This window comes from Pezoporus occidentalis, unplaced genomic scaffold, assembly GCF_034315485.1.
Source record: "Pezoporus occidentalis ecotype Australia unplaced genomic scaffold, CSIRO_AGI_Poc_V1 ctg514, whole genome shotgun sequence".
In the NCBI taxonomy this organism is placed as follows: domain Eukaryota; kingdom Metazoa; phylum Chordata; class Aves; order Psittaciformes; family Psittacidae; genus Pezoporus; species Pezoporus occidentalis.
This window is the reverse complement of record NW_026915852.1, coordinates 464-71,934: the sequence shown is the minus strand read 5'-3', so window position 1 is coordinate 71,934 and position 71,471 is coordinate 464. Positions and strand designations below refer to the sequence as shown.

General features: G+C 46.6%; 1 long non-coding RNA gene across 1 annotated transcript; it reads left to right on the top strand.

Moving 5' to 3' along the window:
• Window positions 1-28,711: 28,711 nt before the first annotated feature.
• Window positions 28,712-50,779, top strand: LOC134173378 (uncharacterized). Its single transcript, XR_009968225.1, has 3 exons — window positions 28,712-28,795; window positions 29,532-29,686; window positions 50,535-50,779. It is a non-coding gene; the product is annotated as an uncharacterized LOC134173378 (long non-coding RNA).
• Window positions 50,780-71,471: the final 20,692 nt, after the last annotated feature.

The window sequence follows — 71,471 nt, the reverse complement described above, 5'->3', positions numbered from 1 at the left end:
TGCTCTACTCAGTGTGCTGCTGGGCAGCAGACAGCAAGCTCCTGAGAGGTAGCATTCAAATGCAAACTCACGTAGGAAAGTGAGCCCTGAGAGTAAGGATGGACATAGTGTTGTAAAGCTGACTCTGTTCTGAAGATCACTAGCACCACCTTTCCCTCCTGCCTCTTCGGCTGTGAGAACAGAAGCCAAACCTTCTGCATCTACGCACTGCGTTACTGGGCAGCATAGTGCAGGCTTCGAAGAGGTTTCATTCAAACTCTCTTTCAGGTATGAAAGTGAGCAGTGAAAGCAATGATGGAGGCACCGTTGCAAAGCTGACTGTGTGCTGAAGAATGCCAGCACCAGCTTTCCCTCCCGGCTCTTCTGCTGTGGGAGCAGAGGCCAAAAGTTCATGCTCTACTCACTGTGCTGCTGCGCAGCCGAGAGCAGGCTCTGGAGCGAATGCATTCTGAGGTTTTTCCTGTTGAAAGTGGGCAGTGACACCAGGAATGGAGGCACCTTTGCAAAGCTGACTGTGTGCTGAAGATTAGTAGCACAAGCTTTCACTCCTGGCTCTTCGGCTGTGTGAGCAGAGGCCAAACGTTTGTGCTCTACTCACTGTGCTGCTGGGCAGCTTAGACACCATCCGGAGAGGTACGACTCCAATGAACTTTTAGCTATGAAACCGAGGAGCCACAGCACTGCTGATGACAAAGTTGCAAAGCTGACTATGTGCTGAAGATTGCCAGAAGCAGCTTTCTCTCCTGGCTCTTCTGCTGTGGGAGCAGAGGCCAGACGTTCATGATCTCCTCAGAGTGCTGCTGGGCAGCAGAGGACAGGCTTCCGAGAGGATTCATTCAAACTCTCTTTCAGGTATGAAAGTGAGCAGAGACAGCAATGATGGAGGCACCTGTCGTGGTTTAAACCCAGTCAGGTAATTCGTTCGCTCACTTCCCCCCCTTTTCTTGCCCTCCCCCTGCTCTCGGAGGGACGGAGAGGAGAATCGAAAAGAATGCAACTCCCACAGGTTGAGATAAGAACAGTTTAGTAACTAAGGTATAACACACATCACTACTGCTACCACCAATGATAATAATGATACAGGAAATAACAAGGGAAGAGAATACATCATCTCACCACCAGACGACCGATAACTCGCCCCCCCAAGCCCGACCAAGCTCTGACCGATACCTCCTCCCACCCTGCCGTCTCCCAGCCCTTCCGGCTAACTCCCAGTTACATCCTGGGCATGACGTGCTGTGGTATGGAATACCTCTTTGGTCAGTTTGGGTCAGGTGTCCTGTCTCTGCTTCCTCCTGGCTTCCCCTCCTCCCTGGCAGAGCATGAGGCTCACAAAGTCCTTGGCCAAACCAAAACATCGCTTCTTATCAGCTCTGTTCCCGAGCTGAAAGTCACAACACTGCACTGCACCAGCTACCAAGAAGGAGAAAAAATGACTGCTACTGCTGAACCCAGGACATTATCCACCCCTTATTCCATACCATTCACGTCATGCTCAGATCCCACATTTTCAATATACCATCACTCTTATCTCGGTGCACTCTTAACTTAGTGCATGGACCAGTCCCTATAAAGCTGCTGCATCCATCTGGTCCATGTCAGGCTCCATCTCTTCTAACAGTCTTCCAGAGCAGGAGAGACTGTGTGCAGTGTTCACACTCGTGAATAACCTGGGCAATAGTGTCCATTGCTAAGTCCACCCCTCGATCATGAGTCCATCTCTGTGTTGCATCTCTGCTCTGATGGCCTGAAGTGCATTGGGCCCACCAGGCTCAAAATAATTCACTGTCCCCTTCAGCAGTTTCTGCAGCTTGTTGCTGGGGACTCCATACAGCTGCCTTCCATCTCCGATGCTTCCAAAGCACTGGAGGGGCCCAGTGGACTAGATACTTGCCCATACTGTCCCACACACCCTGCCACTCATCACTGTCCAGCCTTGGAGAAAACCTCTTGGTCACGCTATATTGTTGTCTAACCCCAGACAAGACCCAAACCTGACTCTGCTTAACTTTGGAGATCAGACAAAATGGTTGTGGGTAGAACACAGTCTGTGTGTGTGCCAACATGCTGATCCCCATCACAATCAGCAGGCAGGTCCCAAGAACACCCAAAGGCCATTCAAAACCTTCAGAACTCTCAGTTGATGCTGCTGTACTTGTCACTGGGGCTGGTGTAGCTGCTGTGCTTGCCGGCTCTGCCACCGCCAGCTTCTCTTTTCCTGAGTCCAGCTCTTCCTCCTCTGCCTTGCTGGGAAATGCTGCGTGGTCTCCTGCATCCTCCTGGGGCTCGGCGGGCGGCTTCCGGGAAACGCTCTCGGCCGTCGCGGGGCTCGGCTCGGCCGCGGGGCTCGGCTCTTCCGCGGGGCTTGGCTCCTCCGCCGCCTTATCCCGCTGCTCGGCAGCCCCTTCCTTCTGCTCCTCGACCGCCCCGACCTTCTCCACCCGCAGCCGTCCCCTCGCGGCCTCCGGCCCCGCTCCCGCCGCCGCTTGGTGCCCGGGGCCGCATTCCCGGGCCGCTTCGGCTGCCGCCGGCTCCCGGGGCCGCTCCCCCTCGGCTCCCCGCAGCCTCACGAAGATGGAGAGCAGGGTGAGGGCCAGGACGGTGAAGAGCAGCCGGACGGCCAGGTACAAGTCCACGGCCACGTCCGTCCCGCCCTGCTGCTGGAGCCCGCCCGTATTACAAGCCATTGCCATAAAGCACAGTGAGACAAGAACCTTAGCCCAAGCCCCATACTTGATAAACACTATCACAGCAAATACCGGCTCTACGTAAGTTACAACATTCTGAAGCTGCGAGATCAAGCAAAACAACTCTGAGAGCCAATAAATCAGCATTGTGACGAGTGACTATTAATCCGGTCAGATCTGTCGTTATCTCAACCCTTCGCCCCACGTTGGGCGCCAAAAAGAACTGTCGTGGTTTAAACCCAGTCAGGTAATTCGTTCGCTCACTTCCCCCCCTTTTCTTGCCCTCCCCCTGCTCTCGGAGGGACGGAGAGGAGAATCGAAAAGAATGCAACTCCCACAGGTTGAGATAAGAACAGTTTAGTAACTAAGGTATAACACACATCACTACTGCTACCACCAATGATAATAATGATACAGGAAATAACAAGGGAAGAGAATACATCATCTCACCACCAGACGACCGATAACTCGCCCCCCCAAGCCCGACCAAGCTCTGACCGATACCTCCTCCCACCCTGCCGTCTCCCAGCCCTTCCGGCTAACTCCCAGTTACATCCTGGGCATGACGTGCTGTGGTATGGAATACCTCTTTGGTCAGTTTGGGTCAGGTGTCCTGTCTCTGCTTCCTCCTGGCTTCCCCTCCTCCCTGGCAGAGCATGAGGCTCACAAAGTCCTTGGCCAAACCAAAACATCGCTTCTTATCAGCTCTGTTCCCGAGCTGAAAGTCACAACACTGCACTGCACCAGCTACCAAGAAGGAGAAAAAATGACTGCTACTGCTGAACCCAGGACAGCACCGTTGTAGAGCTGACTGTGTGCTGAAGAATCCCAGCACCAGCTTTCCCTTTTTTCTCTTCTAATGTGGGAGCAGAGGCCAAACGTTCGTGCTCTACTCACTGTGCTGCTGGGCAGCTGAGAGTGACCTCCAGGTTTTATTCAAATTGTCTTTTAGGCATTAAACCGAGGAGAAACTGCATTGTTGGAGGCACCGTTGCAAAGCTGGGTGCTGAAGAGGCCCAGCACCAGCTTTTTTCATTCGTCTTCGGCTGTGGGAACAGAGGGCAAACGTTCGTGCCCTCCTCGCTGTGCTCCTGGGTCCCCTAGAGCAAGCTCCGGAGAGGTACAATTCAAATAGACTTTTACGTATGAAAGTGAGCAGTGAACAGGCATGATGCTGACACCCTTGTAAAGCTGACTGTGTGCTGAAGAGGCCCAGCACGATCTTTCCCTCCTGGCTCTTCTACTGTGGGAGCAGAACCCAAACGTTGGTGCTTCACTCACTATGCTGCTGGGCAGCCGAGAGCAGGCTCTGGAGATCTTGCATTCAAATGCACTTTTAGGTTTGAAAGCTCAGAGAGCACAGATGGTGACTCCGTTGCAAAGCTGACTGTGTGCTGAAGATTCCCAGCCCCAGCTTTCCCTCCTGGCTCTTCGGCTGTGAGAACAGAGGCCAAAAGTTCGTGCTCTACTCAGTGTGCTGCTGGGCAGCAGACAGCAAGCTCCTGAGAGGTAGCATTCAAATGCAAACTCACGTAGGAAAGTGAGCCCTGAGAGTAAGGATGGACATAGTGTTGCAAAGCTGACTCTGTTCTGAAGATCACTAGCACCACCTTTCCCTCCTGCCTCTTCGGCTGTGAGAACAGAAGCCAAACCTTCTGCATCTACGCACTGCGTTGCTGGGCAGCAGAGTGCAGGCTTCGGAGAGGTTTCATTCAAACTCTCTTTCAGGTATGAAAGTGAGCAGTTCAAACTCTCTTTCAGGTATGAAAGTGAGCAGTGAAAGCAATGATGGAGGCACCGTTGCAAAGCTGACTGTGTGCTGAAGAATCCCAGCACCAGCTTTCCCTTTTTTCTCTTCTAATGTGGGAGCAGAGGCCAAACGTTCGTGCTCTACTCACTGTGCTGCTGGGCAGCTGAGAGTGACCTCCAGGTTTTATTCAAATTGTCTTTTAGGCATTAAACCGAGGAGAAACTGCAATGATGGAGGCACCGTTGCAAAGCTGGGTGCTGAAGAGGCCCAGCACCAGCTTTTTTCATTCGTCTTCGGCTGTGGGAACAGAGGGCAAACGTTCGTGCCCTCCTCGCTGTGCTCCTGGGTCCCCCAGAGCAAGCTCCGGAGAGGTACAATTCAAATACACTTTTACTTATGAAAGTGATCAGTGAACAGGCATGATGCTGACACCCTTGTAAAGCTGACTGTGTGCTGAAGAGGCCCAGCACGATCTTTCCCTCCTGGCTCTTCTACTGTGGGAGCAGAACCCAAACGTTGGTGCTCCACTCACTATGCTGCTGGGCAGCCGAGAGCAGGCTCTGGAGATCTTGCATTCAAATGCACTTTTAGGTTTGAAAGCTCAGAGAGCACAGATGGTGACTCCGTTGCAAAGCTGACTGTGTGCTGATGATTCCCAGCCCCAGCTTTCCCTCCTGGCTCTTCGGCTGTGAGAACAGAGGCCAAAAGTTCGTGCTCTACTCAGTGTGCTGCTGGGCAGCAGACAGCAAGCTCCTGAGAGGTAGCATTCAAATGCAAACTCACGTAGGAAAGTGAGCCCTGAGAGTAAGGATGGACATAGTGTTGCAAAGCTGACTCTGTTCTGAAGATCACTAGCACCACCTTTCCCTCCTGCCTCTTCGGCTGTGAGAACAGAAGCCAAACCTTCTGCATCTACGCACTGCGTTGCTGGGCAGCAGAGTGCAGGCTTCGGAGAGGTTTCATTCAAACTCTCTTTCAGGTATGAAAGTGAGCAGTGAAAGCAATGATGGAGGCACCGTTGCAAAGCTGACTGTGTGCTGAAGAATGCCAGCACCAGCTTTCCCTCCCGGCTCTTCTGCTGTGGGAGCAGAGGCCAAAAGTTCATGCTCTACTCACTGTGCTGCTGCGCAGCCGAGAGCAGGCTCTGGAGCGAATGCATTCTGAGGTTTTTCCTGTTGAAAGTGGGCAGTGACACCAGGAATGGAGGCACCTTTGCAAAGCTGACTGTGTGCTGAAGATTAGTAGCACAAGCTTTCACTCCTGGCTCTTCGGCTGTGTGAGCAGAGGCCAAACGTTTGTGCTCTACTCACTGTGCTGCTGGGCAGCTTAGACACCATCCGGAGAGGTACGACTCAAATGAACTTTTAGCTATGAAACCGAGGAGCCACAGCACTGCTGATGACAAAGTTGCAAAGCTGACTATGTGCTGAAGATTACCAGAAGCAGCTTTCTCTCCTGGCTCTTCTGCTGTGGGAGCAGAGGCCAGACGTTCATGATCTCCTCAGAGTGCTGCTGGGCAGCAGAGGGCAGGCTTCCGAGAGGATTCATTCAAACTCTCTTTCAGGTATGAAAGTGAGCAGAGACAGCAATGATGGCGGCACCGTTGTAAAGCTGACTGTGTGCTGAAGAATCCCAGCACCAGCTTTCCCTTTTTTCTCTTCTAATGTGGGAGCAGAGGCCAAACGTTCGTGCTCTACTCACTGTGCTGCTGGGCAGCTGAGAGTGACCTCCAGGTTTTATTCAAATTGTCTTTTAGGAATTAAACCGAGGAGAAACTGCATTGATGGAGTAACCTTTGAAAATCTGTGTGCTTAAGAGGCACAGCACCAGCTTTTTTCATTCGTCTTCGGCTGTGGGAACAGAGGTCAAACGTTCGTGCCCTCCTCGCTGTGCTCCTGGGTCCCCTAGAGCAAGCCCCGGAGAGGTACAATTCAAATAGACTTTTACTTATGAAAATGATCAGTGAACAAGCGTGATGCTGACACCCTTGTAAAGCTGACTGTGTGCTGAAGAGGCCCAGCACGATCTTTCCCTCCTGGCTCTTCTACTGTGGGAGCAGAACCCAAACGCTGGTGCTCTACTCACTATGCTGCTGGGCAGCCGAGAGCAGGCTCTGGAGATCTTGCATTCAAATGCACTTTTAGGTTTGAAAGCTCAGAGAGCACAGATGGTGACTCCGTTGCAAAGCTGACTGTGTGCTGAAGATTCCCAGCCCCAGCTTTCCCTCCTGGCTCTTCGGCTGTGAGAACAGAGGCCAAAAGTTCGTGCTCTACTCAGTGTGCTGCTGGGCAGCAGACAGCAAGCTCCTGAGAGGTAGCATTCAAATGCAAACTCACGTATGAAAGTGAGCCCTGAGAGTAAGGATGGACATAGTGTTGCAAAGCTGACTCTGTTCTGAAGATCACTAGCACCACCTTTCCCTCCTGCCTCTTCGGCTGTGAGAACAGAAGCCAAACCTTCTGCATCTACGCACTGCGTTGCTGGGCAGCAGCAGAGTGCAGGCTTCGGAGAGGTTTCATTCAAACTCTCTTTCAGGTATGAAAGTGAGCAGTGAAAGCAATGATGGAGGCACCGTTGCAAAGCTGACTGTGTGCTGAAGAATGCCAGCACCAGCTTTCCCTCCCGGCTCTTCTGCTGTGGGAGCAGAGGCCAAAAGTTCATGCTCTACTCACTGTGCTGCTGGGCAGCAGAGGGCAGGCTCTGGAGCGAATGCATTCAGAGGTTTTTCCTGTTGAAAGTGGGCAGTGACACCAGGAATGGAGGCACCTTTGCAAAGCTGACTGTGTGCTGAAGATTAGTAGCACAAGCTTTCCCTCCTGGCTCTTCGGCTGTGTGAGCAGAGGCCAAACTTTTGTGCTCTACTCACTGTGCTGCTGGGCAGCTGAGAGTGACCTCCAGGTTTTATTCAAATTGTCTTTTAGGCATTAAACCGAGGAGAAACTGCATTGTTGGAGGCACCGTTGCAAAGCTGGGTGCTGAAGAGGCCCAGCACCAGCTTTTTTCATTCGTCTTCGGCTGTGGGAGCAGAGGCCAAACGTTCGTGCCCTCCTCGCTGTGCTCCTGGGTCCCCTAGAGCAAGCTCCGGAGAGGTACAATTCAAATAGACTTTTACGTATGAAAGTGAGCAGTGAACAGGCATGATGCTGACACCCTTGTAAAGCTGACTGTGTGCTGAAGAGGCCCAGCACGATCTTTCCCTCCTGGCTCTTCTACTGTGGGAGCAGAACCCAAACGTTGGTGCTTCACTCACTATGCTGCTGGGCAGCCGAGAGCAGGCTCTGGAGATCTTGCATTCAAATGCACTTTTAGGTTTGAAAGCTCAGAGAGCACAGATGGTGACTCCGTTGCAAAGCTGACTGTGTGCTGATGATTCCCAGCCCCAGCTTTCCCTCCTGGCTCTTCGGCTGTGAGAACAGAGGCCAAAAGTTTGTGCTCTACTCAGTGTGCTGCTGGGCAGCAGACAGCAAGCTCCTGAGAGGTAGCATTCAAATGCAAACTCACGTAGGAAAGTGAGCCCTGAGAGTAAGGATGGACATAGTGTTGTAAAGCTGACTCTGTTCTGAAGATCACTAGCACCACCTTTCCCTCCTGCCTCTTCGGCTGTGAGAACAGAAGCCAAACCTTCTGCATCTACGCACTGCGTTACTGGGCAGCATAGTGCAGGCTTCGAAGAGGTTTCATTCAAACTCTCTTTCAGGTATGAAAGTGAGCAGTGAAAGCAATGATGGAGGCACCGTTGCAGAGCTGACTGTGTGCTGAAGAATGCCAGCACCAGCTTTCCCTCCTGGCTCTTCTGCTGCGGGAGCAGACGTCAAAAGTTCATGCTCTACTCACTGTGCTGCTGCGCAGGCGAGAGCAGGCTCTGGAGCGAATGCATTCTGAGGTTTTTCCTGTTGAAAGTGGGCAGTGACACCAGGAATGGAGGCACCTTTGCAAAGCTGACTGTGTGCTGAAGATTAGTAGCACAAGCTTTCACTCCTGGCTCTTCGGCTGTGTGAGCAGAGGCCAAACGTTTGTGCTCTACTCACTGTGCTGCTGGGCAGCTTAGACACCATCCGGAGAGGTACGACTCAAATGAACTATTAGCTATGAAACCGAGGAGCCACAGCACTGCTGATGACAAAGTTGCAAAGCTGACTATGTGCTGAAGATTACCAGAAGCAGCTTTCTCTCCTGGCTCTTCTGCTGTGGGAGCAGAGGCCAGACGTTCATGATCTCCTCAGAGTGCTGCTGGGCAGCAGAGGGCAGGCTTCCGAGAGGATTCATTCAAACTCTCTTTCAGGTATGAAAGTGAGCAGAGACAGCAATGATGGCGGCACCGTTGTAAAGCTGACTGTGTGCTGAAGAATCCCAGCACCAGCTTTCCCTTTTTTCTCTTCTAATGTGGGAGCAGAGGCCAAACGTTCGTGCTCTACTCACTGTGCTGCTGGGCAGCTGAGAGTGACCTCCAGGTTTTATTCAAATTGTCTTTTAGGAATTAAACCGAGGAGAAACAAATTGTCTTTTAGGAATTAAACCGAGGAGAAACTGCAATGATGGAGGCACCGTTGCAAAGCTGGGTGCTGAAGAGGCCCAGCACCAGCTTTTTTCATTCGTCTTCGGCTGTGGGAACAGAGGTCAAACGTTCGTGCCCTCCTCGCTGTGCTCCTGGGTCCCCTAGAGCAAGCCCCGGAGAGGTACAATTCAAATAGACTTTTACTTATGAAAATGATCAGTGAACAAGCGTGATGCTGACACCCTTGTAAAGCTGACTGTGTGCTGAAGAGGCCCAGCACGATCTTTCCCTCCTGGCTCTTCTACTGTGGGAGCAGAACCCAAACGCTGGTGCTCTACTCACTATGCTGCTGGGCAGCCGAGAGCAGGCTCTGGAGATCTTGCATTCAAATGCACTTTTAGGTTTGAAAGCTCAGAGAGCACAGATGGTGACTCCGTTGCAAAGCTGACTGTGTGCTGAAGATTCCCAGCCCCAGCTTTCCCTCCTGGCTCTTCGGCTGTGAGAACAGAGGCCAAAAGTTCGTGCTCTACTCAGTGTGCTGCTGGGCAGCAGACAGCAAGCTCCTGAGAGGTAGCATTCAAATGCAAACTCACGTATGAAAGTGAGCCCTGAGAGTAAGGATGGACATAGTGTTGCAAAGCTGACTCTGTTCTGAAGATCACTAGCACCACCTTTCCCTCCTGCCTCTTCGGCTGTGAGAACAGAAGCCAAACCTTCTGCATCTACGCACTGCGTTGCTGGGCAGCAGAGTGCAGGCTTCGGAGAGGTTTCATTCAAACTCTCTTTCAGGTATGAAAGTGAGCAGTGAAAGCAATGATGGAGGCACCGTTGCAAAGCTGACTGTGTGCTGAAGAATGCCAGCACCAGCTTTCCCTCCCGGCTCTTCTGCTGTGGGAGCAGAGGCCAAAAGTTCATGCTCTACTCACTGTGCTGCTGGGCAGCAGAGGGCAGGCTCTGGAGCGAATGCATTCAGAGGTTTTTCCTGTTGAAAGTGGGCAGTGACACCAGGAATGGAGGCACCTTTGCAAAGCTGACTGTGTGCTGAAGATTAGTAGCACAAGCTTTCCCTCCTGGCTCTTCGGCTGTGTGAGCAGAGGCCAAACTTTTGTGCTCTACTCACTGTGCTGCTGGGCAGCTGAGAGTGACCTCCAGGTTTTATTCAAATTGTCTTTTAGGCATTAAACCGAGGAGAAACTGCATTGTTGGAGGCACCGTTGCAAAGCTGGGTGCTGAAGAGGCCCAGCACCAGCTTTTTTCATTCGTCTTCGGCTGTGGGAGCAGAGGCCAAACGTTCGTGCCCTCCTCGCTGTGCTCCTGGGTCCCCTAGAGCAAGCTCCGGAGAGGTACAATTCAAATAGACTTTTACGTATGAAAGTGAGCAGTGAACAGGCATGATGCTGACACCCTTGTAAAGCTGACTGTGTGCTGAAGAGGCCCAGCACGATCTTTCCCTCCTGGCTCTTCTACTGTGGGAGCAGAACCCAAACGTTGGTGCTTCACTCACTATGCTGCTGGGCAGCCGAGAGCAGGCAGCAGGCGAGATCTTGCATTCAAATGCACTGTTAGGTTTGAAAGCTCAGAGAGCACAGATGGTGACTCCGTTGCAAAGCTGACTGTGTGCTGATGATTCCCAGCCCCAGCTTTCCCTCCTGGCTCTTCGGCTGTGAGAACAGAGGCCAAAAGTTTGTGCTCTACTCAGTGTGCTGCTGGGCAGCAGACAGCAAGCTCCTGAGAGGTAGCATTCAAATGCAAACTCACGTAGGAAAGTGAGCCCTGAGAGTAAGGATGGACATAGTGTTGTAAAGCTGACTCTGTTCTGAAGATCACTAGCACCACCTTTCCCTCCTGCCTCTTCGGCTGTGAGAACAGAAGCCAAACCTTCTGCATCTACGCACTGCGTTACTGGGCAGCATAGTGCAGGCTTCGAAGAGGTTTCATTCAAACTCTCTTTCAGGTATGAAAGTGAGCAGTGAAAGCAATGATGGAGGCACCGTTGCAGAGCTGACTGTGTGCTGAAGAATGCCAGCACCAGCTTTCCCTCCTGGCTCTTCTGCTGTGGGAGCAGACGTCAAAAGTTCATGCTCTACTCACTGTGCTGCTGCGCAGGCGAGAGCAGGCTCTGGAGCGAATGCATTCTGAGGTTTTTCCTGTTGAAAGTGGGCAGTGACACCAGGAATGGAGGCACCTTTGCAAAGCTGACTGTGTGCTGAAGATTAGTAGCACAAGCTTTCACTCCTGGCTCTTCGGCTGTGTGAGCAGAGGCCAAACGTTTGTGCTCTACTCACTGTGCTGCTGGGCAGCTTAGACACCATCCGGAGAGGTACGACTCAAATGAACTATTAGCTATGAAACCGAGGAGCCACAGCACTGCTGATGACAAAGTTGCAAAGCTGACTATGTGCTGAAGATTGCCAGAAGCAGCTTTCTCTCCTGGCTCTTCTGCTGTGGGAGCAGAGGCCAGACGTTCATGATCTCCTCAGAGTGCTGCTGGGCAGCAGAGGGCAGGCTTCCGAGAGGATTCATTCAAACTCTCTTTCAGGTATGAAAGTGAGCAGAGACAGCAATGATGGAGGCACCGTTGTAAAGCTGACTGTGTGCTGAAGAATCCCAGCACCAGCTTTCCCTTTTTTCTCTTCTAATGTGGGAGCAGAGGCCAAACGTTCGTGCTCTACTCACTGTGCTGCTGGGCAGCTGAGAGTGACCTCCAGGTTTTATTCAAATTGTCCTTTAGGCATTAAACCGAGGAGAAACTGCATTGTTGGAGGCACCGTTGCAAAGCTGGGTGCTGAAGAGGCCCAGCACCAGCTTTTTTCATTCGTCTTCGGCTGTGGGAACAGAGGGCAAACGTTCGTGCCCTCCTCGCTGTGCTCCTGGGTCCCCTAGAGCAAGCTCCGGAGAGGTACAATTCAAATAGACTTTTACGTATGAAAGTGAGCAGTGAACAGGCATGATGCTGACACCCTTGTAAAGCTGACTGTGTGCTGAAGAGGCCCAGCACGATCTTTCCCTCCTGGCTCTTCTACTGTGGGAGCAGAACCCAAACGTTGGTGCTCCACTCACTATGCTGCTGGGCAGCCGAGAGCAGGCTCTGGAGATCTTGCATTCAAATGCACTTTTAGGTTTGAAAGCTCAGAGAGCACAGATGGTGACTCCGTTGCAAAGCTGACTGTGTGCTGAAGATTCCCAGCCCCAGCTTTCCCTCCTGGCTCTTCGGCTGTGAGAACAGAGGCCAAAAGTTCGTGCTCTACTCAGTGTGCTGCTGGGCAGCAGACAGCAAGCTCCTGAGAGGTAGCATTCAAATGCAAACTCACGTAGGAAAGTGAGCCCTGAGAGTAAGGATGGACATAGTGTTGCAAAGCTGACTCTGTTCTGAAGATCACTAGCACCACCTTTCCCTCCTGCCTCTTCGGCTGTGAGAACAGAAGCCAAACCTTCTGCATCTACGCACTGCGTTGCTGGGCAGCAGAGTGCAGGCTTCGGAGAGGTTTCATTCAAACTCTCTTTCAGGTATGAAAGTGAGCAGTGAAAGCAATGATGGAGGCACCGTTGCAAAGCTGACTGTGTGCTGAAGAATGCCAGCACCAGCTTTCCCTCCCGGCTCTTCTGCTGTGGGAGCAGAGGCCAAAAGTTCATGCTCTACTCACTGTGCTGCTGCGCAGGCGAGAGCAAGCTCTGGAGCGAATGCATTCTGAGGTTTTTCCTGTTGAAAGTGGGCAGTGACACCAGGAATGGAGGCACCTTTGCAAAGCTGACTGTGTGCTGAAGATTAGTAGCACAAGCTTTCACTCCTGGCTCTTCGGCTGTGTGAGCAGAGGCCAAACGTTTGTGCTCTACTCACTGTGCTGCTGGGCAGCTTAGACACCATCCGGAGAGGTACGACTCAAATGAACTTTTAGCTATGAAACCGAGGAGCCACAGCACTGCTGATGACAAAGTTGCAAAGCTGACTATGTGCTGAAGATTGCCAGAAGCAGCTTTCTCTCCTGGCTCTTCTGCTGTGGGAGCAGAGGCCAGACGTTCATGATCTCCTCAGAGTGTGCTGGGCAGCAGAGGGCAGGCTTCCGAGAGGATTCATTCAAACTCTCTTTCAGGTATGAAAGTGAGCAGAGACAGCAATGATGGAGGCACCGTTGTAAAGCTGACTGTGTGCTGAAGAATCCCAGCACCAGCTTTCCCTTTTTTCTCTTCTAATGTGGGAGCAGAGGCCAAACGTTCGTGCTCTACTCACTGTGCTGCTGGGCAGCTGAGAGTGACCTCCAGGTTTTATTCAAATTGTCTTTTAGGCATTAAACCGAGGAGAAACTGCATTGATGGAGGCACCGTTGCAAAGCTGGGTGCTGAAGAGGCCCAGCACCAGCTTTTTTCATTCGTCTTCGGCTGTGGGAACAGAGGGCAAACGTTCGTGCCCTCCTCGCTGTGCTCCTGGGTCCCCTAGAGCAAGCTCCGGAGAGGTACAATTCAAATAGACTTTTACGTATGAAAGTGAGCAGTGAACAGGCATGATGCTGACACCCTTGTAAAGCTGACTGTGTGCTGAAGAGGCCCAGCACGATCTTTCCCTCCTGGCTCTTCTACTGTGGGAGCAGAACCCAAACGTTGGTGCTCCACTCACTATGCTGCTGGGCAGCCGAGAGCAGGCTCTGGAGATCTTGCATTCAAATGCACTTTTAGGTTTGAAAGCTCAGAGAGCACAGATGGTGACTCCGTTTCAAAGCTGACTGTGTGCTGAAGATTCCCAGCCCCAGCTTTCCCTCCTGGCTCTTCGGCTGTGAGAACAGAGGCCAAAAGTTCGTGCTCTACTCAGTGTGCTGCTGGGCAGCAGACAGCAAGCTCCTGAGAGGTAGCATTCAAATGCAAACTCACGTAGGAAAGTGAGCCCTGAGAGTAAGGATGGACATAGTGTTGCAAAGCTGACTCTGTTCTGAAGATCACTAGCACCACCTTTCCCTCCTGCCTCTTCGGCTGTGAGAACAGAAGCCAAACCTTCTGCATCTACGCCCTGCGTTGCTGGGCAGCAGAGTGCAGGCTTCGGAGAGGTTTCATTCAAACTCTCTTTCAGGTATGAAAGTGAGCAGTGAAAGCAATGATGGAGGCACCGTTGCAAAGCTGACTGTGTGCTGAAGAATGCCAGCACCAGCTTTCCCTCCCGGCTCTTCTGCTGTGGGAGCAGAGGCCAAAAGTTCATGCTCTACTCACTGTGCTGCTGCGCAGGCGAGAGCAGGCTCTGGAGCGAATGCATTCTGAGGTTTTTCCTGTTGAAAGTGGGCAGTGACACCAGGAATGGAGGCACCTTTGCAAAGCTGACTGTGTGCTGAAGATTAGTAGCACAAGCTTTCACTCCTGGCTCTTCGGCTGTGTGAGCAGAGGCCAAACGTTTGTGCTCTACTCACTGTGCTGCTGGGCAGCTTAGACACCATCCGGAGAGGTACGACTCAAATGAACTTTTAGCTATGAAACCGAGGAGCCACAGCACTGCTGATGACAAAGTTGCAAAGCTGACTATGTGCTGAAGATTGCCAGAAGCAGCTTTCTCTCCTGGCTCTTCTGCTGTGGGAGCAGAGGCCAGACGTTCATGATCTCCTCAGAGTGCTGCTGGGCAGCAGAGGGCAGGCTTCCGAGAGGATTCATTCAAACTCTCTTTCAGGTATGAAAGTGAGCAGAGACAGCAATGATGGAGGCACCGTTGTAAAGCTGACTGTGTGCTGAAGAATCCCAGCACCAGCTTTCCCTTTTTTCTCTTCTAATGTGGGAGCAGAGGCCAAACGTTCGTGCTCTACTCACTGTGCTGCTGGGCAGCTGAGAGTGACCTCCAGGTTTTATTCAAATTGTCTTTTAGGCATTAAACCGAGGAGAAACTGCATTGATGGAGGCACCGTTGCAAAGCTGGGTGCTGAAGAGGCCCAGCACCAGCTTTTTTCATTCGTCTTCGGCTGTGGGAACAGAGGGCAAACGTTCGTGCCCTCCTCGCTGTGCTCCTGGGTCCCCTAGAGCAAGCTCCGGAGAGGTACAATTCAAATAGACTTTTACGTATGAAAGTGAGCAGTGAACAGGCATGATGCTGACACCCTTGTAAAGCTGACTGTGTGCTGAAGAGGCCCAGCACGATCTTTCCCTCCTGGCTCTTCTACTGTGGGAGCAGAACCCAAACGTTGGTGCTCCACTCACTATGCTGCTGGGCAGCCGAGAGCAGGCTCTGGAGATCTTGCATTCAAATGCACTTTTAGGTTTGAAAGCTCAGAGAGCACAGATGGTGACTCCGTTGCAAAGCTGACTGTGTGCTGAAGATTCCCAGCCCCAGCTTTCCCTCCTGGCTCTTCGGCTGTGAGAACAGAGGCCAAAAGTTCGTGCTCTACTCAGTGTGCTGCTGGGCAGCAGACAGCAAGCTCCTGAGAGGTAGCATTCAAATGCAAACTCACGTAGGAAAGTGAGCCCTGAGAGTAAGGATGGACATAGTGTTGCAAAGCTGACTCTGTTCTGAAGATCACTAGCACCACCTTTCCCTCCTGCCTCTTCGGCTGTGAGAACAGAAGCCAAACCTTCTGCATCTACGCCCTGCGTTGCTGGGCAGCAGAGTGCAGGCTTCGGAGAGGTTTCATTCAAACTCTCTTTCAGGTATGAAAGTGAGCAGTGAAAGCAATGATGGAGGCACCGTTGCAAAGCTGACTGTGTGCTGAAGAATGCCAGCACCAGCTTTCCCTCCCGGCTCTTCTGCTGTGGGAGCAGAGGCCAAAAGTTCATGCTCTACTCACTGTGCTGCTGCGCAGGCGAGAGCAGGCTCTGGAGCGAATGCATTCTGAGGTTTTTCCTGTTGAAAGTGGGCAGTGACACCAGGAATGGAGGCACCTTTGCAAAGCTGACTGTGTGCTGAAGATTAGTAGCACAAGCTTTCACTCCTGGCTCTTCGGCTGTGTGAGCAGAGGCCAAACGTTTGTGCTCTACTCACTGTGCTGCTGGGCAGCTTAGACACCATCCGGAGAGGTACGACTCAAATGAACTTTTAGCTATGAAACCGAGGAGCCACAGCACTGCTGATGACAAAGTTGCAAAGCTGACTATGTGCTGAAGATTGCCAGAAGCAGCTTTCTCTCCTGGCTCTTCTGCTGTGGGAGCAGAGGCCAGACGTTCATGATCTCCTCAGAGTGCTGCTGGGCAGCAGAGGGCAGGCTTCCGAGAGGATTCATTCAAACTCTCTTTCAGGTATGAAAGTGAGCAGAGACAGCAATGATGGAGGCACCGTTGTAAAGCTGACTGTGTGCTGAAGAATCCCAGCACCAGCTTTCCCTTTTTTCTCTTCTAATGTGGGAGCAGAGGCCAAACGTTCGTGCTCTACTCACTGTGCTGCTGGGCAGCTGAGAGTGACCTCCAGGTTTTATTCAAATTGTCTTTTAGGCATTAAACCGAGGAGAAACTGCATTGATGGAGGCACCGTTGCAAAGCTGGGTGCTGAAGAGGCCCAGCACCAGCTTTTTTCATTCGTCTTCGGCTGTGGGAACAGAGGGCAAACGTTCGTGCCCTCCTCGCTGTGCTCCTGGGTCCCCTAGAGCAAGCTCCGGAGAGGTACAATTCAAATAGACTTTTACGTATGAAAGTGAGCAGTGAACAGGCATGATGCTGACACCCTTGTAAAGCTGACTGTGTGCTGAAGAGGCCCAGCACGATCTTTCCCTCCTGGCTCTTCTACTGTGGGAGCAGAACCCAAACGTTGGTGCTCCACTCACTATGCTGCTGGGCAGCCGAGAGCAGGCTCTGGAGATCTTGCATTCAAATGCACTTTTAGGTTTGAAAGCTCAGAGAGCACAGATGGTGACTCCGTTTCAAAGCTGACTGTGTGCTGAAGATTCCCAGCCCCAGCTTTCCCTCCTGGCTCTTCGGCTGTGAGAACAGAGGCCAAAAGTTCGTGCTCTACTCAGTGTGCTGCTGGGCAGCAGACAGCAAGCTCCTGAGAGGTAGCATTCAAATGCAAACTCACGTAGGAAAGTGAGCCCTGAGAGTAAGGATGGACATAGTGTTGCAAAGCTGACTCTGTTCTGAAGATCACTAGCACCACCTTTCCCTCCTGCCTCTTCGGCTGTGAGAACAGAAGCCAAACCTTCTGCATCTACGCCCTGCGTTGCTGGGCAGCAGAGTGCAGGCTTCGGAGAGGTTTCATTCAAACTCTCTTTCAGGTATGAAAGTGAGCAGTGAAAGCAATGATGGAGGCACCGTTGCAAAGCTGACTGTGTGCTGAAGAATGCCAGCACCAGCTTTCCCTCCCGGCTCTTCTGCTGTGGGAGCAGAGGCCAAAAGTTCATGCTCTACTCACTGTGCTGCTGCGCAGGCGAGAGCAGGCTCTGGAGCGAATGCATTCTGAGGTTTTTCCTGTTGAAAGTGGGCAGTGACACCAGGAATGGAGGCACCTTTGCAAAGCTGACTGTGTGCTGAAGATTAGTAGCACAAGCTTTCACTCCTGGCTCTTCGGCTGTGTGAGCAGAGGCCAAACGTTTGTGCTCTACTCACTGTGCTGCTGGGCAGCTTAGACACCATCCGGAGAGGTACGACTCAAATGAACTTTTAGCTATGAAACCGAGGAGCCACAGCACTGCTGATGACAAAGTTGCAAAGCTGACTATGTGCTGAAGATTGCCAGAAGCAGCTTTCTCTCCTGGCTCTTCTGCTGTGGGAGCAGAGGCCAGACGTTCATGATCTCCTCAGAGTGCTGCTGGGCAGCAGAGGGCAGGCTTCCGAGAGGATTCATTCAAACTCTCTTTCAGGTATGAAAGTGAGCAGAGACAGCAATGATGGAGGCACCGTTGTAAAGCTGACTGTGTGCTGAAGAATCCCAGCACCAGCTTTCCCTTTTTTCTCTTCTAATGTGGGAGCAGAGGCCAAACGTTCGTGCTCTACTCACTGTGCTGCTGGGCAGCTGAGAGTGACCTCCAGGTTTTATTCAAATTGTCCTTTAGGCATTAAACCGAGGAGAAACTGCATTGTTGGAGGCACCGTTGCAAAGCTGGGTGCTGAAGAGGCCCAGCACCAGCTTTTTTCATTCGTCTTCGGCTGTGGGAACAGAGGGCAAACGTTCGTGCCCTCCTCGCTGTGCTCCTGGGTCCCCTAGAGCAAGCTCCGGAGAGGTACAATTCAAATAGACTTTTACGTATGAAAGTGAGCAGTGAACAGGCATGATGCTGACACCCTTGTAAAGCTGACTGTGTGCTGAAGAGGCCCAGCACGATCTTTCCCTCCTGGCTCTTCTACTGTGGGAGCAGAACCCAAACGTTGGTGCTCCACTCACTATGCTGCTGGGCAGCCGAGAGCAGGCTCTGGAGATCTTGCATTCAAATGCACTTTTAGGTTTGAAAGCTCAGAGAGCACAGATGGTGACTCCGTTTCAAAGCTGACTGTGTGCTGAAGATTCCCAGCCCCAGCTTTCCCTCCTGGCTCTTCGGCTGTGAGAACAGAGGCCAAAAGTTCGTGCTCTACTCAGTGTGCTGCTGGGCAGCAGACAGCAAGCTCCTGAGAGGTAGCATTCAAATGCAAACTCACGTAGGAAAGTGAGCCCTGAGAGTAAGGATGGACATAGTGTTGCAAAGCTGACTCTGTTCTGAAGATCACTAGCACCACCTTTCCCTCCTGCCTCTTCGGCTGTGAGAACAGAAGCCAAACCTTCTGCATCTACGCCCTGCGTTGCTGGGCAGCAGAGTGCAGGCTTCGGAGAGGTTTCATTCAAACTCTCTTTCAGGTATGAAAGTGAGCAGTGAAAGCAATGATGGAGGCACCGTTGCAAAGCTGACTGTGTGCTGAAGAATGCCAGCACCAGCTTTCCCTCCCGGCTCTTCTGCTGTGGGAGCAGAGGCCAAAAGTTCATGCTCTACTCACTGTGCTGCTGCGCAGGCGAGAGCAGGCTCTGGAGCGAATGCATTCTGAGGTTTTTCCTGTTGAAAGTGGGCAGTGACACCAGGAATGGAGGCACCTTTGCAAAGCTGACTGTGTGCTGAAGATTAGTAGCACAAGCTTTCACTCCTGGCTCTTCGGCTGTGTGAGCAGAGGCCAAACGTTTGTGCTCTACTCACTGTGCTGCTGGGCAGCTTAGACACCATCCGGAGAGGTACGACTCAAATGAACTTTTAGCTATGAAACCGAGGAGCCACAGCACTGCTGATGACAAAGTTGCAAAGCTGACTATGTGCTGAAGATTGCCAGAAGCAGCTTTCTCTCCTGGCTCTTCTGCTGTGGGAGCAGAGGCCAGACGTTCATGATCTCCTCAGAGTGCTGCTGGGCAGCAGAGGGCAGGCTTCCGAGAGGATTCATTCAAACTCTCTTTCAGGTATGAAAGTGAGCAGAGACAGCAATGATGGAGGCACCGTTGTAAAGCTGACTGTGTGCTGAAGAATCCCAGCACCAGCTTTCCCTTTTTTCTCTTCTAATGTGGGAGCAGAGGCCAAACGTTCGTGCTCTACTCACTGTGCTGCTGGGCAGCTGAGAGTGACCTCCAGGTTTTATTCAAATTGTCCTTTAGGCATTAAACCGAGGAGAAACTGCATTGTTGGAGGCACCGTTGCAAAGCTGGGTGCTGAAGAGGCCCAGCACCAGCTTTTTTCATTCGTCTTCGGCTGTGGGAACAGAGGGCAAACGTTCGTGCCCTCCTCGCTGTGCTCCTGGGTCCCCTAGAGCAAGCTCCGGAGAGGTACAATTCAAATAGACTTTTACGTATGAAAGTGAGCAGTGAACAGGCATGATGCTGACACCCTTGTAAAGCTGACTGTGTGCTGAAGAGGCCCAGCACGATCTTTCCCTCCTGGCTCTTCTACTGTGGGAGCAGAACCCAAACGTTGGTGCTCCACTCACTATGCTGCTGGGCAGCCGAGAGCAGGCTCTGGAGATCTTGCATTCAAATGCACTTTTAGGTTTGAAAGCTCAGAGAGCACAGATGGTGACTCCGTTTCAAAGCTGACTGTGTGCTGAAGATTCCCAGCCCCAGCTTTCCCTCCTGGCTCTTCGGCTGTGAGAACAGAGGCCAAAAGTTCGTGCTCTACTCAGTGTGCTGCTGGGCAGCAGACAGCAAGCTCCTGAGAGGTAGCATTCAAATGCAAACTCACGTAGGAAAGTGAGCCCTGAGAGTAAGGATGGACATAGTGTTGCAAAGCTGACTCTGTTCTGAAGATCACTAGCACCACCTTTCCCTCCTGCCTCTTCGGCTGTGAGAACAGAAGCCAAACCTTCTGCATCTACGCCCTGCGTTGCTGGGCAGCAGAGTGCAGGCTTCGGAGAGGTTTCATTCAAACTCTCTTTCAGGTATGAAAGTGAGCAGTGAAAGCAATGATGGAGGCACCGTTGCAAAGCTGACTGTGTGCTGAAGAATGCCAGCACCAGCTTTCCCTCCCGGCTCTTCTGCTGTGGGAGCAGAGGCCAAAAGTTCATGCTCTACTCACTGTGCTGCTGCGCAGGCGAGAGCAGGCTCTGGAGCGAATGCATTCTGAGGTTTTTCCTGTTGAAAGTGGGCAGTGACACCAGGAATGGAGGCACCTTTGCAAAGCTGACTGTGTGCTGAAGATTAGTAGCACAAGCTTTCACTCCTGGCTCTTCGGCTGTGTGAGCAGAGGCCAAACGTTTGTGCTCTACTCACTGTGCTGCTGGGCAGCTTAGACACCATCCGGAGAGGTACGACTCAAATGAACTTTTAGCTATGAAACCGAGGAGCCACAGCACTGCTGATGACAAAGTTGCAAAGCTGACTATGTGCTGAAGATTGCCAGAAGCAGCTTTCTCTCCTGGCTCTTCTGCTGTGGGAGCAGAGGCCAGACGTTCATGATCTCCTCAGAGTGCTGCTGGGCAGCAGAGGGCAGGCTTCCGAGAGGATTCATTCAAACTCTCTTTCAGGTATGAAAGTGAGCAGAGACAGCAATGATGGAGGCACCGTTGTAAAGCTGACTGTGTGCTGAAGAATCCCAGCACCAGCTTTCCCTTTTTTCTCTTCTAATGTGGGAGCAGAGGCCAAACGTTCGTGCTCTACTCACTGTGCTGCTGGGCAGCTGAGAGTGACCTCCAGGTTTTATTCAAATTGTCTTTTAGGCATTAAACCGAGGAGAAACTGCATTGTTGGAGGCACCGTTGCAAAGCTGGGTGCTGAAGAGGCCCAGCACCAGCTTTTTTCATTCGTCTTCGGCTGTGGGAACAGAGGGCAAACGTTCGTGCCCTCCTCGCTGTGCTCCTGGGTCCCCTAGAGCAAGCTCCGGAGAGGTACAATTCAAATAGACTTTTACGTATGAAAGTGAGCAGTGAACAGGCATGATGCTGACACCCTTGTAAAGCTGACTGTGTGCTGAAGAGGCCCAGCACGATCTTTCCCTCCTGGCTCTTCTACTGTGGGAGCAGAACCCAAACGTTGGTGCTCCACTCACTATGCTGCTGGGCAGCCGAGAGCAGGCTCTGGAGATCTTGCATTCAAATGCACTTTTAGGTTTGAAAGCTCAGAGAGCACAGATGGTGACTCCGTTGCAAAGCTGACTGTGTGCTGAAGATTCCCAGCCCCAGCTTTCCCTCCTGGCTCTTCGGCTGTGAGAACAGAGGCCAAAAGTTCGTGCTCTACTCAGTGTGCTGCTGGGCAGCAGACAGCAAGCTCCTGAGAGGTAGCATTCAAATGCAAACTCACGTAGGAAAGTGAGCCCTGAGAGTAAGGATGGACATAGTGTTGCAAAGATGACTCTGTTCTGAAGATCACTAGCACCACCTTTCCCTCCTGCCTCTTCGGCTGTGAGAACAGAAGCCAAACCTTCTGCATCTACGCCCTGCGTTGCTGGGCAGCAGAGTGCAGGCTTCGGAGAGGTTTCATTCAAACTCTCTTTCAGGTATGAAAGTGAGCAGTGAAAGCAGTGATGGAGGCACCGTTGCAAAGCTGGGTGCTGAAGAGGCCCAGCACCAGCTTTTTTCATTCGTCTTCGGCTGTGGGAGCAGAGGGCAAACGTTCGTGCCCTCCTCGCTGTGCTCCTGGGTCCCCTAGAGCAAGCTCCGGAGAGGTACAATTCAAATAGACTTTTACGTATGAAAGTGAGCAGTGAACAGGCATGATGCTGACACCCTTGTAAAGCTGACTGTGTGCTGAAGAGGCCCAGCACGATCTTTCCCTCCTGGCTCTTCTACTGTGGGAGCAGAACCCAAACGTTGGTGCTCCACTCACTATGCTGCTGGGCAGCCGAGAGCAGGCTCTGGAGATCTTGCATTCAAATGCACTTTTAGGTTTGAAAGCTCAGAGAGCACAGATGGTGACCCCGTTGCAAAGCTGACTGTGTGCTGAAGATTCCCAGCCCCAGCTTTCCCTCCTGGCTCTTCGGCTGTGAGAACAGAGGCCAAAAGTTCGTGCTCTACTCAGTGTGCTGCTGGGCAGCAGACAGCAAGCTCCTGAGAGGTAGCATTCAAATGCAAACTCACGTAGGAAAGTGAGCCCTGAGAGTAAGGATGGACATAGTGTTGCAAAGATGACTCTGTTCTGAAGATCACTAGCACCACCTTTCCCTCCTGCCTCTTCGGCTGTGAGAACAGAAGCCAAACCTTCTGCATCTACGCCCTGCGTTGCTGGGCAGCAGAGTGCAGGCTTCGGAGAGGTTTCATTCAAACTCTCTTTCAGGTATGAAAGTGAGCAGTGAAAGCAATGATGGAGGCACCGTTGCAAAGCTGACTGTGTGCTGAAGAATGCCAGCACCAGCTTTCCCTCCCGGCTCTTCTGCTGTGGGAGCAGAGGCCAAAAGTTCATGCTCTACTCACTGTGCTGCTGCGCAGGCGAGAGCAAGCTCTGGAGCGAATGCATTCTGAGGTTTTTCCTGTTGAAAGTGGGCAGTGACACCAGGAATGGAGGCACCTTTGCAAAGCTGACTGTGTGCTGAAGATTAGTAGCACAAGCTTTCACTCCTGGCTCTTCGGCTGTGTGAGCAGAGGCCAAACGTTTGTGCTCTACTCACTGTGCTGCTGGGCAGCTTAGACACCATCCGGAGAGGTACGACTCAAATGAACTTTTAGCTATGAAACCGAGGAGCCACAGCACTGCTGATGACAAAGTTGCAAAGCTGACTATGTGCTGAAGATTGCCAGAAGCAGCTTTCCCTCCTGGCTCTTCGGCTGTGAGAACAGAGGCCAAAAGTTCATGCTCTACTCAGTGTGCTGCTGGGCAGCAGACAGCAAGCTCCTGAGAGGTAGCATTCAAATGCAAACTCACGTAGGAAAGTGAGCCCTGAGAGTAAGGATGGACATAGTGTTGCAAAGCTGACTCTGTTCTGAAGATCACTAGCACCACCTTTCCCTCCTGCCTCTTCGGCTGTGAGAACAGAAGCCAAACCTTCTGCATCTACGCCCTGCGTTGCTGGGCAGCAGAGTGCAGGCTTCGGAGAGGTTTCATTCAAACTCTCTTTCAGGTATGAAAGTGAGCAGTGAAAGCAATGATGGAGGCACCGTTGCAAAGCTGACTGTGTGCTGAAGAATGCCAGCACCAGCTTTTCATCCCGGCTCTTCTGCTGTGGGAGCAGAGGCCAAAAGTTCATGCTCTACTCACTGTGCTGCTGCGCAGGCGAGAGCAGGCTCTGGAGCGAATGCATTCTGAGGTTTTTCCTGTTGAAAGTGGGCAGTGACACCAGGAATGGAGGCACCTTTGCAAAGCTGACTGTGTGCTGAAGATTAGTAGCACAAGCTTTCACTCCTGGCTCTTCGGCTGTGTGAGCAGAGGCTAAACGTTTGTGCTCTACTCACTGTGCTGCTGGGCAACTTAGACACCATCCGGAGAGGTACGACTCAAATGAACTTTTAGCTATGAAACCGAGGAGCCACAGCACTGCTGGTGACAAAGTTGCAAAGCTGACTATGTGCTGAAGATTGCCAGAAGCAGCTTTCTCTCCTGGCTCTTCTGCTGTGGGAGCAGAGGCCAGACGTTCATGATCTCCTCAGAGTGCTGCTGGGCAGCAGAGGGCAGGCTTCCGAGAGGATTCATTCAAACTCTCTTTCAGGTATGAAAGTGAGCAGAGACAGCAATGATGGAGGCACCGTTGTAAAGCTGACTGTGTGCTGAAGAATCCCAGCACCAGCTTTCCCTTTTTTCTCTTCTAATGTGGGAGCAGAGGCCAAACGTTCGTGCTCTACTCACTGTGCTGCTGGGCAGCTGAGAGTGACCTCCAGGTTTTATTCAAATTGTCCTTTAGGCATTAAACCGAGGAGAAACTGCATTGTTGGAGGCACCGTTGCAAAGCTGGGTGCTGAAGAGGCCCAGCACCAGCTTTTTTCATTCGTCTTCGGCTGTGGGAACAGAGGGCAAACGTTCGTGCCCTCCTCGCTGTGCTCCTGGGTCCCCTAGAGCAAGCTCCGGAGAGGTACAATTCAAATAGACTTTTACGTATGAAAGTGAGCAGTGAACAGGCATGATGCTGACACCCTTGTAAAGCTGACTGTGTGCTGAAGAGGCCCAGCACGATCTTTCCCTCCTGGCTCTTCTACTGTGGGAGCAGAACCCAAACGTTGGTGCTCCACTCACTATGCTGCTGGGCAGCCGAGAGCAGGCTCTGGAGATCTTGCATTCAAATGCACTTTTAGGTTTGAAAGCTCAGAGAGCACAGATGGTGACTCCGTTTCAAAGCTGACTGTGTGCTGAAGATTCCCAGCCCCAGCTTTCCCTCCTGGCTCTTCGGCTGTGAGAACAGAGGCCAAAAGTTCGTGCTCTACTCAGTGTGCTGCTGGGCAGCAGACAGCAAGCTCCTGAGAGGTAGCATTCAAATGCAAACTCACGTAGGAAAGTGAGCCCTGAGAGTAAGGATGGACATAGTGTTGCAAAGATGACTCTGTTCTGAAGATCACTAGCACCACCTTTCCCTCCTGCCTCTTCGGCTGTGAGAACAGAAGCCAAACCTTCTGCATCTACGCCCTGCGTTGCTGGGCAGCAGAGTGCAGGCTTCGGAGAGGTTTCATTCAAACTCTCTTTCAGGTATGAAAGTGAGCAGTGAAAGCAATGATGGAGGCACCGTTGCAAAGCTGACTGTGTGCTGAAGAATGCCAGCACCAGCTTTTCATCCCGGCTCTTCTGCTGTGGGAGCAGAGGCCAAAAGTTCATGCTCTACTCACTGTGCTGCTGCGCAGGCGAGAGCAGGCTCTGGAGCGAATGCATTCTGAGGTTTTTCCTGTTGAAAGTGGGCAGTGACACCAGGAATGGAGGCACCTTTGCAAAGCTGACTGTGTGCTGAAGATTAGTAGCACAAGCTTTCACTCCTGGCTCTTCGGCTGTGTGAGCAGAGGCTAAACGTTTGTGCTCTACTCACTGTGCTGCTGGGCAACTTAGACACCATCCGGAGAGGTACGACTCAAATGAACTTTTAGCTATGAAACCGAGGAGCCACAGCACTGCTGGTGACAAAGTTGCAAAGCTGACTATGTGCTGAAGATTGCCAGAAGCAGCTTTCTCTCCTGGCTCTTCTGCTGTGGGAGCAGAGGCCAGACGTTCATGATCTCCTCAGAGTGCTGCTGGGCAGCAGAGGGCAGGCTTCCGAGAGGATTCATTCAAACTCTCTTTCAGGTATGAAAGTGAGCAGAGACAGCAATGATGGAGGCACCGTTGTAAAGCTGACTGTGTGCTGAAGAATCCCAGCACCAGCTTTCCCTTTTTTCTCTTCTAATGTGGGAGCAGAGGCCAAACGTTCGTGCTCTACTCACTGTGCTGCTGGGCAGCTGAGAGTGACCTCCAGGTTTTATTCAAATTGTCTTTTAGGCATTAAACCGAGGAGAAACTGCATTGTTGGAGGCACCGTTGCAAAGCTGGGTGCTGAAGAGGCCCAGCACCAGCTTTTTTCATTCGTCTTCGGCTGTGGGAACAGAGGGCAAACGTTCGTGCCCTCCTCGCTGTGCTCCTGGGTCCCCTAGAGCAAGCTCCGGAGAGGTACAATTCAAATAGACTTTTACGTATGAAAGTGAGCAGTGAACAGGCATGATGCTGACACCCTTGTAAAGCTGACTGTGTGCTGAAGAGGCCCAGCACGATCTTTCCCTCCTGGCTCTTCTACTGTGGGAGCAGAACCCAAACGTTGGTGCTCCACTAACTATGCTGCTGGGCAGCCGAGAGCAGGCTCTGGAGATCTTGCATTCAAATGCACTTTTAGGTTTGAAAGCTCAGAGAGCACAGATGGTGACTCCGTTGCAAAGCTGACTGTGTGCTGAAGATTCCCAGCCCCAGCTTTCCCTCCTGGCTCTTCGGCTGTGAGAACAGAGGCCAAAAGTTCGTGCTCTACTCAGTGTGCTGCTGGGCAGCAGACAGCAAGCTCCTGAGAGGCAGCATTCAAATGCAAACTCACGTATGAAAGTGAGCCCTGAGAGTAAGGATGGACATAGTGTTGCAAAGATGACTCTGTTCTGAAGATCACTAGCACCACCTTTCCCTCCTGCCTCTTCGGCTGTGAGAACAGAAGCCAAACCTTCTGCATCTACGCCCTGCGTTGCTGGGCAGCAGAGTGCAGGCTTCGGAGAGGTTTCATTCAAACTCTCTTTCAGGTATGAAAGTGAGCAGTGAAAGCAATGATGGAGGCACCGTTGCAAAGCTGACTGTGTGCTGAAGAATGCCAGCACCAGCTTTCCCTCCCGGCTCTTCTGCTGTGGGAGCAGAGGCCAAAAGTTCATGCTCTACTCACTGTGCTGCTGCGCAGGCGAGAGCAAGCTCTGGAGCGAATGCATTCTGAGGTTTTTCCTGTTGAAAGTGGGCAGTGACACCAGGAATGGAGGCACCTTTGCAAAGCTGACTGTGTGCTGAAGATTAGTAGCACAAGCTTTCACTCCTGGCTCTTCGGCTGTGTGAGCAGAGGCCAAACGTTTGTGCTCTACTCACTGTGCTGCTGGGCAGCTTAGACACCATCCGGAGAGGTACGACTCCAATGAACTTTTAGCTATGAAACCGAGGAGCCACAGCACTGCTGATGACAAAGTTGCAAAGCTGACTATGTGCTGAAGATTGCCAGAAGCAGCTTTCTCTCCTGGCTCTTCTGCTGTGGGAGCAGAGGCCAGACGTTCATGATCTCCTCAGAGTGCTGCTGGGCAGCAGAGGGCAGGCTTCCGAGAGGATTCATTCAAACTCTCTCTCAGGTATGAAAGTGAGCATGTTTTCAAAGCTGACTGTGTGCTGAAGATCACTCGCAGCAGCTTTCCCTCCTGCCTCTTCGGCTGTGGAAGCTGAGGGCAAACGTTCCTGCCCTCCTCGCTGTGCTACTGGGCCCCCTAGAGCAAGCTCCGGAGAGGTACAATTCAAAAGGACTTTCACGTATGAAAGTGAGCAGTGACAAGCATGATGGTGACACCGTTGTAAAGCTGACTGTGCTGAAGAGGCCGAGCACCTGCTTTCCCTCCTAGGCCTTCTACTGAGGGACCAGTACACAAACGTTCTTCCTCTGCTCACTGTGCTGCTGGGCAGCAGAGAGCAGGCTCTGGAGAGGTTGCATTCAAATGCACTTTCATGCATGAAAGTGAGAAGTGACAGGAATGATGGTGACACCGTTGTAAAACTCAGTGTCGGCTGAAGAGGGCCAGCAACAGCTTTCTCTCCTACCTCTTCTGCTGTGGGAGCAGAGGCCATACGTTCATGCTCTGCTCCCTGGGCTTCGCAGGGGTTGCATTCAAATGCACTCTCACGTGTGAAAGTGAGCAGTGACAGGAATGATGGTGACACCGTTGTAAAGCTGACTGTGTACTGAAGAGGCCCAGCACTGCTTTCCCTCCTGCCTGTTCTCCTGTGGGAGCAGAACCCAAAGGTTCATGCTCTACTCACTGCGTGCTGCTGTGCGGCATAAAGGAAGCTCCGCAGAGGTTGCATTCAAATGCACTGTCATTTGTGAAAGTGAGCATTGACAGGAATGATGGTGACACCGCTGTAAAACTGACTGTGTGATGAAGATTCCGAGCACCACCTTTCCCTCCTACCTCTTCTACTGTGGGAGCAGAACCCAAACGTTCATGCTCTGCTCACTGGGCTGCTGTGCAGCTGGGAGCAGGCTCTGGAGAGGTTGCATTCAAATGCACTTTCAACTATGAAAGTGAGCAGTGAGAGCAATGATGGAGGCACGTTTTCAAAGCTGACTGTGTGCTGAAGATCACTCGCAGCAGCTTTCCCTCCTGCCTCTTCGGCTGTGGAAGCTGAGGGCAAACGTTCCTGCCCTCCTCGCTGTGCTACTGGGCCCCCTAGAGCAAGCTCCGGAGAGGTACAATTCAAAAGGACTTTCACGTATGAAAGCGAGCAGTGACAAGCATGATGGTGACACCGTTGTAAAACTCACTGTCGGCTGAAGAGGGCCAGCAACAGCTTTCTCTCCTACCTCTTCTTCTGTGGGAGCAGAGGCCATACGTTCATGCTCTGCTCCCTGGGCTGCTGGGCAGCTGGCAGCAGGCTCTGGAGAGGTTACTTTCAAATGCACTTTCAACTATGAAAGTGAGCAGTGAGAGCAATGATGGAGGCACATTTGAAAACCTGACTGTGTGCTGAAGAAGGCCATCACCAGCTTTCCCTGCTGCCTCTTCTGCTGTGGGAGCAGAACCCATACGTTCATGCTCTGCTCACTGGGCTGCTGGGGAGGCAAGAGGAAGCTTCGGAGATGTTGCATTCAAATGCGCTCTCAGATATGAAAGCGAGCAGTGACAGCAATGATGGAGGCACCGTTGAAAAGCTGAATGTGTGCTGAAGATCACTCGCAGCATCTTTCCCTCCTGGCTGTGGAAGCTGAGGGCAAATGTAATAATATCATAACATCATAATAACATCAGAGGTATAACATCAGTGAAGAACTTGGGATGCTAATGATAAGCTGCTGTACCCTCCGGGTGTTTCAGCATGGAGATGGCTGCTGCTGCTGCCCCCTTCAGGACCCAGAGGGATAGTGAGAGTGAGTATAATGCTAGACCGGAAAAAAAGAAGTACTCGGAAGCTCGTATATGTAGATTTTTAACGGTATTATTAAACCATAAGTGTAAATGGACTAATAACAATATGTGTTTTACTTAGACTGCCAAGGTTTTTATTAGATTAACTGTTTCCCAGGAACAAAGCCTCCTGGCTTTGGATTTTTGACACTGATTTTATTTATTTTTTTTCCCCCTCACCCATCCTTAAGGTGAACGGATAAAGTCATTTGAAACAACTGTGCAATGGACCCAGCTACTAATTCAAGAAGACTTCATATTAGGTCTTTTCTTCTTCATGAAGAGGTAACGCATCTGAAATAAGTGAGTCCTGTGGACTGACACAAGCTTATATTTGACCTGAAACACTAAGCAAAATACAGGCCAGCACAAAAAAAAAAAAAGTAGATGAAGACACATTTGACTGTTCAAAGCACTTTGGCATGCTACTTCAGTCTTTGTTTCTTTGTATTCTGCTGCACTAAGGAAGAGTAATTTCCTTTCAACTTCTTCAGCTATGAAATCTAGTAACCTGGCAACTTCAAAAATAGCAACTATCACAGCTTCATCTTCACTGGCTATATGCCACTGAAGTTCTAGATTTGAGGACTAGCTGTAGTTATAGGTCCATAACAAGACTGTAAATTGGAAGTTGCCGTTTTCCTCTGTAGGGGTATGTGAGTGATATGAAAAATAACTTAAAGATTGTTTCCACTCCAAGGAGGGTAATAGTCAACTCTACCTCTCAGTTCAGTGGTTTCAGGACTACTCTGTAGATGCAGGACAGATGAAGAGAGCTGGAGAAGACTATTCCCAAAGGTGCTCAAAATCCAAGTGCTCACAGCTGATGAGGCAAACCTGGGCAGTGGAGAGAACAATGTGAGTAGTAAAAACAATTGTTGTTTCTTCTGCAGGATAATATTTGAGAGAACATTTTGCTGGGCCAAGTCTGTTTCAGCCAGTCCTATGTGCATGTGGCATACATGCACCCAAGAATAAGATATCTATTATAAGCCCCTAATAATAACTGTCAGTAAGCAATAAGATTACTTGTGGTAATAAAATAACCATTTGACAGTTTTCTGTTTCCATGTCTTTTCTTTTGATGCAAGCATTGGGCCATCTGAGCTTGAGAAAAGTAAAATGGGGGTCTCTGAATCTAGGGGACCTGTTCTATTAAATAGCCACCCACAAAACTCTGGTGTAAAAGAATAACTGCTTTACAAAGGGGTGAGTTTGACCTCTTATAATTTGTATTGTTATTGAGATTGCACAAACAAGTTGGTGGGGATTGGCCAGATCTCCTATAGGAGCTGCTGTGGAGAAATGAAGCTGTTTGATACCCCTCATATTGCTTTCCTTTTCTCTGTAGTGAAAAAGTAGAACTTACGTAGCTGAAATCAGTACAAAGATGGTATCTAAATATGACTATACTCAGTCAGCAATAATATCTTTGGTTGGAGGACAGAGTGTAGTACGAACATGAAGCTCTGTGACTTTCTTATTCCTCCTGGACAGAAGTAGACAGATGGTTTGGCTTGATGAGGTAACATAGTGGCAGAACAATCTCTGATTTCATTCTCTACCTGCTGATCTTCCCCCTGAAAACATGACACCACTGTGAATGTGCTGCCACCAATGCTCTGTGTGAACCTCACTGACTAGACAGTCACCCAGTTACTAAAAATTCACGCTGCTGGCATTTGTATTCAAGGCAGAAGATACGCCCTCTTTGCACAGCCTGCGTGAGAAATATCCCACATTGTTTGTAACCATCCTGCTTTCACCGTGTGTGGGAGTTCGTCTTTTACTAGAAACAGTAATTGTAAAAATGACCTTCATACCTACTGAAAGCAGCAGACTGCTCCATTCTGACTCATGGAATGAGCCCAGGTATTGGGTAATGGCTTGCTGCTTGATAACAGGTTTCTCTATTGTCTTATGCAATAGTTACACTGAAGTCTAGTTCTGTGTCAGATACAATATTACATGTAAGCAATGAGTGTGACAGGTCTGTTTCTGCTGGAATCTAGAATGAAGGCAAAACTACAGAATCGCCGCTGACTGATGAAAGCAACCTTGTGCTGGCTCAGCTGGGTTTCAGAGTGAAGGGTCATAGTATTTCTTACAGTTTCGGTTTTAGAATAACAAATCCAGCTTGGATCATGCACCTCCAGCTGAAATAAAAACCTTGACTACTTTTTTTCTATATTTGTGTTGCAGTGGATCTTTGAGCTCCCTCTTTGCTGTCCTCTCACCTGATATTTTGTTTTCTCTTATATTCATATGTGTTTTAATTGAGTAGGAAATTCCCCTTATAAATGCCTTATAAATGTGTCACTCCTGTGGTTTGCTTCAAACGGAAGGGGATTCCAACAATAAAATTGTATTATTACTAAAATATAATCCTGTTCCATTGTGCAGGTTGTATTTTCAAACAGAGAAAGGCTTCTTGAGGGAGTTGTAGGGTAAGCAAGAGATGTTTTGTTTATTAAGTTGGGGATTAATGCCAATTCTAGTAAGAAGTAAGCAGCTTAGAAGTTCAGAAGATCAAGACCAATCTCAAACTGAAAATATTATTCAGCAGTTACATATCTCAAGTTCTGTTAAAAAACAAAACAAACCCCAAAACCCAACCCAAAAAAACAACTCCAAACCGTAATAGTTTGTGTGTTTCTTGTAATGAGTATTAGGATCTGTTCATTTTGGTTTGGCCTTTTATTTGTGTGTATGTTCATTATGGATTCAAAACAGAATTGCTTTAAAAATGTTTGTTTCAGGCATTGAAGATGGCTTTGCATTTCCTTTCCTATAAATTTGACTAGCCTAAAATGCTACTGTTGGTTGAACCTCTGTTGCTTTAAACTTCAGTCTTCTGAAACCATCGTCTATCAATTTCTTTTATCTGGAGTAACTGCTACAACAATCTGTCATGCTGGATTTCTGATCACATTTCAAATCTCCGTGTGTGCACTCAGGAGATGGAAATTCAATTTGCTTTTGGTCCTGCCTTCTCATGTCCTCAGAGATACACAGACAATCTAAGTGCATTCTCTGAACACTTACTTTGCTCCCCATTTCATCTCTGGATTTCCTTGCTTATTTTCAGAGTTTTCCTGAGAGCTTCACAGGCAATAATCCAGATTCCCCCATTCTGCTCGTAACAGCCACCTCTTTATTCAGCACTAGTTCTGAGCTGCTTTTGGACGTGGAAAGCCCTCCTGGCAATAATTTTTTTTTCTTATCATTTTCTGGTTCTAACAGTCATTTAAACAGAACTCAGCAGTACCAATTTTATTCTAGGCTGTCCAGGAATGCAATAAAAAAAACAAACCCCAAACAACCACAAAAGGCACAATTTAAAAGCAAATTCTATCAATGTTTTGAATGTTAAGGTATGAAAGATGGTGGTTATATATTGAGGTATGGTGGTTATTGAGCCTTGAAAAGGACTGTGAGTTTGCTGAAGGACTCACAATAACACTTGAGTTTTAAAAAGTCTCAATACTGGTTTTACAGCATATTGCTGTAGAGGAAATAATAAAAGCCACAAAGATGTGCAATTTCTTATGGCCTTTAACTAATACTGTAAGACAAAACATTTGAAAAAATACTCTTGACTGAAGGTGAGGGGATTTCCTTTGGAAGAATGCTTTTAAGGGGCCTTGCTCTGAACTGGTGACTTGGGAGGTAGTTGTTTCCTGGCAGCATGAAAAGTATGTTGATAAGTGGGAGGATATACACACCTCTATCCCTCAACCTGCAAAATGCTTTTGGGTTTACCTCTCCTCAAACGCCTTTAAGTGCTAACGACTCAGAATCTTATACCAATGCCCTATATAGTCTAATTTGATTAGGGGCCATCCTCCTAGGGTAGCAGGACCTGGGAGCTGGGCTGCCCCACAGATTCTGCCAGCCAGGGTGGTGTGGTGTGGAGGTGCTCAGGTGGGTCCCTGTGGCGACACTCTGGGTCTGGAATCTGATGGCGGCTTGGCTCACGTTATGCTGAGAAGAAACTGTTGACTCTCATCAAAGTGCAACACCCACATGGATCTGGGGGGGGTCAAAGCCAGATTTGGGTGGAGTGATTTGTTTGATGTCTTCAGGGACCAGAGGCCTGTCTGTGGATCTGAGATGTTTGTGTGAACTGGCAGTGTGGTGGCTCAAGCTGGGTTTTTCATCTGACTTCTGTTAGGAATGTGTAGCTGTGGTCTGGCTTGAACTCAAGCTTGGGTAAAATGTGGCTGCTGGGAGCTGACTGGTTGAGTGTGCTCTTGACAATTTCATATAGTGTTTAGGTGCATAGCACAGAGTATGGTGTTTTTGGAAATTTGGACCTGGATGCTTTTGTCACTTCTGAAAAGTGAAAAGATTCCATGCATAGCATAGAAGCTTATGCACCCTATTTACATAGTGGGATCTATACATAGGCTATTAAGGGCACTGTGACATTTGGATTAGGCTGTAAACTGCTAATTGTCAAATATTTTCATTTCTATGATCATTCTTATTTTTCTCCCATGGTAGAATGTCTCATCTGAATAATCCTCTCATGTATTCAATTGCTTTTCAATGTCCATCTTGGGTTTGCAAATGCTGAATATGTTTTTTTAAGGAAATGAAGTGGAACTGCACTTGAGTGCTTGCAAATGCTTGAAGGACAGGTATAAATGGGGTATTTACCAGATTCATTGACTGTGATGCAATGTTTCCTTAAAAGTAGGATGAACAGAGAGATACTGCGAAAGTTTAGAGTAATGTTGTAATTAATAGGAAAATATGTATTTCTTACTTTATAAAATGATCTTCAGTACTTAATCTCTTTTCCTAGCTTGTGATTGCTGGGAAAGTACATAAGGGAAGTAAAACTATGTTTGCTACTGCATCCTAGCACTTGCCTTTCCCCTCCTCCCTTTCTTTTTAAGGGAAAAAAATAAAGAAAAAAAGAACTTTATCTCCACTACAGCAAATGGCTTTTCCTTCCATCATTTATAAAAATTGTTTTAACAACATTTTTCTTTACTGTTCAAGGAATTTTTGCATTTTTCTCGATTGTTCCCCAGTGCCTGTATACTGCTGCTGCCTATGTTTTATGAGTAAAACCTGAATTGCACAAAGATTCAGTTTCCATAAGATTAAGGTCATGTGAGGTGGAAATAGCAGTCTAAGGTCAGCAGTCCCTTCATTTTTATTCCTTTCTTTTGGTCACAGGAAACAGCTCTAAGGCAGTTTTCTTGTAGGACAACATATAGGAATGTTTGTCTTTACAGATTTATTTTTGTGTGTGTGTAGGTGAGTTGGCATGCCTGCGTGATGGACAGCTGCACTAGGAATATTTGGATCTGGCATCTAACATCAAGAAAGCTCTGTCCAATGTGGTAATAAGCTCTACCACACACTTGTATGTCTTGCACACCATGTAGTAAAATTATAAGCAGATATTCTTGATCTCACAGAAAAGGAAAATTAGATTCATATACTGGGGGGGGGGGGCGTAAAGGGACGAAGCTGGTGGGAAGAATATGAGACAGGAAGGGAACTTCTGCTTCAGTGTTTTGAGGAGTATTACTGGTGTGGAAAGGTCATCAGATCCTCCAGAGAAGCTAAGTAAGACTACAAGTCTCAACTGAAGTGGTCACCAGCAGCCAAGATACCTCCTACAAGACCTTAATTTTCCCTTGGTCAGCAGCAAACCCAGGTGAAGGCATCTTCCTCTATTCAGCCACCTGTAGTGAGGGCAAACATGAGCTTTCACTGGGTACATCAGGCCTTACTTCATTTTTCCGTTGATTTTTAACCCAGACTCTTGTAGCTCCTGTGCTCAGCTGAAAATTTACAGCCTGTAAGACTGGTGGTAGCTGACAAAAGCAGGCTAAGCTTACTTTTCAAACTTTTGTGTACTATACAGTTACGTATTACCATGCATTACCTTATTCAGTATCACCCTAGTGTTTCCTTACCATGATCGTCAACTTCCAATGATGCTTTAGTTAATGTGACCAAAAAGTGCTGTGCTTGAGTTTCACAGAGCTCTATACCGAGGGACAACCAAAGACAGTGAAGAGAGTGGTTAGTTTTAGTGGTTTTTTGACATACTTTGAAGCAGACATTTTTGTACAGCCTATCTTAGAAAGACGGGTTAGTGTCAAGAGAGTGCGTCTTACAATTAGTGTGGGCAGCAACGGTGTTTATGGTAATCCTCCATTCTTTCCATGTACTCATGTGCTCAGCTTTGAACATTTTGAAGTCAGAGACCAAGAACTCATTTCGTGCTAGATCATCTTGTGGAGGAAACTCTCTGTACTATTTGGTAGTAGTTTAATGTGTGTACGTCCTCTGGACTCTTTGCCTGATCTTGTTGTAGCTCAGTCAAGAGAAAGCAAAAGCAGAGAAGTGTCTGCAACTTGCAGTTTTTAGCAGTCCCTGAATCTGGGTGAAAATCCTTAGCCTCATCTGAAAATACCCTTTCTCCATGAGGTAAAGGTCACATTTGTTTCAAACCATTAGATGTTGCTTTAAAATTTCACTGATGTACAGAGTAGGAAACAGTATGGCTTCAGAGTTGACTTTTCTGCCTTGTTTATTGGTGAGCAGGCTAAGCTATGTACAGATAGGAGACAAGTCTTTCTGAAGCTTATGCAGATAAAGAAATCCTTTTCATGGAGGATTGAGACATTGCCTAAAATTAATTGCATTTCAGTTTGGACCAGAGCTGGAACACTACAGTATTTCATTAAAAAAAAGTGGTAGAAACCAATGGATGGGCAAGCAGCAGGAAGCAAGGTGACCTTATTGTCCAGAAAAAAGGTTTGTATTCAAACCTTCATGACACTATCTGTGTGCTTAAGATTTTGATCTTCACAAACATGATGGAAGTGATACACTGCTGGAACCAGCTGCTGGCATGCTGTAAAACCTGTTTTTATGCTTGCTATAATGTTAATTTCATTAATATCTTCAAGAAAATCTAGTGAAAAATCTAGCAAGAGAATGTATTTGAGTAATAATAAGGAATTGATTGAACTACCATCTAAGGAGTCATAAAGGGACTGTGACGTTTCCATTTTTTCTGTAAGGAAGGAAGAATTTGTTGTGGGTGGTCTTTAATTTGTGGCTAAGCATTTAGTTACACGGGGCGCAGGAACAAGATGGGTGGGAAATGCCTTGAGGTTTAGTGTATCTCGGGCAAATACTGCTTGAGTCCAAACTAAAAATCAAAGCAGTTCATTAAAATTTAGAGTATAACTGGGTTGCAGTATTTTCTTCCCTGGGAAAGTCACTGCTGTGAGCACAAAAATGTATTTCAGTTCTCTATCAAATGTGAATAAGAGGTACCATCACCTTTAACTGTTTGGTTTACCCCAAAAATTTGACAGCTGTGACTGACTCTCATGCTGCTATTTCTTGATCTGGGGCATATGAACCTGTTTAAGAAACAAAAAAAAGAGGATAGCAATCAACCTATTTCTGACAGAAGCAGAAGAGAGTTTTTTAGCCTGATAGAAATGTAAGTGTGTGGGAGCAGTTCTCATTGGTGTACCTAAAGGAGGGGGACAGCTGTAGACAGCCAGTCAGTAGTGCTTGTGTTGAGAACAGCAAGCCATCTTGTTTCAGGAGGATGAATTCCAAATGCCAAAGCATAGTATCAAAGTATAAACTTAAAACTAAATCTCAGTAACTTCCTGGACAGCAAATCTCTTTTCAGCTTCCTCCACAGAATACTGAAGTCCCAAAAATTTTGAGCCCTTGGAATTTGCTTTTTTTCCTGTCTCCTTTCTTCCTCATAGCTGTCTTTTCTCTCCTGAATAACACTTACATGGCAATTAAGACCTTTACAAATCACCTAGGATCTCATACTTTAAGCTGCTGTCTTTGCATTATATTAAATTTTCTCTAACTCATTTCCTTATTTTTCCCCTATCGCAAGCAGTTCTTCAGTGGACAATAAAATAATTGAACAGCAGCCATCCAATCTGAACTTTAGATAAGTGGCTTGGGTATGCATAAGAAGCAATGAAGTTTTTATTATTCAGTTATGTATGGTGTAGCCAAAGGGGTTTTCCTCTCCTGTATGGGGGGAGTGGGGAGGTCAGATAAAAAGACGTTCATGTGGTTTCTGCTGTACCCCCTCAGTTTTCCACTGGAGGTAAAGAGAAAGTGTTCCCCTTTCAATTTTTCCATTGACTACTTTCTCTGCCTCCACAAAACATTTTATTGTTCCTGCTTTGCTGTGATGAAAATGTCATTACTTTCATATCACTAACATTTACAGAAGTTAAAAATGAAACAATAAAATTGTTTGAGTCAAGGTGGCTGTTAAGCTGGTGTTAACAGGATAGGAAGAGCCCACATTTTCATCTCCTTCTCTGGAAGCAACAATGAAGGGGAAGTTTGGGTAAGATACAAGGAAGAAGCTACTGTGAGGGTGGTGAGGCACTGGAACAGGTTGCCCAAAACAGCTGTGAATGCTCCATCCCTGGCAGTGTTCAAGGCCAGGTTGGACAAAGCCTTGGGAGACATGGTCTAGTGTGAGGCATCCGTGCCCACGGCGGTGGCGGTTGGAACTGGGTGATCTTAAGGCCCTATTCAGCCCTAGCGGTTGTTCTTCTGTGTTAGTATCTGCAGAAGGCAGCTGTTGCTGCAGCTGACAGAACACCTCATCCCTCCCCACATATGTTTTGGGCATGGCTGGTGAGAGGTGCTACAAGTAGGCCAGCGTGAGAGTAAACATATGGTGCTTGGAATAAGTCCAGTTAAAATGTTTGTAAACACTTTGCATTTTATTCAGGGAATGCTTCCCAAAATAAATTGATGCCTTGGTCACTTAACTCATGGAATGGTAGGCAGCCTTTCAGGTGAGAAGGCACCTGACCTTAAGGGCTTAACAGTCCTGGCTTTGCCTGGTCCTGGACGAGGAGAAACCTGATTGTTCCTGGTCTTCTAGCAGAAACCACAGTGGTTCAGTTGAACAGGTGATGGATATTAAACCCACAAAAAGCACACATTGCAAGTTTCCATTTTAGTCCCATCATTGTCACTGAGGTGACAGATGATGACAAAATGACAATAACCCCTCAAACTACTTTTCCAGTCCTATAAAAGTTAAGCTTGTTGGTCAGTTCAAAGTTGGAAGCTGTGTTTGAGTGTAGTGAAAGCCAAAGCCATAAAAGGCTAAATTCACCATACTCTGAGTGAAAGGTTGCTGAGGAAGAAGTAATGCTATTCCCTTGTTAGTCAGTCATCCAGTGGAAAAAAAAAAAAAAAGAAAAAGGCATTTCACCTCAGACATGTATCTCTTGGCTTTGATTTCTTTTGCTGCTTGGAAGGATTTGAGTACATGCCACTTACCTCCTGAGACAGTGCTCTAGAGAACTGCTACTGAGCTTTTGCTGTTGTATTGCTTTCAAACCTCCCTTGTGGAGGCTGTTATACTTTTTATAAATGCTTAAGTAAAACTAAATTAAAGATCAGAGTAAGAAAAAGAGACTGATGTGGAGCTGAGTGAATAGGATACTGCTCTGAGAAGTGGAAGTTGCCGGTACCATTGGGTTTTGGTGGAGTTTTTAAAATACTTTTTTTATCTTCACTGTCAGACAGTAAATCTGAACTCTGTTGTTAAATGTCTGAACCATCAAACTGAAGTCATTAATGTTTTTTTTTCTAACAAAGGAACAGTAAATGCTTCATATGTAGTGGAAGATTATTATTGGAAAGGACTGAAGAAATCGCCCTGCAACTCCAGCAGTTACAACATTTATCTATCCACAAGTTACAAACACAGTTTAACTCCCTTCAGGGAAAGGCAGGGAAGGAGCCGAACCTTGGTTTCCCCCTCCTGACCCTGACCTGCTGTTTCCTCTGCTATAATTGCAAATGTCTCCAGAATAGAATTGTGTTAACAAAACTGCAGTGAATTGAATGTGAGTTTGCAAACTGTATGCATGCATGTGAGGAGTGGAGTGTAAATGGTTTGATAGAAAAAGATCCACCCTGCTCTACTGAGCAGATGTGATTTTCTGGTGGGAGGATAAAAATGCACTTAGGGAGGGCAGTTAGATCACTAATACTTCCAACCCAGAAGGCAACAGAAGTCTCCTAAGTTTCTGCCCCTTGGTACAAAACTGGACAGGTTTTGTTGTCATCAAAACTGAAAGCGATACAAGAATCAGGCTTAGAGATTAACCTTTTTTTCTGACCATAATTATCATGAATCTTTCACTTCAAGGTAACAGCATGACAATGTTAATTTTTATCATCTGTGAAACATGATTAACTCCTGTGTGCAGTGGACTACAGCCTGAAATGAGTCTTATGCCCTTGTAAATGCTTCATCACTTCTTGTTCGGGAAAAGCAAAAACATTTCTGTAGTCCCCACCTTTATACGCCCTCTTCCACAGAGAGAAAATGCAGTAAGAAAATGTTTCTGCCTGGGGGCAGAGCTGAATGTCACTAATGATGAGGAGACTGTAGCTGATTGAAGTGAGCGCTGGTTCTGCAGGGAAACCTTTAGAATAAAATACAATTAAAATGCATTCCTAGAAATGGGCTCCTGACCTATCTGCCCCTTACAGTAAATTATTCTACTTTGAGATTAATATTTGACTTCTTTACCTTTTGAGTTGATGCAACTTTTCCACCATGCTAGACCAGTGCTTTTCCCACAGAGCAGCTTTTGCTTCAGCGTGGGTGTGCCATTGCGTTATATGGTAATCTGAAGAACAAGAGGGAATCCTCTGTGGTGTCTTACAAGCAGTGCTCTCAAATACATCTGTGTGGGATGTGCTTGTTGGAGAGAGTTGAATATGCTCTCAGCGTTAGAATGACTTTAAAAAAGCGGTTTCCATAAGCCTAGGGTGTAGGTTAAACCTGTACAGAGAGAGAGACATACGCACATATACTTTTGCCTTCAAACCACTTAGTTCTCATTTGATTCAGAGAGTCTTTGTTGAGACTAATACATCCTAACCTAGCATCACTGAGACGAATACCTTCCCTAAACATGGTAACTTCTACATCAATTTGAAGTTCGTATCAGTGGGTCTCTGCCTAGGCTCAAAATGAAGTCATGTAACCTTTTTCCCTTGTCATCTACCAAAAAGACCTCAAATCCAAAATCTAATATTTTAATTCTGTTTTCTAAATGACTTCTTAATTTCTTCATAATTTTTATGTAGCTTACCTATGGCAGAGTTCTCCTTCTGCACAAAGCTGGACAGTGAAAGGAATAGGGCAGGATTATAACCATATAAAGCATTAAGGTTATGTCAAACAGTTATTTGGGGGTAAATGAAGTGGTTTAAGTACTGGGTTTTACCTATATTGCTTCCTTGAATAGCGCTTCTGCTGAGACCTTTGGAAGTTTCATCTGTTCTGTAGAGTTTAGGATGTTCCCTGTGCTACTGATTCTGACTGGAGCAAGCACAGGATTCCCTTAGCTGGGTCTGTCATTAGGAGATGAGCCTTTTATCCTCATCTGCTACAAATTGTTTTCTGTAATTCACGTAGCATTTGAGGGTGGAGTAGGATTCTGGGCTGGGAGGTGTTCTGCTTGCCTTGTTGCTGTAAAATAATATAAATGCAGTGTCTCGGAGCAAGTTTTGAAGCATTCCAACCCTGAATAAGGAATACATGGAGCTGTTGTTTTAAATTTCAAGTAGTATGTTTTGGGATAATAAGTATAGATGAGGTGAGCTGTGAGGACTGGTGGGATGAGGTTTATGTAGAGGGGAAAAGAAAAAAATGTGTGTGCTTTTCCCCTCCTTGTTTAAATTGCTCTTTTGATAGAAACATAAAGCTGCAGTACTTCTCTCCATCATAGAAGTATTAGGATATTCCGTATCATCACCCACAGAAGCAACCCTTCTCTCTTCAGAACCAGTATTGTTTGCCGCCAAAGGGGACACATACTTGTTGTGGTAGTTCCTACCTGTGGTAGGAACTCCAGACTCTAACTTCACGTTCTCAGAATGAAGCAGAAATTGTCATTACACCTGTGTAATTACAAAATGCTCGCATCAAACCCTTTAGAAGCCTGGAGAAAGAGAGCTTCTTAAAGGGTCACCTTTCCTTGACTTGCTTCTGGATCCTTAGAGCACCATGGTATGTTGCTAGCAGAGTCCTGATTTCTAGCAGCAGCAGTACCATGTTTTCAGGAGCACACTGGAACATATGGAAAACAACATGCATTTCTGAGTTGCTTAGGAATGGTATTCCTGCCAGCCAAACAATGCTTTGGTTTGAGTTTTGCAAATGGCTCTTTTTCTCTTTTACCCTGGGATTTTGAAGCTTGGCTAGAAAACATGAGATTTCAATAAACCAGAGCTGCATTCCTCATCTAAATAAAATCCTTGTTACCTTCTCACTGTTAAACTTTTGTTCTTGTAGTAGCACAACTTTTTGTAGGTAGTAGGTCTGCCTATATTTTGAATTTTTTTCTCACGGCTTTGTTCCTTCCCAGACATGTGAGTGTTGTAGCTGGAGTGATCTGTTACTGTGCTGCCTCTTTATACTGCAGAACTCAATTCCAAAGCTATTGTAGCTGATAGATCTTAAGTCTTGGCTTGGGTTGCCAAGAAAATTCCATCATTTCTTTTTCCTGTCATGAAATCACAGTTTCAGTGTTATGAGATCTCCATTAAAAATTGTTCAGAAAAAGCATCTTGGGCACTATCAGTGATTATCATAGATATTAATCTTACTTTTATGCTGCAGCATTTTTCCATTTCACTTCTGTATTTTATCTCTTGGAAAGTTTCTTGTCCATACTTTTGCAGTCGCTAACAATGAAGAGCTTAGTTTTTGTTTTTTTTTTAACTGCATAATTGAAAGCTGAAAATACTTAAGTACTTTCTTCACATCTCGCTCACCTCCAAATAATTTGTCATGCTAATTAAGGCTGGATACAGATCAGGAGCAAATACCATTTGAAAGGCTCATGCAGAGCTATTCCATGAAATATGCCTAGTTTGCAAGTGTTTTTCTGAAGATTTCTGTATATTTGACAGATCTGTGGTTGCTTGATAAATGAATTTTAAACAAATCAAAACTATTTATTGAGGGTTTTATTTTGCCAACATATTATACTTTTTTGAACTAATTTGTATTTTATTAACACCAATTTGCTTTCACAGAAATTGTATACAATAGATATGTTCAAAGTATCATTGACTTTGCTCCCAGACCTGTGCGCACTAATTGGCTTGAGTCAAACCTAACAATTTCCAGTGAGGAAAATATTTCTTTGTTTATTAAAAGAATTATTAAGTATTAAAAATGTTGAGTATTAAAGTATTAAGAAGTATTAAAGTATAAAGAGAAGTATTAAAAATGATGAGTTTATGTGCAGTATCTGAAAATCCATGAGAGCTGCATTTAAATATCAGAGGGGCTCAGATAACTTAAAAGGTAAAATTTGTTTCAAAATACAGAAAAATCTTGGGGTTTTCTTTAGGTGACATCTCTGGTCATCATCATACATATTCTAGCAACTTCTTAATATGTCGTAAACCTCCCCAAAACAGAAAAGCTTAAATCTTCCCAGTTCCTGAACTCATCACCTTTTAATAATTAGAGGTTGGCAGTTTTTTCTTTTAAATTTTGTGGCCTCTGGTGATTTTAGAGAGAGGGTGACTACAGGAATCCAGAGAAGCACTGGGGGTGTTTGGAGGTATGCTGTGCATGGCTTTGATGGCTTGATGATAATTTAAAGCTTCCTCTGGTCGCTTCTTATGTGACTCTTATGAGTGTTGGAAGTATAGTCATGATATTTTTTATACTGAACTCATGTTTTGTAGCCTTTCAAATTAGCTTGTATGCTTTAAACTCATCTGTGCGAATGACCATGTGGAATGACTGGCATAGTAAGTTCAAATGCAGGTCTGTGTCATGCGAGCTCTGGGCATGACTGTGGTTGTTTTTTGATAACATTTATGCCACTAATTCCTACTTGAAGAAGTGATTTATACTCGTTGGGGAGTAATTTTCTCACTTTTAGATGATGGCTCTTGACAGCTTAAATACAAATGTGTTTTTCTGTCTGTTTCAACTTAGTAAAAAAAAGTAGTATATTGATTTTTAACAAGACTGTCTAGTTTAAAGAAGTGTTTTGTACCTGCTACTTCAACTAGTTTGTGTGTGTCAACAGAAGCGTTTTCACACAGCCATTGGTACAGGCCCACCACTGATAGAACTGAAGAGCTGTAAAGCAGACACTGTCTCTCTATGCAGTCACCCTGCTACATCCAGTACAACAAAGCAAATACAGAGATTACATTTCACATTTTCCTTCCCTGGACTGACTCCAGGGAACCCACAGTGCAGAGCTGCTCTGGAGTCCCATCTGCTCTATGCTGAAAGCCAGGCATTCAGTTCTGGATAGAAATAGCGTGTAGCAGTTAACAGTTCCTCTGTCTGGTCCACTTCAGGGGATTTCTCTTATCTTGAGTTTTAATTTACTTCGGTTGCTGCATAGTAACTCAAGAAACATAAATAGACTCCTTATGCAGCTGTGGACATCACAGCTTCATGGGAAGGCATCTGCGAATTAAGTTCTTTGGGGCAGTTGCTGTTCTGAACCTGCTGTTACCCTAACCAAGGGGAAGTGTACTTATTAGTGAGATCAGTTTTATGTATTTGACATTAAATCTTCCTGCATCACATAGGGCAGGTACAGTTTCATTTTATCTGAACAAAATAGGGTAAGGCAAAACTGAGCAACCTAACCACTCTTTATTTCTGGTGAAAATCAAGCTTTGGATTTTAAGTTTTGGTTATAGACTGCCTAATATTGAAGTTTCAGCACTTCATTAGGAAATAACAGGGGAAGGAGAGAACTGGCCAATCTTGCTGTATTTGTGGCTTTTGCTCATGCTGCATTTATATGACTGAAGCTGCATTTTCAACAAAGAGCATTGAATGCAAAAGCAGAAAGCCATGGAATGCAGTGGGTGTTTCAAAGTTGGCTTCACTGCTCAGTAGTGCTATTAGAGTATCAAACCTGGGAATATCTAGGTAGGAGGAGGTCACAGAGATGTTACAAGGTTTTATTTCTTAAGAGAAAAAAAATCTTCAAGGCTTTATTCTTCTTTCAGACTAGCTTCAGTGAGTGTTGTTTAGGATCTCTTTTATCAAATGTTATTTCTTCAGTAGTTCTTTAATTTTGATCACGTTTACAGTAATAATCTGTTTCTTCCTCCCACTCCTCCTACACAACACCCACACACAATTAATGTATAACCTACTGGCTTGTTTTTCAACAGCATTTACGATTATATACGTTCCACTTTGTTTCAGGGGTATTTTGCAATATGGGTAGTACTTAAATGAGGTAAGTTTACTCAGTCTGGCTGTGACATGCTCTGGATATTTTGCAATACAAAAATGGGTATCACTGAAAGGCTAACTTGCTAATGGGTTTATTCTTTATGTATAATTTGCTGGTATATGCTTCCATTTATTGGATGTATTAGCTGTTTTCTGCTCTCTCCACTGTGACAGTATGTCCCTTTATGGTGCTGGTCTGTAAAATTGAATCATTGAGCTGATTTAGGTAGGAAAAGGCACATCAAAAATATCCTTTTGTTTCTCTGCCTCTGGCTGGCTTATTTCTGACACTTGTTTTATGTTGCATTCCAACAAAATATTGCTTTGGTACAGGTGAATAACAGGTAAATTACAGAGTGGGGCTGGGGAAATGAGCAAAGCTTTAGGAAAATAGAATGCTCTTAAGCTAGAACTGGACTTGGAGAAAGCAAAAGAGAATGGGTCAAGAGCGGTGCAGGATTTAACATTTCCAGTATGGATGTCTGTGAAATGCATTTTGCATAACATGCTGAAACTCCAGTGTGATGAGCGCCTGTCTGGCTGTGATTGCCTTTAGAATTAAGATTTCATTAGAATTCATGAGTCATCTAGTCATTCTTGAGCCATGTATTTTTATTCTTTTGAAATGTGTCTTTTATATGTGTAAGACCTGATCATTTTTAATGCAAATTAATACACTAACCAAAAAGTGCTTTTTTTTGGCCTATTTGGGTATATATGTAGGAAGTACTTAGGGCTTGCACCACTGATAAAGTTAGTGGATGAGCACCAAGGAAATCTTGCACACTTTTTACTGAACCTTTTCAATTATTGTGAAACCCCATAAATATGTGAGCAAAACTGATACTGTTTTGCTTCAGGTTGTTCATGTTCGTAAAACCCTTGACAGAAAGCAGAAAATTTATGTAATGCTGATCAATCATTTACATGACCATTATAACCCCTTTCTTTTAGAGTCTTAATCTTTGAGGTAACTCAGTTTTATCCATCCTGGTTTTAATTTGTCTGATCTAATAAAAACCTACAGCATTACATTGCATATTACAGTCGTAAAAACACTTGTCTTGGTAACAAACACTTGCACATGTGTCCTGGGTTCAGCAGTAGCAGTCATTTTTCTCCTTAGTAGCTGGTGCAGTGCTATGTTTTGACTTTCGGCCTGAGAACAGAGCTGGTAACACTGATGTTTTAGTCTGACCAAGGACTTCTTCTGAGCCTCATGCTCTGCCAGGGAGGAGGGGAAGCCGGGAGGAAGCAGAGACAGGACACCTGACCTAAGCTAGCCAAAGAGGTGTTCCATACCAAAGCACGTCATGCCCAGGATGTAACTGAGTGTTACCCGGAAGGGCGAGGGACTGCAGGGTTGGATGAGGTATCAGTCGGTGCTCATTTGGGAGGGGGTGGGGCGAGTTATCGGTCGGCTGGTGCTGAGGTGTTGTATTCCCTTCCCTTGTTATTTCCCTTATCATTATTATTATTGGTGGTAGCAGTAGTGATTTGTGTTATACCGTAGTTACTAAACTGTTCTTAACCCGTGGGAGTTGCATTCTTTTCAATTCTCCTTTCCATCCCTCCGGGAGTAGGGGCAGGACACGGGGAGGGGGGGGGAGTGAAGGAGCTGCGTGGCTGAGTTTAAACCACTACAGCACTACAGTTCTTTTTGGCACCCAACGTGGGGCACAAAGGGTTGAGAAAACGACAGATCTGACCAGATTAATAGTCACTCATCATAATGCTGATTTATTGGCTTTCAAAGTTCTTTCTCTTGATCTCACAGTTTCAGAATGTTGTAACTTAGAGACAGTATTTGCTGTGTTAATGTTCATCAGGTGTTGGGCTTGGGCTAAGGTTCTTGTCTCACTGTACTTTATGGCAATGACTTGTAATACAGGCAGGCTCCAGCAGCAGGGTGGGACGGCCGTGGCCGTGGACTTGTACCTGGCCGTCCCGGTGTTCTTCACCATCCTGGCCCTCGTCCTTGTCTCCGTCTTCGTGAGGCTGCGGGGAGCCGAGGGGGAGCGGCACCGGGAGCCAGTGGCAGCCGAAGCGGCCCGCGAGAGCGGGCCCTGGGACCAAGGAGGCCGGAGGCCTGCAGGGGGCGGCTGCAGGTGGAGGAGGTCGGGGCAGTCGAGGAGCAGAAGGAGGCGGCTGCCGAGCAGCGGGAGAAGGCGGCAGAGGAGCCGAGCCCTGCAGAGGAGCCGATCCCCGAGGCCGAGCACAGTCCCACGACAGCCGAGAGCATTCCCAGGAAGCCGTCTGCCGAGCGCCAGGAGGATGCAAGAGACCACACAGCATTTACCAGCAAGGCAGAGGAGGAAGAGCTGGACTCAGAAAAAAGGAAGCTGGTGGTGGGAGAGCTGGCAAGCACAGCAGCTACACCAGCCCCAGTGACAAGTACAGCAGCATCGTTTGAGAGTTCTGAGGTTTTGAATGGCCTTTGGGTACCCTTAGGACCTTCCTGCTGATTGTGATGGGGATCAGCGTGTTGGCACACATACAAACTGTGTTTTACCCATGACCATTTTGTCTGATCTCAGAAGTTAAGCAGAGTCAGGTTTGGGTCATGTCTAGGGTTAGATGACGATATAGGAGGACTAGGAGATTTTCCCCAAGGCTGGACAGTCATGAGTGGCAGGGTGTGTGGGACAGTGTGGGCGAGTATCTAGTCAGCTGGGTTCCTCCAGTGCTTTGGAAGCATCGGAGAAGGAAGGCAACTGTATAGAGTCCCCAGCAACAAGCTGCAAAAACTCCTGAAGGGGACAGTGAATTATTTTGAGTGGTGGGCCCATGGCACTTCAGGCCAGCAGAGCAGAGATGCAACATAGGGATGGACTCATGATCGAGGGGTGGACTTAGCAATGGACACTATTGCCCGGATGATTCACGAGTGTGAACACTGCACACAGCCTCTCCTGCTCTGAAAGACTGTTACAAGAGATGGAGCCTGACATCATGGACCAGATGGACTAAGCAGCTTTATAGGGACTGGTCCATGCACTAAGATAAGAGCGCACTGAGATAAGAGTAATGGTATATTGAAAATGTGGGATCTGAGCATGACGTGAATGGTATGGAATAAGGGGTGGATACTGTCCTGGGTTCAGCAGTAGCAGTCATTTTTCTCCTTCTTAGTAGCTGGTGCAGCGCTGTGTTTTGACTTTCGGCCTGGGAACAGAGCTGATAACACTGATATTTTAGTCTGACCAAGGACTTTCTGAGCCTCATGCTCTGCCAGGGAGGAGGGGAAGCCGGAAGGAAGCAGAGACAGGACACCTGACCTAAGCTAGCCAAAGAGGTATTCCATACCAAAGCACGTCATGCCCAGGATGTAACTGAGTGTTACCTGAAAGGGCGAGGGACTGCAGGGTTGGATGAGGTATCGGTTGGTGCTCGGCTTGGGGGAGTGGGGTGAGTTATTGGTCAGCTGGTGCTGAGGTGTTGTATTCCCTTCCCTTGTTATTTCCCTTATCATTATTATTATTGGTGGTAGCAGTAGTGATCTGTGTTATACCTTAGTTACTAAACTGTTCTTATCTCAACCCGTGGGAGTTGCATTCTTTTCGATTCTCCTCTCTGTCCCTCCGGGAGTAGGGGGAGGGCAAGAAGGGGGTGTGGGTGAGTGAACAAGCTGCGTGGCTGAGTTTAAACCACTACAACATGGTATGATAACCTGGTTGCATCTCTTTCACTCAATTTCATAAGTGTAGATTTAGATTTAGCACAACCTGTGCTACCAACACAGGTCAGACTCATGGCGGAAAATTTTTTCTGTTGTGAAGAATTAGAAATTATTAAAAAAAAAAAAAAAAGGCTCTTCAGAATTGGCATACTTTACCAAAAAGCCCATCAGAAAGGAAAGGCAAAGCCGTTACTCTCCAGTAGCACTCCCTTGTGCATCAGTTTGGGAAACAGTAAAGGCAAATCGAAGTGAGTGACAATGCTGTTGAGCTGGCATTAGCCTGGCCATACTCCGCTGGGCCGATCTTGCTGGCTTTCAGTACAGACACTTTTTTACTACTTTGCCCCATATCTTAGACTGAGTAGGAGAGGGTGGATGTACTCCCATGCTCTGACCATCTAATAGCTTCTGATAGCTGCGCTGGCTTGTATAGGCATGCATTAAATCAAGGTGCCCAGCACTGAGGGACACGCTGCAACATCTGCATATGACTAAGAGTCAGAAGATGTACAGCATTCTTTGTCAAGCAGCAGGGGCGGAGGGGATAACCCCACCCCAGCAGATGTTAGCGACAGGACTTCTGGAGAGCAGCTTGTTTGTGCTGGTTGGGTGTGCAGCTGGACCACAGAGAGATTTGGGAATTGCTGGCTTTAGCAGCTTCTTTCTGTGTGTTTTCCCAGCTCTGCGGAGCTGTGCCATGGAAAACCTGGAGTACGCACTACAGCAGGGGAGCGTGCAGCAATCTCACAGACCTGGTTCACCAGTCAGTGAACAGGAACAGACATATTTGAGAAATAGCTTTCTCTGTATTCTTCACTACTTTCTTTTTTTTTTTCTTCCCTTTCAGTTTTCCAGAAGTTTCCTTGCTTCTTGCATGAATTTTAACAATACAGGTGTTGTCTTTTCAGCAACTGCTAACCTGTATCCCTTTCACATGACCTGTTTTCCAGCACATGGGCTGCAATGCTAGGTGTAACTTGTCAAATGCAGCTGAGACTGCCAAAATGTCTAAGCCCAGTGGGATGAATTAGAGGTGGGGGGCATTCTGAAATCTGAAGGATTTTTGTTGTTTTTTTAATTCAGACAAGCATGGTCGGATTTCATTTAGTAATTTTATTTGTTGTTGTTGTTTCAGTGGCTGCAGGGGGTGTTCGTTCTAGGTCAATGTTTTACAAATTTTGTTCTTCAGTTAGACACCTAAAACCCAAGTTTAGGCACCAAATAAGGCTTAATTCTCATTAGTACCCAGTATGTGCAGCTCCCATTGAAAGCAAACGAATACAGCTTTCCATACTTCAGCATGTTTTTGTTATGATTAAACAGACACTCATAAAACTTAGGCAAGATGGAGTCAAGTTTCACATGAAACTGAATTGACATTTTTTGTTAATGGGATCCTTGTAATTAGTGATTACCAGATACATGTGAAATCTGTGAAATGCCTGCAGGAATGGGAGTTAGGAGGGGGGAGTGATGCCAAACACCTCAGTTCTTCTCCTGGCAACCTTTCATTTTATATTTCTGCTCTGCACATAGATGAAGCAGCATGGTTTCTATAAAATGTTCAGCTGTGTTTTCACATTAAGTTGATGTTACCAATAAAGACAGTGACTTGTAAGTGAATACTTACTTGCTTATAAATAGCAGGTTTCACTCTTTATGGCTCCCCACTTTTTTCCAGTGGTCGCAATTGTAAGTATCCTTACAGTAGATCTTATGAAACCTGCCAGTCTTCTAATTCCAGCAACTATCATATGATACGGTTTGTAATTTTGATCTGAAGAGGAGAATAAGGCTTCTGGGCTCGTTTTCTATTGAGCTAGAGATGTCCCCCATAGCCTGCAGAAGCATACCCAGGGCTGTTACCCACCTGCAGCACAGGAGGATAATGATTCCTCTGCATGAGGGGGCATTGGCTCATTCATTGTGCCATCTGTTCTCCCACTTGTGATGGAGAGTGGGTGGTGCCTCATAAAATTAAGAAAAACAAAACACCTAAACATTACTGTTTTCCCTGTTGGATTTTTCATCCAAAAAGGAATATCTGAATGTGGACTGCTTATTTTTTCCCTGGTGTGTGTCCTGTTCTCTGGGAGGGGTGTTTTATTTTCTTCTCTCCTTTCTTTTTGGAAATGCAGTGCTAGACACTAAGTGGCTCTGACCAGAGGAAAGGTTATTAGGAGATTTTATCATTCTTGAGCAACATGCTTGTGCACAACAACTCCTTTTCTCTCCAAGTGATCTTAATCAGACATATTACTCAAATCCTTTTAGATTTGGAGCAGTAATTTTACTGGATGCTTCGATGAAGCATATGAATTTTCTCATTAGCATGAAAACACACTTAAACTCCAGAGCATGTAAGATAGTTGATTCTTGTAGGATAAATAATAAAAGTCCTTTTTTGCAAGACTTCCAATGTTCCTCTGACTGCTGACAGCTTTGTTCCTTGGGTAGACTCTTGCCACTGCACCCAGAGTTACTGTTCCTACCCTTGCAAGACTGTCCCTGACAGAGTGGTAGACTTGAGAAAGGATGATGCTGGGAAGTAGACTCTCGGCTTGCTTATCAGCCATTTATAATATATGAATAGAAAAACAGAAATGCAAGCAAGATACATTTCTCTCTTCTTGTTGTAATCATGTACTTAAATTTTTCTTCCTAGACTGTTAGTCTTTTTCTTTCTTGAAGTCTGATTTTTTTTTTTCTCTCCCTGTTTTTAATAGGTTCCCTGTGAGCAGCTCAAGGGGAAGAATAAAGATGCAGAGGATTGACCAGAACTGTGCCCCCATCAGTGTATTGAGATGGAAAGGTATTAACTATCTTAATTTTACATAGACAAACTTTTATTTTTTAAAAAGTAATTTACATTACATTACTAGAAATATATAGTTGTGTTTTGTGCATATGTCAATTATTTTCTCTTCCAGAGATCCAGGTTAGTACATTTTTTTTTTCTCATTCCTCCCCCACCCCCCTTTTAATCTGTCCTGTGGAGATCTGTATCAGTTCTGTTTAGATAAATGAAAGATGGAACTATACTGAGAAGAGCAAAATCATAGAGAATAGTGCAGGCTGGAAAGGAGCTCTGGACATAATCTGGACTGACCACCTGCTCAAAACAGGGCGAGAGAATACAGGGCCTGTCTAGTTGACTTGTCAACATCTCCTAGTATGGAGATTGCACAACCTCTTTGAGCACCTGCATCTTTACTAGTATCAGTTCTAATGGTAATGGCAATAAAAGAGATTGTTTGTGATTCTACTGATAATGGCAGTAAAAGAGATTGTACTGTAGGATATAAAGAGGTCACATTATGGTTGCAGCCTCTAATGAGGCTGTGATGATGGCAATGCCTTTCTAAGACTGTCAGTGACTAATAAGGAGCTTTAAGAAAAGTGATGGTGCCAAGTGTTTCCATGAATGCTGAATTCTGCAAGATGATCTCTGGCCAAAAACAAGTAAGTATTTTTGAGGTAGCTGAGAAGGATTAAAAAGCATTAAGTATAGTGTGTGGGTTTGAGAGAGAGATAAAAAGAGAAATTGTTTTAAGGTAACTGTAAATTGTTTGGGCAAGCTTAAGAAATAATACCTTAACCTCCTTTCTTCCTGTAAGAAGCATATTTCCCAGGTTAGTTTATTGTGAAATAACTGGATTTGAAATCCCTTGTGGGCTGGGATTTCCCATTTATTTAGGACATTGTGAACTGCTGCCAGTGTAGTTTGACTCCAACCTGTGAAGAGAAGGAGGCCTCAGGTTCCCATCTGGCAATGGCACCCCTGGTGAAACTGTATGCCAGTTGCTGGCAGTTCAAGCCCCAGACCTATGCTGCAAACAGCTGTGCAGCAAGCTTTCTCTGCCTTTCAGCTCTGTTGCCTAAGCTACCACCAGCAAGAAGTTGGCTTGACTTGACAGTCTTCCATCAGCTACTGTACATTAAATTTCTTGGCTGCATTTCCCAATGGTGTTCATCTGTTGATTTTGCTAGCATTGTTAGTACATCACTGAAAATACCTCAGGCCTGTGTGGGAGACAGACCCAAATGAATCATGGACTTGCTTTCCTCCAAGGGTGCAGCCCAGCTGTGAGCCCAGGTTGGAAAGGTGTTGGTGATGCATCCAGATCCTGGATGAGGCTGAACTAGGGGGTAAATGGGATGAGCATAAGTCTTGTTCTATTTGTGGTGATGCCCAATTCAGGAGAAGAAAGAATAGTAGTGGAAAGTACCAGTTAAAAACATCAGCCATGTAATTACATCAGAATCATAGCTTCCCACAGAAATCATTATATGTAAGACCTGAATCGACTCATCATGCTCAAGCTATATCTGCAGGGCAAGCATCTAGTCAGAAAGGGCTGTGGAAGGGAATCCTTTCAACAAGGTCCCTACTGAGGCTAAGAAAATGTCCTAGAAGGCATACCAGCTTTTCTGGCTATTTGACTTCATAGAAAAAGAGCAAGCACTGGGAAAAAAAACAAAAACAAAAACAAACCCCAAAACAAATAAACAAGCATACAAACAAAAACACACACCAAAAAAAAAAAAAACCAGCCAAACCCAGATTTGTCACTATTCTTGTTTTTAAAACTCTTAGTTTTCAGATCTTTCAGTGCTTTCCTGCCGTCTCCCACCAACTTCCTGCATGTATGAATTTCAGTGGGAGAATTCATCTGCTCAGAAAGCACCTGCTTGCTCTGCTTGTCTGAGCTTTCCATTTGACTGATTTTCATGACAACACTTCCCTTTCTGTTAGTGATCCACACGCAACTATGTGAGTCCTGGGTGATGAGTCTGGGTGACAGTGCTCCATTTACTTCTTCTTTAGAGAGACAGACATCTGTAACTTGCTCATGGCTCATGTAAAGCCTGAGAAAGTTGGTAAAAAAAAATTTAATTGGCTTTCCTGAGGTTGGAACTCAGCCTAACAGCAGTCCATCAGGAAGAAATTTGATTATGGTCTTGGTAGTATAATTAAGCAGAAGATCCCAATGAAGGGGAATGATACATTCCTGATGTACAGTCTGTATAGGGTACAGGAGTGATGTGGCAACATTGAAACCCTGTCCCAGAGAATAGGAACCTCCCAGCTCAGAGGGAAACAGCACCATGTGATAAGGAATGTGGCATTTAACGTGAACCAGTTAGTTGTTGTCTTTTTACATGTTGCATATTTGTTGAGAGAAATAGTCAAAGGCTGGGAGACACTAAGTGCCTGTGTATCAGTTAGCTTTACTTCTCAGATGGGATGGATTATAGGTGCGGCTTCACTTAACCACTGCCCTCCCCCGCTCCCCCTCTCCCCCCCCCCCAATTTTTATTTTTGCTTATTTTCAAAGAAACCAGATGTGTTTCCATTAAAACACTCACCTCTTCTGTTGTTGTGATTTGTGTAATTCCTGAAATTAAGCAAAACTGTTAAATTGTTTGTGTTCACATTAACAGCACACAGCTTCTCCAGATGTGGCATTTGACAGCCAAACACCTGCTAGCTATTAAATGTGCCTTAAATGTACCTTCATTCCTTTGTTGTAAAGGGAACAGAAGTGTAGGGACGTTTATGAGGTGATAGGCAGATGTTTTGGCCACATCAGATTCGAGCAAAAGTTTAACTGGTTTCTCTGCTATAGTTGCAGTACGTACATGATTTAACCCCTATCATACACCTTGCCTTATGGAGCTCTCCTCTTGGGAATGGAGTAAGATTATTTCTAATCTTGCACCTCCCAAGCAACAGTACCAGCACTTTTTTTGCAAAATCTGGGACATCTCGCTCCAAGGGCAATGCAGTTCTTTTGCTAGGTGGCTGCTGCTGCTAGTGGATGGCTTTCCAGCTCCCTCTCCCTTTGAAATACTGGATGAATTTTTTTGTTTTGTGAAACTTAAGTGAAAAATTAAGTTGGAAATAACTTGAAAAGATATATTGTCATTTTTTAAAAAGCTTGCTTTTAAAGTACTTCTTCCTAATGGCAAAAGGCAGGTGTTCTTTTCTGTTTGTACCAATACGTTACACTTTTTGCCCAATAAAGTGTTTTTTATAGTGGTACATGTGAGGTGGGATGTAGAATGAATGGAGCTCAATTTCAAGAGATAGGGCTCAAATTCCTAAGCCTGAACTCTGAGTGGAGATATGCTTGCTGGGTGTTGAGTATTGTAATAGCACCACTGACCCTTGGGGAGAAGCACCACACTGCAACTATTCTCTATCAGCTCAGAATCTACTAAACTTGTAAGAGCAAGTTTGTAAGATGCAAGTTTTTTTTCCTCTAACAAAAGTATTTTGTTTTCTTGGCAAAATTTTGTTCTTCACATTGCTTGTTGGACTGGAAATTCTTTGCTGTTTAGTCTTAACTGGATAAGATAATAATATAAAAATCCTAATGTTTACTTGAAGAAAATCTAGGAGTTCTACAAAAGTGGATTAAAAGAGAGTAAAAAATCCTGTAAAATAATATGGAACATAAAAGAATAGACTTGTTCTACAGATAAACTGTTATTTTTAAGACTTATATGCCTAATTTTATTCTTAATTTAACTCTTTCTAGTACAAATTAGATTAAATATTATGTAATCCAGGTCTCATTCTCTCCCATATTCTAAAGGCTTCATTTCTGCAGTGGAATGAATTGTTATAAATAAGGGGGGATACTACCTGAAACGGTTTGCCTTGAAATTTGCCATGTTTTTAAATCTATCCAAACAAGCTCATCCTCCATAATTCAAATGCAGAAACTAATTTCTTTTTGTGGATCTGCTCCTTAGGCTTAACCAGGCAAGAATCTGATGTCACAAATATCCACTCTCAGAGCTGAAACATGTGTTTAACCCCTAGACTCTCGAATTAATTTCCTGTCAAAACATGACTCTGTGGTATTGGCATCTGGTTGTAAATCTTGGTTTAAAACTTCTCTTTTTTTTTTTTTTCACAATTGTTTATGGTGTGTATTTGTGCTTTCACCAAACACAGAAGAATGACCCCAGCACACCAATGTTGAAACTATTTCAAATAGGATTGTATGTCTTCAGTATTAATATTTTGCAATAAATGCCTTGGGACAAGTTGTCAGTACCTCCATTGTTGTCACATAACTGCTGTTAGTAACTAATAATACCAGTTCCCAATGAAAACCAGGGAGAGCCAAGGTCTCACAAATCGTACCAGCTGCAGACCTGGGACTCTTCATGGGGCTTTTTAGTTCCTGGCTATTTGATAAACATGAAACATATAAAAGCATGTATTAGTGGGAGTTGTTCTGTCTTCTGCTGCTTCTCCTGAGTGAAAAAGATGGACTGCAAGGATGCCCTTGACGTTACCATAATCTGCTGGTGACCACACCTCACACTTTCTTTCTGGTGCCATCACATTCTGGCTTTAGTTTTGGACCAAATATAGTTTTTTGAATCAGTCACATGCCTTATTTAATAAAATTCCCTCTGCATGTACAATCAGCACTTCACTGCCTAACCCTCTGTGGACAGCATGGTTTATTTAGCTGGGTGGCATTGACCTATGTAGGAATTTAAGTCCCATTCACATACAAAGCATGTGCTAGGCACAATTATTCTTACAGGTCCCAGCTGAAACACTGACTTTCTGTAAAAACTATGCAGCCATTGATAATTAATTACAAAAAGCCGATAGAGCCTATCGGTGAAAATGGTGAAAAGATGTACCAGAGAATAAAAAGTGAAAACAATTTTAAAGGCAGCTAAGTGAAAACATGGGAGAAATGAAAATATCTTTGATGTGGTGCAGTTAGTCTCTAGCAGTGAAAACTGCCCTGTTCTCTTTGATGATGAAAGAGAATAATAAGAAAATTCTTGGAGGATGTGACTAGAAGGATATTGGCTACTACTTTTCAGATATGACATGGAAATTATGAGCAAGCTGCTAAAAGTTATGCTGAGAGACCATCTTTCTTCATTACAGCTGTAGGTTCTGCTTCCCTGTGAAATGTCTTGATTTTCCCAAAAATGAAATTTAGCAACCAACTCAAAGTTTACGAAAAGGAGATAATATTCTAATGTTTTATTGGCTTCTACATTAATCATAGCATGCTATGTAAGTAGGATGAATTGTGCATCTACCTTCATATACTTTAGAGAGCTTTTGCATGTAGAAAGCGAATACTTTGTCCCCTATTATCACATGAAAATGCTTTTAACATTCTCTGAGGATTGATTTTACAAAGCAAATTAACTTCCAAATTTGAATGGATTTAATTTTTCTGATTGTTTTTAAAGATTACCTATTTGCATAATTTAATTATTAAAATCCAAACCATCTAAGTTTAGAAAATGTTGGCAACAGCACAAAGGTGTAATGGTATTAATGATGCAGAAATGTACCTGTGAACATCACAAAACCAAAAGCAGTTTTGAAAAAAATGCTTTCTGCAGAAGCTCAGTACTGTGTGCCCTCTAGAGCTCACCAGGGGAAGTTAGGGTAATCCTCAAGAACGTCTTCTTCTGGTATAACTCCTTACCACCAGCGTCTTGAAGACATATTCAAGCATTCATATCATCTCCATGCTCTGAAAGTCCAGGCTGTAAAATGGGTCTATACACCAGATAAGTGTTTTGTATCTCAATAAATATATTCTTCCAGGTATGAGAGTGACTAATATTAAAATACAGATACTGTTACTCTGTAGTAAGTTTCTGGTCAGAAGACCTTAGTCTAGAAACTGAGGGAAAAATCTATGTACCAAATGCATGTACAATTGGAGAAATTCAGTCAGTTAAGGGAATTTTTTTACATTCATGATACCATTGAAACACATGGATATTGTGGAGCACCAATCAGTTTGTAGGCATTTGAGTCTTTTGATTCTCCCTTGCTTTTAGAAGGCCCAGTGTCCTGGGTTCAGCAGTAGCAGTCATTTTCTCCTTCGTGGTAGCTGGTGCAGTGTTGTGTTTTGACTTCCAGCCTAGGAACAGTGTTGGTGATACCGATGTTTTCGGTTGTTGCTAAGTGATGTTTACCCTGACCAAGGACTTTGTGAGGCTCATGCTCTGCCAGGGAGGAGGGGAAGCAGGAGGAAGCAGAGACATTGTACCTGACCCAGGCTAGCCAAAGAGGTATTCCATACCACAGCACGTCCTGCCCAGGGTGGGGGGTAACTGGGAGTTACCCGGAAGGACAAAAGCTTCTGGGTCGGACTCGTTTCTTGGCCGGTGGTATTGCATTCTCTTCCCTTGTTATTTTCTCTTATCATTGTTGTCGTTGGTGGTAGCAGTGGTGACTTGTGTTGTACACTGGTTGCTGGACTGCTCTTGTCTCAACCCATGGGAGTTGCACTCTTTCGATCCTCCTCCCCATTCCTCTGGGAGCGGGGAAGGGGAGAGCCCGGGGGGGGGGAACCTCGATTGCTTCCAGCCCAGCACCACTCACTGGGAGTGAGTGAACAAGCTGTCTGGCTAGGGTTTAAACCATGACAGTTGTTTTGGCACCCAACGTGGGGCACGAGGGGTTGAGATAACGACAGATCTGTCCGGATTAATAGTCACTCGTCACAATGATGATTTATTGGCACTCAAGTTTGTTCCTCTTGATCTCACAGTTTCAGTATATTGTATCTTACTTCCATCCAGTATTTGCTGTGTTAGTGTTTTTCAAGTGTGGGGCTTGGGCTAAGGTTTTTGTCTCATTGTACTTTATGGTAATGACTTGATCATGAAACTGATCTGGCTTATGTTCCCAGTGTGGTCACTACCTTTATACTTTGGGAGGTATATAATAGAAGTGCTTAGCAATTACACATCTTTTTTTCCCCTTCTCGGGTGGTCAACCTGTGAAGAAGACATTCTTTTACCCTCCCAGTCCTCCCCCCAGACCATTTACATTTGAGAGTTTTGAAGTTTTTGAATGGCCTTTTAATGCTGTTGAGACTTGTTTGCTGATCGTGATGGGGATCATCATGCTGGCACCCATACACAGTGTGTTTTGCCCACGACTGATTTCAAGAGTTAAGCAGAGTCAGGTTTGGGTCTTGTCTGGGGTCAAACGACGATGTAGGAGGACCAAGAGATTTTCCCGAGGCTGGACAGTCATGAGTGGCAGGGTGTGTGGGATAGTATGGGCAAGTATCTAGGTCAGCGGGCCCCTCCAGTACTTTGGAATTTCACCACTGAACAGCTGCAAAATCCAGAAGAATTAGTAAAACACTTAAATGAGGTGTGTGGTCATTCTGACCATACCAGAGACAGACAAATCATGGCAGCGTGCTGGGGCTTGGCCTATGCTTACAGGGCCTTGTTCAACACTATCCAGCCCCTTCAAAAAGAAAAGAATGTCGGCGGATCTGAGGGCAAAGCAACAGTCAGTGCAGCTACTCCAGCTCTAAGCACAGCAGCTTCACCACCCCCAGCCACAAGTACAGTCTCTACTCAAACTTTGGCTGCAATGAACAGCACAGCTACCCCTGTGGCAAGTACAGCAGCTGCTCAAACTTCGACTGCAGCAGACAGCACGGTTACCCCAGCTCCAAGCACAGCAGCTATACCACCCCCAGCAACAAGTACAGTCGCTACTCAAACCACAGTGATAATCACTGCAGCCAAACCAGGGGACCAATTCATACCAATATTGGTTGCCCCTGTACCCAAGAGAAAAAGCAAAAAAGAGGCAAGAAGGGTGAAGCAAGATGAAGAAGCAATGTATTCACCACCCGGCCTAGCATCTGATCAGGAGTCATCATCACATGATGAAGAAGAAGAAGAAGAGGTAACTTCTCAACCTTGGACCTCAACCAAGCTATGAAAAGATTTTACCCGTCAACCAGGGGAGCACATAGTCACGTGGCTGCTCTGATGCTGGGACAGTGGGGCCGATGGTCACGTGTAAGCGGCGAGGAGAAGCAGACAGGCCAACCCAATATGGGTGATAAGCAACTTCTAATTTATTTGTGACGCAGTTCACACATATATAGGAGTGGTAGTACTCAGCCACTCCTTCTTGGCATAACAGTATTGGTTAGCCCCCACAGCTTCCTCCACATTCTCCTCCCAGGTCCGGTCTCTGTCCACCTGTGGGGGCCACCCCCTGCCTTGCTTGCACAGTCCTCCAGAACTCTATGGTTCTGCTCTTAAAGTCATTCTGCAACAATTCCCCCCTTTTTCTTTGTGCAAGCAAGGCATTATGGGTTGTTCTGTTCACCTGTTTTATCACACAACTATAAACAAGTCTAATAGCTACGATGATTAACCTAATCAATGATACATAAGTGCAATGCTTCAAACAACAGTGTTTGACTCAACCTGTAATGCCCGGTGAAGACAACCATCTAGTTATTCTTAGGATATTGGTCATTTACTATTGCTGGGTAAGCTGAGCCAGGGTTCTCAGCTGTGCGTGCATCGAATTAGCATAATCAGAGAGACTCATACAACACATTCCATCAAACTCTTCACATCCATGTCCCTGTTCCAACAACAAAAGGTTCTGCAGTGTTCCATGTCTTACAGTTAACATTAAAACAAATCAGAAATTGCCTTCAATGTAGAATTGTTTGCTTAGCAACTCAGCAACCCAGTCTGCTTAGTTGAGCCAAGGCCCCGGCTGAAGCACTTACAGTGATTTGGCATATTATGATTGGATACATGTTTTGAAGACCCTTAGTGACTAACATATAATTGGTTAAGCACAGGTGTGAGAACTCAACCTTGAAAGCTTGCCAACAGTCCACAGTTCTCATTAACTTGGTGAATTCCAGCCTCTTATCTTGCTTGCTTAAGCTTCTTCAGGCCTCTCATGGCCTTGCTGTATCTTTCAGGACTATTCAAAGTTTATGTACCAATTATGCATTCTCCTGTGAGAACACTGTCTCCACATCTTCCCCCCTTTTGTTTTATCCAGTAACAAGTCGCTACTACAGCAAGGCACACACAAATTTACATTAGCAGAGTTAACTATTAGAGGGTGCAGCAGCATGTCGAAGATGCTGATGGCAGTGAAGGACTAGCCAAAGAAATTTCTTACCAGTGGAATTCTCCCCCCCTCTTAATTTTGTTCCATCACCTGCTTTATAACACTACCATTGTATTAAAATTTTTCTAGCTTTTGCCTTAGCATTTTCTAGCAGCTACTGCAAATTTTCATACTCTAACATCTCTTTTACAAGTGACAAATCTATACAATACAAGGTGCAGTTTCTTATTAACAACTAGCTAGTAAATACAGGTGGTTTTATACACAAAATCACAACCTCTAATATAGCTACTTTACAAGCACACATATTCAGGATGTTACTTTTCAGTTGCCCCCAAGTGATGTTTTGCAGTTATTTGTTCTTTCTCTTCCTCCATCTCATTCTGCTTGGGGTAATCACGGTCAGCTCCTGTAGCTGAGGCTTCAGGTTTTTCCATTCGTCTGTCCAGCTCATGGCAGGGCTTCACAAACTTCGCACAGTTGCCATGGACCTGTAGGCAGGAGGGCACAAATATACTCCCTCCCCCAGGTTATCAGTTCTTCAGAAATAGACAGGTTAGACAGGTTAAAGTTAAATGTAACATCATTACTCTCTCTCTCCCCCCCTCTTTTTTTTTTTTTTTTTTTTTAGTCCCTGCAAAAGCCATCATTACTTCCACTACAGTCCCACGTACAGAACGTGGCACAAGGACCCTGTGGAGACTAACAGCAAACCAGCTCCGAGAAGCATCACTGCAGTGCGAGGTGGCAGGCTCAGCCTTAGCGGGCGTCCCCGCAGAGGCTCTGCCTCCCCCACATTGTATGGGGCTTGGGCTTTTATACTGACCAAAATGCACACTCATTCCAACACAGGTGGCCAGCCTGTGCTGGAAGAAGTGGCCAGCAGTATCTACAGAGGTCTCCAAGGGTTGATAGAAACCTGGACATACTTATATTTACCAACTTCTAGTACATGAGTGTCACAGAGAGACTGTATGGGCTCTCCCTGTCAATTGCAAGAAAAAATCATAACATATACAGCTTGAGTATAAGAGGATTTTAACACATACGGGGTCACCGTTTGCCAGGCCTCCTTAACTATTCTGAGATCAAGATCTTCCCACTCTTTAGCCCCCTGCTGTGTGGTAAACACAGGATATGCAGAAATGCCCATTGCAGAAAATTCCCCAGTAATGATCACATCTTTGGTTACCCATTGTTACAACTGAGCGTCTCCAGGGCCAGTAAGTCTGAGCAGACCGACCCGGGAGACGAAGAGTCAGGGTCTGGAAGCAGAGGATATAAATCTGGCTCGGATTCAGGGGATTCGGGGGCTGATCCTGCGCCGAACTCGGGGTCTCCGTTGCTCGCAGCTGTGTCTTTCTTATCAGATGTATCTCGTTCGGTATGTAGCCATCTGCAGACCTGGCTCCTCCGTGACTGAGTTAAAAGTTTTTTCACGCTAGGGCGTAGTGGGTTGGAGAGGCTCGCGGCTCCTTTAAATCTCCCGCTCGCGCATGATCCCTATTTTTTTTTACTGCGTGCTTCACAGTGGCGCCGCAATCGATCCGGCGCCGAGGCACCGCCCTCTTTCTTTCGGATTCCTCGACTTTCATCATGCGTATCCCTTCTAATATACTTTCTCTGTCCTTTTCACTGTCCCTACTTTCGGAACTGGGGTGGTGGGGGAGCAGGGGGTTACACCTCCTCCGCGGCACCTTCTGATGGAGGGGGAGAAAAGGAAGGGGGGGGTGCGGGGTGGGGGGGGTGCGGGGTGGGAAACCCTGTGCTCCCGCGAGTGGGGAGGGGGGGGGGGGGGAACGAGTTGTAATCTTCCCCCGGTTTCAACCGACCGGGGACGTCTGTTCCTAGTTTCTCCGTTGCTACCGCGGCAGTTTTCTTTTCTGCCTTGTATCTTTTTATACAGTTCATTACTTCCCTCCTTGGTTTACCGAGTTTCTTTGCCTTTTTATAATCATTAAGCACTGAGTCAAATAGTTCATCACCAAACTTTTGCCACTCACTCTTCTCAAATATTGTATTAGGATCTGCAAAAAAAATCTCTTAGCCTTCCCTACAGGCAGTAGACCTGCTAGCTGCTTTAGAGTCTCAGGCTCAATTCCCCGCTTTTATAAAAAGCACTGTAAAAAGTTCAGGGCTCAGTTCCCTGCTTTTATAAAAAGCACTGTAAAAGTTCAAGGCTCAGTTCCCCGCTTTTATAAAAAGCACTGTAATAAGTTCAGGGCTACCTCTCGGTCCATTTTCATGGCCAGCCTTTTCCGGATCGTCTTCTTCTGGGTCGTCCTGTAATCTCGGTCTCCGGATCGGCCTCCCGACGCAGCAGTGTCTGGTATACCCCAGCGGCGGACTTTTTCGCCTAGTCGCAGCACCCAGGTCCGTCACGCCACCGCAGCAGCATTGCCCGCGCTGCCCGGCCGCTGCCGCCGGCGCCGCTCTCTCGCCGTTCCGGGTCCCCGTCGACCGGGGCCCTGTATCCCGGGTCCCCGCTAGTCGGGGCCCTGTATCCCGGGTCCCCGTCGACCGGGTCCCTGTATCCCGGGTCCCTGTATCCCGGGTCCCCGTTAAACCGGGTCCCTGTATCCTGGGTCCCCGTTAAACCGGGTCCCTGTATCCTGGGTCCCCGTTAAACTGGGTCCCTGTATCCTGGGTCCCCGTTAAACCGGGTCCCTGTATCCTGGGTCCCCGATAACCGGGTCCCTGTATCCCGGGTCCCCGTCGGCCGGGTCCCTTTATCCGGGTCCCCGTCGACCGGGGCCCTGTATCCCGGGTCCCCGCTAGTCGGGGCCCTATATCCTGGGTCCCCGCTAGTCGGGGCCCTATATCCCGGGTCCCCGTCGCCCGGGGCCCTATATCCCGGGTCCCCGTCGGCCGGGGCCCTTTATCCGGGTCCCCGTCGGCCGGGGCCCTGTATCCCGGGTCCCCGCTAGTCGGGGCCCTATATCCTGGGTCCCCGCTAGTCGGAGCCCTATAATCCGGGTCCCCAGCGACCAGGGCCCTGTAATCCGCGTCCCTGTTCGGGCGCCATTTGTAAGCGGCGAGGAGAAGCAGACAGGCCAACCCAATATGGGTGATAAGCAACTTCTAATTTATTTGTGACGCAGTTCACACATATATAGGAGTGGTAGTACTCAGCCACTCCTTCTTGGCATAACAGTATTGGTTAGCCCCCACAGCTTCCTCCACATTCTCCTCCCAGGTCCGGTCTCTGTCCACCTGTGGGGGCCACCCCCTGCCTTGCTTGCACAGTCCTCCAGAACTCTATGGTTCTGCTCTTAAAGTCATTCTGCAACAGTCACGAACTAGAAGGTACAGAAGCCAAGCAACTGGGATCACTTGCTAGAGAAGGGGGAATTGACAAAGCAATTCCAAGAGAGGAAAAGTCCCTCAGTCTCTGGAGGCGGGTCTTGGCAGCTGTGAAAGAAAGGTTTCCATAAAAGGACAATGTTATGAGTCGTTTGGCCTAGTGGACTACTATAGACAACGGCATCCAGTCTCTGATGGAATCAGCCATCGTAGAGATGATCTATCACATCAAGCTGATCAACCCATAGATCCAGATGAAGTTGAATGTACACGACCCATGTGGCGAAAAGTTACACGGAATGCACCGTCATCATATGCCCATTCATTGGCAACAGTAACCTGGAATGACATAGTACCACTAACAGTGGATGAAATGGTTCATAAACTCCGAGAGTTCGAAGACAATCTCACCCCTTCCATCATCTCAGCTGTGGAAAAACTGTCCCAGGACCTCAGACAATTGAGGGACGATCTATCTGATTTATCCCGCTCCTCACGTGTACCAACACACGTCTCAGCTATTAACAAAAGACGTCCTATTCTTCGAGAGAGGAGATACAGGAGGTATATGCCATGGGCTACCCTATGGTTTTTACCTGCAGGACCATGGAGAAGACATGACAAAGTGGGATGGAAAACCTACTTCAGCTTTGGAGGAACAGGTGAGTGAATTGAAGAGGGGAGCAAGGACCAAGACTGATTGTCCCATGAGAGCTACGGCTTCAGTCTCTGGTGAGCAGTTTCCCAGATGGAGTGGAAGAGCTGATATCCTGTGATAACGAAGAATAATCCCTTTTACCACGACTTAAGTGTCCAACGCTGTGATGACCATTAGAGGGGCCCTGACTCCAGCCAGGTGGAGGTAGGGAACAATCGGATTTACTGGACTGTGTGGATCAGATGGCCTGGCACATCAGTCCCACAGAAGTATAAGGCTCTAGTAGATACCGGTGCACAGTGTACCCTGATGCCATCAAACTGTCAAGGGGTGGAACCCATCTATATTTCCGGAGTGACAGGAGGATCCCAAGAGTTGACTGTGCTGGAGGCTGAAATCAGCCTGACTGGGAGGGAATGGCAAAAGCACCCTATTGTGACTGGTCCAGAGGCTCCATGCATCCTCGGCATAGACTACCTCAAGAGGGGGTACTTCAAAGACTCAAAAGGGTACCGATGGGTTTTAGGTATTGCTGCTTTGGAGACTGAGGAAATTGAGCAGCTGTCCACCTTGCCTGGTCTCTCAGAGAATCCTTCTGTTTTGGGTTTGCTGAAAGTCGAAGAACAACAAGTGCCAATTGCGACCACAACAGTGCACCGGCAGCAATATCGCACCAACCGAGACTCCCTGATTCCCATCCGTCAGCTGATCCGTAGACTGGAGAGTCAGGGAGTGATCAGCAGGACCCGCTCGCCTTTTAATAGCCCCATATGGCCAGTGCGAAAGTCTAATGGAGAGTAGAGACTAACAGTAGACTATCGTGGCCTGAATGAAGTCACACCACCATTGAGTGCTGCTGTTACGGACATGCTAGAACTTCAGTATGAGCTAGAGTCAAAGGCAGCCAAGTGGTATGCCACGATTGATATTGCCAATGCATTTTTCTCAATTCCAGCAGAGTGCAGGCCACAGTTTGCTTTTACTTGGAGGGGTGTCCAGTTCACTTGGAACTGACTGCCCCAGGGGTGGAAACACAGCCCTACCATTTGCCATGGACTGATCCAGACTTCAATGGAACAGGGGCAAGCTCCAGAACACCTGCAATACACTGATGACATTATTGTGTGGGGTGATACAGAGGAAGAAGTCTTTGAGAAAGGGAGGAAAATAATCCAAATCCTGGTGAAAGCTGGTTTTGCCATAAAACGGAGTAAGGTCAAGGGACCTGCACAGGAGATTCAATTTTGGGGAATAAAATGGCAAGATGGAAGTAGACAGATCCCCACAGATGCGATCAACAAGATAACAGCAATGTCACCACCAACTAATAAGAAAGAAACACAAGCTTTCTTGGGTGCTGTGGGGTTCTGGAGAATGCACATCCCAAATTACAGTTCGATTGTAAGCCCTCTCTGTCATGTGACCTGGAAGAAGAATGATTTTAAATGGGGCCCTGAGCAACAACAAGCCTTTCAGCAAATTAAACGCAAGATAGTTCACACAGTAGCCCTTGGACCTGTTCGGACCAGGTCAGATGTAAAAAAATGTACTGTACACTGCAGCTGGGGAGAATGGTCCTACCTGGAGCCTCTGGCAGAAAGCTCCAGAGGAGACTCGAGGTCGACCCCTCGGCTTTTGGAGTCGGGCATACAAAGGATCTGAGGCCAGCTATACCCCAACTGAGAAAGAGATACTGGCAGCCTATGAAGGGGTTTGAGCTGCTTCAGAAGTGACTGGCACTGAGGCACAGATCCTCCTGGCACCCCGGCTTCCCGTGCTGGGCTGGATGTTCAAAGGCAGGGTCTCCTCTACACATCATGCAACTGATGCTACATGGAGTAAATGGGCTGCACTGGACATTGCTGAACGAGAAAAGTGGCCGGTACTTTATCTCTATACTGACTCATGGATGGTGGCAAATGCCCTGTGGGGGTGGTTGAAGCAATGGAAGCAGAGCAACTGGCAACGCAGAGGTAAACCCATCTGGGCTGCTGCACTGTGGAAAGATATCGCTGCCCGGGTGCACAACCTGGTGGTGAAGGTATGTCATGTAGATGCCCACGTACCGAAGAGTCGGGCCACTGAGGAACACCAGAACAACCAACAAGTGGATAAAGCTGCTAAGATTGAAGTGGCTCAGATGGACTTAGATTGGCAACATAAGGGTGAATTATTTTTGTCCCAGTGGGCCCATGACACTTCAGGCCATCAGGGCCGAGATGCAACATACAGATGGGCCCGTGATCGAGGGGTGGACTTAACAATGGACACTATTGTCCAGGTTATTCATGAGTGTGAAACATGTGCTGCAATTAAAGAAGCCAAACAGTTAAAGCCTCTTTGGTATGGAGGACGATGGTTGAAGTATAAATATGGGGAGGCCTGGCAGATTGACTATATCACACTGCCACCAACCCACCAAGGCAAGCGCCATGTGCTTACCATGGTGGAAGCAACCTCCGGGTGGCTGGAAACATACGCCGTGCCCCATGCCACTGCCTGGAGCATTGTCCTAGGCATTGAGAAACAGATTTTGTGGCGACACAGCACCCCAGAGAGAACTGAGTCAGACAATGGGACTCATTTTCGGAATAACCTTATAGACATTTGGGCCAAAGAGCATGGCATTGAGTGGGTATATCACATCCCCTACCATGCACCAGCCTCTGGGAAAATCGAACGGTACAATGGGCTGTTAAAAACTACACTGAGAGCAATGGGTGGGGGAACTTTCAAGCATTGGGATACACACTTACCAAAGGTCACCTGGTTGGTCCACACCAGAGGATCTGCCAACAGGGCTGGCCCAGCCCAGTCAGAACTTTTACATATTGTAGAGGGGGACAAAGTTCCCGTGGTGCATATGAAGAATTTGCTGGGGAAGACCATCTGGGTTATTCCTGCTTCAGGTAAAGGCAAATCCACTGGTGGGATTGCTTTTGCTCAGGGACCTGGATATACTTGGTGGGTGATGCGGGAAGATGGGGAAGTCCGATGTATACCTCAAGGGGATTTGTTTTTAGGGGAAAACAGCCAATGAACTTAATTGTATGCTGTTGCCTGATGTGTAATACTTTTAAAGCCCATCAACTAGATGTCTTCAGGTCACCAGCAACTAGCCCTGACTTCCCTCCAACTATCATCCCAACAGAGAATGAACTTTGATAGAACCGGATGAGTTCCGCAGTAAAGGAACGACCAGCATCAGCAGGCAACGATCCAACACTGCACACAGCCTTTCCTGCCCTGAAAGATTGTTACAAGAGATGGAACCTGACATCATGGACCGAATGGACTCAGCAGCATTATAGGGGTTGGTCCATGCACTAAGAAAATGATCTCTTTCTCTCGGTCTGTGTGTATATGGATGTATATATGTGGGAGAGCAATGGTGTATTGAAAATGTGTGATCTGAGCATGATGTGAATGGTGTGGAATAAGGGGTGGATAATGTCCTGGGTTCAGCAGTAGCAGTCATGTTTCTCCTTCCTGGTAGCTGGTGCAGTGTTGTGTTTTGACTTCCAGCCTAGGAACAGTGTTGGTGATACCGATGTTTTCGGGTGTTGCTAAGTGATGTTTACCCTGACCAAGGACTTCGTGAGGCTCATGCTCTGCCAGGGAGGAGGGGAAGCCAGGAGGAAGCAGGGACGTTGTGCCTGACCCAGGCTAGCCAAAGAGGTATTCCATACCACAGCACATCATGCCCAGGGTGGGGGGTAACTGGGAGTTACCCGGAAGGACACGGGCTTCTGGGTCAGACTCGTTTCTTGGCCGGTGGTATTGTATTCTCTTCCCTTGTTATTTTCTCTTATCATTGTTGTCATTGGTGGTAGCAGTGGTGACTTGTGTTGTACACTGGTTGCTGGACTGTTCTTGTCTCAACCCATGGGAGTTGCACTCTTTCGATCCTCCTCCCCGTTCCTCTGGGAGCGGGGAAGGGGAGAGCCCCGGGGGGGGGGGGGGGGTGGGCGGGGCTTGATTGCTTCCAGCCCGGCACCACTCACTGGGAGTGAGTGAACAAGCTGTCTGGCTAGGGTTTAAACCACGACACCCAGTTGGTTCCTGTTGTTGCCCAGGTATTCCTAAAACCCAGGAAGGGGTATGCAGGGAGATAGCCAGAGTGGCCAGAGGTGAACTTTATTTACAGCCACAATGTCAGACAAACAGCTGGGAACAGAGCAGAGGAATCAACACTTCCTGGCTGAAAAGAAGTATTTAAAGATAACCCACCATCTTTATGGGGTATTTCTCACCTTGATTCACACTGTGATCTCAGGAGGCTGTAGTCACCCACCTCCTTTTGCTGTGGCTAAGCTAGCAACAGAGATGAGTGCAGGCTGCCTAAATAGTTGCTCCTGCACTCCTAATAGAGTTCTCAGGACAGCACCTAGACATTGCTCCTTTATTTTAAACAATTGTTTTAGTTTAAGCTGCTTTATTTGATTTCAGAGAATTTAAGAAACCCTGACTACTTTGACAAAGCCTGGAGAGTGGGTTGTGCTGGCAGCTGGGGATGGTAATTTGCAGTAAAGAGGCAGTGAAGGTGGAAAGTTGCTGGGGCTGTAGAGGAGTTAAACCCTGGCTGGTTTTGCTGCAGCTGAAGCAGGATGTGTGACTGCACCCCTCAGCAATGAGTGAAATATCTTTTATTAGAAGCCACTTCTAGGCCAGACTTTTTTCTCTCAGCTAGGCAGTAAGCTGGTTGTGACATGCGGATTGACTCCACAACTTGTTAGAGTTGTAAAGTAGGTATGCTTAATTCAGTGCTGAGGCTCATGGGGGTTGCTCCTCCAAAAGCATGTGCACCCCCTTTTGCCACTCAGTTCGTTTATATTACATATAATGATTACCTAAACATGACATTGCTTCACACCCAATACATATGTAAAACCTATTCCCATCTAGTATTAAAATTAGTTTTCTGGCATTTGTCCCATTGGTGCACCTGCGCAGTGCCTCCTAGTGGTGGTCGTTAGGGGGTTGTGAGGATGAAGGCCTGTAGTTCCTCTTCATCACCGCGAGTAACCTCTTGCTTTCACGCAGACCCAATAGGGCTTCGGCTCTTATCCAAACCTCAGGATTGGTACAAGCCGGTTTTATGTATCTTAAAGTAGAAACTTGTCAAGTTTGCAAATCTTGTTACTCTGGCTATCTTTTGTTCCTTTTCTTTCTAAAGATACTATTTGAACAAGAATGTCTTAAATATTAAGCTATGAATGTTATCTACTACAATTCTGCCTAGCAGCTGTAACTCCTACAATTCTGCTTCACCATTCTAGCAACTTTGACTCCTACGGTTCTGCTTCACCAAGCACAGCAACTGCTTAAGCAAGCAGGCACAATGTTTATTTCCCGGTATCAGTTGCTTTACTGATCTCACAAAGGAGTTGTATGGAGCAAGAGAAGAAGAGATCAGCTAGCCTATATTTTGTTGGCTGCCTAAAGCAGATAAAAACCTGAGGTTTTAAAAACTCAGTTTGAAAATACGGGCTTATACTTGAAAATACTGGTTTAAGCAGCTCTGTCTGATACTCCTCAACACGTGGTGATGTTTCACTTCGCTTTATTTAACCTCTCTCTTCCTCTAGCCATGTTTCTAGGGGCTCTAAGGAGATTGCAGCAAGAATTTTTCCATTAGCATGAAAATATAATTTCATGCACTTTTCCTAAAATTGCATCATGAGCAGCTGCTGCTGTGCTGTGGCTTTTCAGTTCTTCCAAGCATCCTCCGAAGCACTGAGTGCTCTACATAGTGTGCATCTAATTCTGCTGCACAAAGCAATCTTGGGCTGCGTCAGGTGTGGGAGTCCAAATGAGCTGAAGGTGTTGTTTTCCAGAGAAGTGCACTTGAGAGAAAAGTGGTGTTGCTACTGGCATTGCAAAGTTTGCCTTATGTAACTGATTAAAAAAGAAGGCTTTAAATTAAGGCTTGGTCATTCTGCTGCCTGAGAACTTATTGTCTGGGAACCTTAGCACAGAATTGCTTTAAAAGAAGAGCTACTTAGCTCTTAGCTCTTAGTATATCCAGGATTTTGCAATACTTAGCGAGACAGAAAAGGGCTGGATTTCTTTCACAAGGTTTGTTGTTTTTCCTCCTGTGGTTTTCTTCCCGAGGTGCCACGTGGTGCCTATGCTGCTGGGCTCACCTGCCACCACGTGTAGCTGAGGCTTTGAAAGCCACTACTAAGTGTTGAGAGCTGCAGCCTGCTGTACCAACTGCCCTGAGGTCCATGAAGATGTGCAGCAGGAAGGTCTTCCTTTTAATTATCATGGCTTTGAGAGGCTGTTATTGCCAGCTAAAATGGTCTAACAAAAGACAATACTCTCTTTTGTTGGGTACTCTTTTTCTTTGAACTTGCACTAGTTGCTATAGTGTTAAAAAAAAAAAAAAAAGGAGAGAAAGATGTGAAAGGTTAGTGTGAGGAAATACAGTTCTGTAGAGAAGAAACATCATGTGGTCTGTTGTAATGCCTCAGGCTGTTCCAGCACTACAAAACTCTAGCCTTGGTTCTTTGTCTAAAAGTCCTATTTCCTTGTGCCATAGGTCTAACTCTTAAATTCATCCAAATGTCCTGTTTCTGCTATGAAACTTGTTTGGTTTTGGTGCAGGCAGGCTTCATGGCAGCTGTGAAACTGCCATGAAATTCCAGCTTGTCCAAAAACTATGAGGCAACTTAAAAAAATTTACATGTCCTTATTTGCTACTGCTGATACTTTATTGTGGTACCTTTGCAAATGGGTTTGGTTTCATGCTTAACGAAAATACATTTCTGTTATAGTCTGTGGTGTAAATATCGAGAATAAAATGAATCATTTTATGCTACCAGCAAGAAACTTGCCATACTTATTTACTCCTATGATTAGAATTGATGGGTTTGTTTACTGGATGTTAGAAAAACTTTGTCTAGCCAATCTGGTTTAATTGATTTTTATTATAATTAATATCGAGAGGCAATAAGCAAGCAGCGCTGGGTGCGCCGGGGAGTCTCCGCTCCACCCAAGACGCACGCGGGGAACTTCTGGGGATAGTCTCTTATACTTTTTGGTCTTGGGTTTCAGCCAATCCTGTTGTCTTCTTTTGCAGGGCTTCTTGGGTTTCAGCCAATCCTGTTGTCTTCTTTTCCCAGGCTTTTCCTCCTGTTGCTGGGGTCTTATCTCCAGGTGAAGAAATATCTTAGAAAGGTTACTAAACGTCTTGGTAATGCATTAACAGGAAGATGTCTATCAGGAGTCTGACCGCCATCTTAGCCCCCATAAATTCCACTCCTTATATGTTTATTTGTTCAGCGCATAGATTTCACAACGTTCTATAACAGGACATATCTCTACGTTACCTACCCCACCCCCCCTTTTAAGAACATTCATGCAATTAAACAAAGAACAAAACATTTCGTTGCACAATATTGCGGTTGACCCAGGGGAATTATTCCCTTGTTTCTTCTTCCTCCTCACTGTGGTATTGACAGGAACACTTATCATACCCTTTGCACATAGCACAATGATCACAAGGGATTCCATCTCCACACAAAGTGCAATGATCACTAGGACCCCTGAGTTGCTGACACGAATCACTCTGCTGTAGCTCACAATTCCCCCCTTTGTTTTTGTGTAAGTTATTGATTCGTGTCTTGGCCTCCAATTTAATGACTGCTTTGCGAGCCACAGATAACACTGGAGTCGCTTTAGTTTTTAATCTCATTAACGAGTGGGTTTCCCCCTTGTTCCCTATCTCAGGTTCCAACCGCATGGCAGTGGATTGCATGTTTTGTACAA